General features: G+C 45.0%; 5 protein-coding genes across 5 annotated transcripts; all 5 read right to left on the bottom strand.

Moving 5' to 3' along the window:
• Window positions 1–13666: 13666 nt before the first annotated feature.
• LOC132206405 (ferritin, heavy subunit-like) lies at window positions 13667–15942 on the bottom strand. The gene is made up of 4 exons (XM_059640514.1): window positions 15841–15942; window positions 14727–14873; window positions 14028–14153; window positions 13667–13813 (listed from the first exon to the last, which is right to left on the bottom strand). Exons 1-4 carry the CDS (start codon window positions 15940–15942, stop codon window positions 13667–13669), a joined length of 522 nt encoding a protein of 173 aa, XP_059496497.1.
• Window positions 15943–29997: 14055 nt separating this feature from the next.
• LOC132206563 (ferritin, middle subunit-like) lies at window positions 29998–32393 on the bottom strand. The gene is made up of 4 exons (XM_059640792.1): window positions 32292–32393; window positions 31030–31176; window positions 30373–30498; window positions 29998–30144 (listed from the first exon to the last, which is right to left on the bottom strand). Exons 1-4 carry the CDS (start codon window positions 32391–32393, stop codon window positions 29998–30000), a joined length of 522 nt encoding a protein of 173 aa, XP_059496775.1.
• A 4418-nt stretch (window positions 32394–36811) lies between these two features.
• Window positions 36812–39205, bottom strand: LOC132206585 (ferritin, heavy subunit-like). The gene is made up of 4 exons (XM_059640821.1): window positions 39104–39205; window positions 37878–38024; window positions 37210–37335; window positions 36812–36958 (listed from the first exon to the last, which is right to left on the bottom strand). Exons 1-4 carry the CDS (start codon window positions 39203–39205, stop codon window positions 36812–36814), a joined length of 522 nt encoding a protein of 173 aa, XP_059496804.1.
• Window positions 39206–51761: 12556 nt separating this feature from the next.
• On the bottom strand, window positions 51762–54040 carry LOC132206537 (ferritin, middle subunit-like). The gene is made up of 4 exons (XM_059640732.1): window positions 53939–54040; window positions 52821–52967; window positions 52123–52248; window positions 51762–51908 (listed from the first exon to the last, which is right to left on the bottom strand). The coding sequence occupies exons 1-4, from the start codon at window positions 54038–54040 to the stop codon at window positions 51762–51764; spliced, it is 522 nt and encodes a 173-aa protein (XP_059496715.1).
• An 11237-nt stretch (window positions 54041–65277) lies between these two features.
• On the bottom strand, window positions 65278–68198 carry LOC132206459 (ferritin, heavy subunit-like; the record flags this gene model as incomplete). The annotated part of the gene is made up of 4 exons (XM_059640641.1): window positions 68097–68198; window positions 66314–66460; window positions 65661–65786; window positions 65278–65412 (listed from the first exon to the last, which is right to left on the bottom strand). Coding segments are annotated over exons 1-4 (510 nt in total), but the record flags the coding sequence as incomplete, so codon positions are not given.
• Between the last annotated feature and the right edge of the window lie 2751 nt (window positions 68199–70949).

The following is a 70949-nucleotide window of genomic DNA, read 5'->3' as shown; positions in this document are numbered from 1 at the left end:
AGATACTAACCCAGTTACCATCTTGACTCCACATTTAAGTGGGCAAAACTAGAGAGAGCCAGGAAGTCACCTTCCATGGATTATAACCCATGTAACAGATACTTAGCCAGACTTCTGGAAATAGAGGACAAAAACCAAATGCAATCCCTCACCTGTGTTTTGCTAAAATGGTGCGATAGAGTGTGGCATGGTGCACAATGAAGGGGACAGCTGTCTATAGCCATTAGATATCCCTGTTCTGCAGGTGATAAAACATTATTGTTCGCGAGGTGGAGACTAGTTAGACCCCTGTCCAACTGAATGAAATGCTATGAATAATGCAGTCAGTCATTAACACAGCCAGAAATCTCAGTCAGCAGCCTCATTATCACCATCACCCACCTGAATAACCCTAGTGTCCTACCACCCACTCCACACAGAATTCTAACTGCTTTGTTGTACACGAGTTAATATTTCAAGTGTGTGCCACTTGTCATAGCTCACAAAACACACTGAGCAAGGGTCAGTGGACCCAAAATTTGACCGGATTTCTTCCGCCATTCCTTGCAGATCTGTAGAACTTTTCTAGCTATTCTTGTTGCTGTTTGATTTCCAGCAGTTGCTGTCTTTAGTTAAGGGAACTTTAGATCTTGAACATAAGCCAGTCTGGCAAATGGGGCAAGGTTCAAACAAAAGGAGACATTTGTGTCCTACCAGGACAGGTTTTCTGAAGAAAAGGGATATAACCAAGTTAAATTTATCAGCAAAACCAGCTCAACCCTCCAGAGTTCAATGAAAACAATCACCAAGGGCTACACTGTCCCGAGATGGACAACTGGGGATCCACACCCAGGAGCCAGTTGTATATTAAGACAGTGTTCAAAACCTGAACAGAGAGTCAGTGTTAGGACTTGCACGAGATTGCATCAGGGGAAGGGCCACAGAAAACAATACATGCTACAGCTAAGTCATTAACCCAGCATAAAAACCCAAACAGGTCAACACTGTTATCACACAGGCTTCAATTCCACAAAGCTCACCATGGAGAGGTAAACATAGGAGGAATAGAGCTCCAGGTTGATCTGCTTGTTAACAACATCCTCACAGTCCTTGTGGTAGTTCTGACACACTTGGGAAGCCATCTTCACTATTCCTGCTCACAATCACAAGGACAACTCTGGAACAAAGGCCTCAATCCCCAAAGCTGTTGTGTTTCTACTCCTGAGACAACCGGCACTCACCCAGAGGGAGACCGAACTGATGATGACTGACAGTTGCTGCTAGCCAATCAGGAATGACCCTTGGATGCAGGCACCAATGAGAGAGAGGGGGAGGGTGTGTTAAGCAGAGCTGATCAGAGGTGGAGATGAGAGCCAGGTCTGGATGGTTATTCTGTGATTGGAACAGCAGGAGGCCATTCGGCATCTCAAACCTTCTGCAGCACTCAATCAGGTCATGGGTCATTTGGTTCTTTTTTAAAAGAAGTAAATATGGTTTGAGAAAAGATTGCTCGTTTTGTTTTTAAATTATGGTGGTTGTGATCAACTGCAGAAGGGACTCATTGAGGAAGGGGAGTGTCAGTTTCTCAGCCTGTTGTGCTGGGATTTGGGAAAGAAAGGTGGGAAATTGGCTCGGGGTCATCGAAAATTGTCATAGTGTCAGCTGTGGAAAAGACAGGAAGGATGTTCCTGATGATGGAAAAGTTCAGGACCAGGGGTCACAGCCTAAGTACACATTTAGGACTGAGATGAGGAGAAATCTCTTCACCGAGAGAGTGGGGGTCCTGTGGAATTCTCTGCCACAGAAAACATTTGAGGCCAAAACTTTGAATGTTTTCCAGGAGCAGTTGGGTGCAGCTTTGAGGGCTGAAGGGATCAAAGAGTATGGAGAGAGAGTGGGAAGATGGGACTGAGTTATGGAATCAGCCACAATCACATGGAATGGCAGAGCAGTCTGGAGGGGGCTGAATGGCCGAATCCAACAATTTTTTTTCGATGATTCTAAGTTTGTACAACCAGTGCAGCCAGGGTATTGTGATGCAGGGGTAATGTCCCTAGCTGTGGACCAGGAAGCCTTGGTCCAAGTCCATACCAGATCCAGAGATTTTGTAACATCTCTACAGGCAGAATTAGAAAACAACCAGAACAGGTACAGGCACAAAGGACCGAATGGCCGCCTGCTGTGCCACAACAATTCTCCGATTCTGTGATGGGTCTGTACCTGAGCAGCATCTCCCTGCCTCCAGCTCCTGCCTGTGGATTGTCACCTCGCAGTGATGGAGAGCCTCGAGTGTTCTGTTGGTTCTGAGAGTGATACCTGAAGAGGATTTCACCTCCTGGCAGGGCCACCCAGGACAGTACGATCGAGGGGAAGGTCCTGGTAAAGTGCAATGCAAAACAAGTTCCCAACGGCCATCCAGGTGGAAGATAGGCGTGTGCTATCGTTGGCTGTGACGGTGGGTGAAGGTCAGCAGTTGGGGGATCCCCAGTCAACATTTCTTTGCCAGTGGAACTGGGTCTACCTTGTGTAAAGGACCATGTCTCTGCTGATGTGTAACAGCTTTCCCACATTAAAGGTGCCTTGTACAGGTGCCCACTGAGAGGAGTACAAAGGCCCTCTCCAAACTCTGAGAATTTCCTGGGGGAACATGCAGAGGATTTTTAATGATAGGAGGCCATTTGGCCCATCGTGCCTGATTCAGCTTCTGAAAGCATTCCACACCCAGCCCCACTCTCCAGCCCTATGTCTGTATCCCTCTAAATTTGCCACTTCCATATATGTATACAGCTGCTTTTCTAAAGCCACCTGTGGAATCTGCGTCCATCACTCCTGTCAGCTACGCATACCAAACCCTACCAACTTTCTGAGTGAAGAGGTTTCTCCTCCTCTCACTGTGAGCTCCCTCACTGACAAATTGTGACCCCTCGTCACTAACGTATCCACTGGTGAAAACAGAATATCCCCCTTTACCCTGACAGAATTGGTGATAATTTTGATCACTTCAACAAGTGCTTCTTGCTCCAAGGAGAATAGAGCGCAATTTCTTTAATCTTTCCGTGTGTCTGAAATTCCCCATTCCAGGTGTCATTATTATAAATCACCTTTGAACTCTGTCCAGGGCTTGAATGCCCTTCCTGAAAAGCCACGCCCAGAACTGAGCACATCACTGCAAATGTGGTCTAACCAATGAGTTGTAGAGGGGTATCATCAATTCCTTGCTTTTATGCTCGATGCCTCAATTTGAAAACACAAGGCTCATAGAACAATACAGCGCAGAACGGGCCCTTCGGCCCTCGATGTTGCGCCGACCTGTGAGCTAATCCAAGCCCCACCTCCTACACAATCACGTCACCATCCATATGCTTATCCAAGGACTGTTTAAATGCCCCTAACGTGGCTGAGTTAACTACATTGGCAGGCAGGGCTTTCCACGCCCTTACCACTCTCTGAGCAAAGAACCTGCCTCTGACAAATGTCTTAAATGTATCACCCTGCAATTTGTAGCTATGCCCCCTTGTACAAGTTGAAGTCATCATCCTCGGAAAAAGACTCTCACTGTCCACCCTATCTAATCCTCTGATCATCTTGTATGTCTCTATTAAATCCCCTCTTAGCCTACTTCTCTCCAATGAGAACAGATCCAAGTCCCTCAGCGTTTCTTCATAGGGCCTGCGCTCCAGACCAGGCAACATCCTGGTAAATCTCCTCTGCACCTTTCCCAATGCTTCCACATCCTTCCTGTAACGGGGTGACCAGAACTGCACGCAATATTCCAAATGAGGCCGCACTAGCGTTTTGTACAGTTGCAGCATGACATCACGGCTCCGGAACTCAATCCCTCTACCAATAAAACCTAACACACGGTAAGCCTTCTTATCAGCATTATCAATCTGGGTGACAACTTTCAGGGATCTATGTACATGGACACCAAGATCTATCTGCACATCCGCACTGCCAAGAATCTTTCCATTGACCCAGTATTCTGCCTTCCTGTTATTCACCCAAAATTGAATCAACTCACATTTATCTGCATTGAACTCCATTTGCCACCTTTCAGCCCAATTCTGCAGTTTATCCAAGTCTCCCTGCAACGTGCAACATTCTTCCACACCGTCCACCACTCCACCGACTTTAGTGTCATCTGCAAACTTACTAACCCATCCACCTATGCCTGCGTCCAAGTCATTTATAAAAATGACAAACAGCAGTGGTCCTAAAGCAGATCCTTGAGGCACACTACGAGTGACCTGACTCCAGGCTGGATATTTTCCATCAACCACCACTCGTTGCCTTCTTACAGAAAGCCAGTTTCTAATCCAAACTGCTAAATCTCCCTCAATCCTCTGCCTCTGTATTTTCTCCAATAGCCTACCATGTGGAACCTTATCAAAGGCTTTACTGAAGTCCATGTACACCACGTCAACTGCCCTTCCCTCATCCACATGCTTGGTTCACCACAGCCTTCTCAATAACAGCATTATCTTGGCTGGTCACTTTCAGATAATCACATATTTGAAACCCAAAGTCTCTCTGCTCCTGTACTCACATCAGATTTGGAACATTGAGCCTGTTTTGTCTTTCTATGTTTCTCAAACAAAATGTGTTATTCACATATTTTTAGTGTTGAAATTAGAAAGTGATTGTCAAAGTCAAGCCTTACCCAATAAATATCTAACAGCACGTGCACATATTATCTTCTCCACAAAGAAGCTGTTTTTGACACTATCCTGGATGATTTAGTTGTAATGTGAAAATTATAATCCTATTTTGCACACAGTCCTCAATGACCATAGACAAGAAACAGATTCTGTCTGTCCACTCTGTCAAATCCATTAATCCTCTTTGAAATTTCAAACACAGCCATCCCTTAACCTTCTACACAGAGGGACTGGGACAAACCGTTATCATCAATGAACCAGCTCTCTGTCCAAGTTCATTGCAGAAATTCTGTGCATAACCATCTTTGGGTCGAAGCTGTTAGAACTGAGCACTCCAGCTGTGGTTGAGCTAGAACTAGACAATTTCACAAAAGAACCATCAGCCAGAGGTAGTTGAAACCCTCAGAGATCAGGCCTAACATTAGATGAGAGAATGTGGTGGCTTGCCTTCTTGAATTGCTGTTGCCCATTTGGTGTAGGCAGATCCCCAATGCTGTTAGGGAGGGAATTCCAGGATTCTGATCCAGCACACTAGGGGAATGGGACCATGTTTCCAATTCAGGATGGTGAATGGCTTGGTGTAGAACTTAGAGGCGGTTGTGCTCCATGTATTTGCTGCCCTTGTCCCATGGCAAGTAATGGGGGCTTTGGAAGGTGTTGTCTAAGGAGCTTTGGTGGATTTCTACAACATTTGGTGATAGTACACATTGCAGTCCCTGTGTGTCAGTGGTGGAAGGAGTGAATCTCGTGGCTGCTCTGAGCTGGCAACTCTTAAGCTTCTGGAGTGTGGGACTGAGGCCCATTGTCCTGATTCTGTCTGAAAAACTCTCTTCGGGCATTATGAACCTAAAAATGAGCATGCAATTCCTAGTCTGAATAAAATATCCTTTTCACTGAAGTCATTCAGGGAAGGGAACTGCCAAACTGCCATCCTTACCTGGTCTGGCCAGTATATGACACCAAGCCTAAAGCACTGTAGTTGACTAATGGGCCCATGGGCAGTTCAGACAGAGGATAAATGCTGCCTGGTCAGTGACATCCTTATCCTGTCAAGGAATTGTCAGTGGTCATCCATTAGAAACCAGTGACTGATTGTGATTGACAGCAATGAGCTAGACCCAATGCAGCGTGTGTGGAGCCACATGGAGGCCAGATTACATCAGAAAGCTGATTTTCTTCACAATTAAATGTAAAGGAAATTGGAACTACTGACTTCTGCAAGTGGTATTTTGGTTTTTGCTTTATTGTCATCAGGTGTCCTCAGCATTTGTCACCTTTGCATTGCAGAGCAAGGACAGGAGTTACAGCAGATGCTTTAGAAGGTGGGCACTGCTTCATTGCCTAATAGAGGCCATAGTCATTAGCATTGTCAGGGAGAAAGCAGAGCTTTCATTCTACTGAATGGAAAGGACATACTAGAGAAACAATTCTCTAGCTCAGGAAACATGTAAATGGTAAACAGTTGCAGAAAAGCAGGTGTACCTTGCACGATTGGTCAACTTTATATCCTTGTAATGAGGAATTTTGTGACCTATTAAAGTCAGTAGGATTTAAGCAAGAGAACAAGTAGGTGGAAAACACCTCATGGCCTGGCAACAAAATCATTCAAGAGATAAACACGTGTCTCATGTCCCGGTTCTGTTCAACACCTCTCACTACCAAACCTGAGATTTCCCAGCAGCTTTTGTTCCTGGTTTCCAGTGTCAGCTTGGTTTTTCCAAAAATGCTGAAGATTGAATGAATGGACGGGCCTTGGCAATGCCTAATGTTTAGGCACAGGACAGATTTCAGTCATGGTTTTGAGCCGAAGCTGGTCCTGAAAAATTGTCCTGGGAAAGCTGAGGACAGATTTTGTTGTGGCATTGTCTGCAATGCAGATATTTGCCAGTTGTGGCATTTCCAAGGACAAGATTGCCCACTCAATCCCTACAGACTCTCAGCAGAAGCAAACACCGAGCAAATTACTGGGGCAGGCATTGAATCAAAGGTTGCAAGAAAGAACAGAAAATGGATTTGATTACCAGATGTTAAAACACAAAAAACCTCCAAGAACCGGAAGCTATGAAAATTACACACTGTACTCAGTTCCATGGTGAACACTCTTTTAATTTGCTCAGAGAACAACTAGTCATTTAGTAGAATGAGGTCACCATGTACAACAGATAGATATTGACCCCATTCAGCTGAGTGAGAACCTGTCAAACAGGTACTCTCCCATGCCATTGTCAGGGGCTCCCAGTCTCTTCAGGTTGGTGATGTGATCTCCCAGCTTCTTGATCATCTTCACTTACTTATCCAAGTAGTGCCTCTCCATGAAATCACAGCTGGAAGACAAAATTAATCCAACAAGGATCAAAAAATGTCAGTGACCTCCCATGACAGAAGTGACCATCACCTCCCTATGGGGGAGGGGCATGCAAGTGATGCCTTCACAAGGTTTTGTTTAAACATCCTGCAGGAGGCAGGTAGAAAAATAATTGGATTCCCCACCCTGGAAGTACACAAACAGATCACTTTCTACCAGGAAAGGGATAAAACCTCACATGAGGGTCTATGTGGTCAGAGGCAAGTTTGTGCAGATCCAGCAGACTCTGGTTCACATCCTTCTCCATCTGCAGAGCTCTCTGCATCACCTCCAGACCATTGCTGCACTCATCCTGCTCTGGCTTCTGAAGCGAGGGAAGCAGGAACAGAAAGCACAGCTCAGCAGGCAGTTCTATCATTAGTCTACATCTGATCAGTTAGTTATCCCTCATCATTTCCAGGGGTTACATTCAGACAAAAAATTTTACTTGGATACAAAAACCCTCTAGATTTTATGCTGGTCTGAGAATAAAGAAATGTTAACATATCCCACTGTTACTGTGAATTCTGAAAGAAGTCGTATCTAGAATCAGTCGCAATGGAAGTAATCCCTTGCTTTACTGTTTGATGTAGTGACCAGAATGGTCCCAAGGCATTACAAACCTCTTCTGGATGTAGTGAGGTTGGATGCTGCTGCTTTTTGTAGCTGCAAGTTCTCAGCCTTACCTTTTGTTACCTCACCTTGTCCATATAGAGTCACATACAGGGACATGTGCTCACCATCCAGTAGCCTGGATCATCTGAATTGCCTTCTGCTATTGAGTCACAAATGCAAAGTATTTCCCTTTTCCCTAAACAAATCCTGTTTTGGTGAACAACTTGCCCTTGACATAGTATTTGATCAATCCTGAAGCTAAATAGATGGAGATACCAGTCGATTGTAGCTGCTCAAAAAGCTGCAAACAGACAGACATTCTCAGAATCCAACCTTGATGTCCTGCAGGAGGACTCAGCCTCCACGTTTATTCTGGAATGCCATCAGTTTCTCAGCGTGTTCCCGCTCCTCATGGGACTGCTCCTTGAAGAACTCAGCAAAGTGATGGAGGGCAACATCATCCCGGTCAAAGAGAGAGAACTGCAAACAGACAAAATGGGAAGTAAATTTCACTCAATTCAGCTTGGTTTTGCTCACGAAATGGAAGTTAGATGGACAGTAAGAAGACAGGTATTTACATTTATGGTCATCCATAAACTAAACTAGACAGACATTTGTTCAAACATCTAGAAATAAAGATTAAGTAGCACCTGCTACAACCGCTGGTCGGTGACTTGGTGAGACAGTGCACGGTGACGGTCACAGCTGGCAACAGGCATTAGACATCCCTGCACTGCAGGTCAGAAACACTATTACCCAGTGCTGGAAGCCAATCAGGGCATTGTCCAACAGAACGAAGGGACATGTGCATGTTGACCAAGAGAAGCTGAAATCTGAGCTCCTCACATTACCAACATCACTCATCTGATTTAGCCCCACTGTCCGAACACCTCATCTGCACAGAGACAGTGACTGATTTTTGTTCCAGATAATCCATCTTGGGAGTGGAAAAAGTCTGCTCCTCATAATTAGCAACTAAAAACCATGAAGGAAAGGTCACCGGACCAAAAACAGGAACTGATTTCTCACCACAGATCCTACCAGACCCACTAAGCTTTTCCAGCAGCTCATTTTAGTCTTTTATTTCCAGTAGTTAATCACAGTTAGGATGCTTATTAAAAAAAAGGCTTCATTAAAAGGACAAGATATAAAAAGTTAGATTTGGACTGATGCAGGCTTCCACAAGGATGTAAATGATTTCAAATATAAATGGGCCATTGATATCAACATGGAAGGAGGAGTTGAATTGAGAAGCAGAACCAGGCCATCCCTCAGCACCAAAAATGTGCTCTGCCCAGAATTACAACATACTGGGGACTCCTAGACAAGAGCCAGCTCCAACACAAGACAAGCTTAAAATTGCTACAGAATTAGTATTAAGAGCACTCACAGGATTCATTCCAGGAAGGACAACAGACAAGATATATGGTAGTACTAAATCATTGAGCAAGAAGCCACTTAAAGGCTCAGTACAATCATATCACAGCCCTAACACTGAAATAGACCATTCAAGATCACAAGTCTCACCATGGAGAGGTAAACATAGGAGGAATAAAGCTCCAGGTTGATCTGTTTGTTCACAGCATCCTCACAGTCCTTGTGGTAGGTCTGACACACTTGGGAGGCCATCATCACTAGCCTTGTTCATTAAAACCAAGACCACCCTAGAACTGAGTTGCTCCCCGACAAGCTCTGTATTTATACTCCTGGGGGCCATCCCGCACTGACGCAGAGAAGGGCAGAACTGATGATGACTGGCAATTGAAAAAAGCTTTAACATTTTGTTTCTAAATTAAGGCGGTTGTGACAAACTGCACGAGGAAGTCAATGAAGAAGAGGTGTCAGTTTCTCAGCCTGTTGTGCTGGGATATGAGACAGAAAGGTGGCAAATTGGCTCTGGGTCATAGAAAACTGTGACAGGATCAGACGGGGCAAGGACAGGAAGGATGTTCCCAATGATGGGGGAGTCCAGGATCAGGGTATCCTGATGTAAGAGGACTGGGTTGGACATTTAAGACTGAGAGGAATACAAACCCAAAATTTACAAAAGTTCCTGGGTGGACATTCAGAGGATTTTTAACGACAGAGGCCATTCAGCCCATCATGTCCGTATCGGCTTCCGAAAGAGCTACCCACCTAGTCCCCCTCTCCAGCCCTACACCCTCTATATTCGTCACTCCCAAGTATATATCCAGCTCTTGTTTTGAAGCCACCTATGGGATCTACCTCCGCCACTCTCCCAGGCATCAGATTCCAAATCCTAACAACCTTCTGAATAGAGAGGTTTGTCCTCATCTCAGAGCTCCCTTACTGACAAATTGTGACCCCTCATCACTGCCGTATCAACTGGTGAAAACAGGATATCCTCCTTTACATGCCAGAATGTTCATTATTTTTGTCACTTCAACGGGGACACCTCTTAATCAACTATGCTTCAAGGAGATTTATCCCAATTTCCTTCATCTTTCCTTGTATCTGAAATCCCTCATTCCTGGTGTCATTCTCGTAAATGCCCTTTGAACTCTGTCGAGGGCTTTAATGTCCTTCCTTAAATACCATGCCCAGAACTGAACACAGTACTGCAAATGTGGTCTAACCCATGATTTGTGGAGGTGTAACATCTATTCCTCGCTTTTATACTCTCCGCATCTATTTGAAAACACACATTTCACAAAAGCCTTCTTCATAGCAGGTTAGTCCCGCTCGGCCACTTTCAGATAATCACATACTTGAAACCCAAAGTCCCTCTGCTCCCGTACTCACCTCAGATTTGTAACATCGAGCCTGTTTTGTCTTTCTATGTTTCTCAACCAAAATGCATTAATCTTTTATGTTATAGAACATAGAACATTACAGCACAGTACAGGCCCTTCGGCCCTGACGTTGTGCCGACCTGTCATACCGATCTGAAGCTCATCTAACCAACACTATTCCACGTACGTCCATATGCTTGTCCAATGACGACTTAAATGTACTTAAAGTTGGTGAATCTACGACCGTTGTAGGCAAAGCGTTCCATACCCTTCCTATTCTCTGAGTAAAGCAACTACCTCTGACATCTGTCCTATATCTTTCACCCCTCAATTTAAAGCTATGCCCCCTCGTGCTCGCCGTTTCCGTCCTAGGGAAAAGGCTCTCCCTATCCAACCTGTCTAACCCTTTGATTATCTTATATGTCTCAATTAAGTCACCTCTCAACCTTCTTCTCTCTAACGAGAACAGCCTCAAGTCCCTCAGCCTTTCCTCGTAAGACTTTCCCTCCATACCAGGCAACATCCTAGTAAACCTCCTCTGCACCCTTTCCAAAACTTCCACATCCTTCTTATAATGCGGTGACCAGAATTGTACGCAATGCTCCAAGTGCGGCCGCACCAGAGTTTTGTACAGCTGCAGCATAACCTCTTGGTTCCGGAACATGATCCCTGGATTCATAAAAGCTAAAACACTGTATGCCTTCTTAACAACCCTGTCAACCTGGGTGGCAACTTTCAAGGATCTGTGTACATGGTCACCGAGATCTCTCTGCTCATCTACACTACCAAGAATCTTACAGTACTTTGCCTTCCGGTTCCTCCTACCAAAGTACAACACCTCACACTTGTCCGCATTAACCTCCGTTTGCCACCTCTCAGCCCAGCTCTGCAACTTATCTACGTCTCTCTGTAACCTACAACATTCTTCGTCACTATCCACATCTCCACCGACCTTCGTGTCGTCTGCAAATTTACTAACCCATCCTTCTACGTTTATAAAAATGACAAACAGCAGTGGACCCAGCACCGACCCTTGCGGTACACCGCGAGTAACCGGTCTCTAGGATGAACATTTCCCATCAACCACCACGCTGTCTTCTTTCAGCAAGCCAATTTCTGATCCAAACTGCTATATCTCCCACAATCCCATTCCTCCGTATTTTGTACAATAGCCTAATCGAAAGCCTTGCCGAAATCCATATACACCACATCAACCGGTTTTCTCTCATCTACCTGTTTGGTCATATGTTGCAATGGGAAAGTGATTGGCAACATCAATATCCTACCGAATAAATATCTAACTGCTCATTCACATATTATCCTTTCCAAAAAGCAGCTGTTTTTTGCTTTATCATGGATGATTTACTTCTACTACTAGGAATGTAATCATATTCCCCACTCTCGGTCCTGGAATGGAATTGAAAAGAAGCAGGATCTCTCTATCTACCCTATCAAATCCATGAATCCACTTGTAAATTTCAAGCACAGACATCCCTTCCACTTCTACACCGAGAGACTTGGGAAAACTATTATCATCGTAGCCAATTAACTTTCTGCCCAGGTTCATTCCAGAAATTCTGTGCATAAGCATCTTTGGATTGAACCTACTGGAACAGTGCACTCCAGATGGGGTTGAACTAGGACTTGACAATTTCACAAAAGAAGGCCCATCCCGAGGTATTGGACCCGGTCTGAGATCAGGCTCACCATGAGAGAATGTGGTGGCTTTCCTTCTTGAATTGCTGTTGCCTATTTGCTGTCGTCAGATCCATAATGTTCTGAGTGAGGGAATTCCAGGATTCTGATCCACCGACCCTGGAGCATGGCGGGTCACGTTTCCAACTCAGGATGGCATGTCGCTTGGTGGAGTAGTTAGAGGGGGTGGTGTTCCCCTGTATCAGATGCTTTTCTCCCATGGCACGTAATTAGGGCTATGGAAAGTATTGTCTCAGGAGCGATGGTGGATTTCTGCAGCTTTTGGGAGGCAGTACACAGTGTACTCTGTGTGTGTCAGTGGTGCAAAGAATGAATCTCGTGGCTGGTGGGAGCGGGAGGCCATCACATTTCTGGAGTGGTGGACTGATCTTCTAATTCTGTGCAACAACTCTCGAGTTCTAGAATTAAGAAACTGATGAGTAGCATTAAATTCAGTGTCAAAAATGCATCCTTACTTAGTCTGGCCTGCATATGACACTGCAACCACAGCAAAGCGTGACACTCTGACCTGGCTTTGGCGGGGGGCAATCGGAAATGGATAAATGGTGTCAGCTCAGAGACATCCTCATCCTTTTTATAAAGGAATCTGTCACCCCTGAGCATCAGTAATTCGGCAGCCAGAGTGCTCTGCAGGTGTAGGTACATTCCAGTCAGTCAATCTACATCAGGAGAGCTTATTTCCTTGCTAAGAATAGGAACTGCTGCTTTCTGCCAGTGGCATTTGGGTTCGAGCTTTATTTTCTCCTGGTGTCATGAGCATTTGGCGTCCTTAGACTGCAGAGAAGTGATGAAGTTCTAGCACAGGGGCTCGAAGGTGGGGACTGCTTCATTACGTAATCAGGATCATTGTCTAGAAGCAGAGAGACTGATACACAAGAAAATAAACTTTGCCATTCTCCTACAAACAGCCACTGCCCTCACTCCTTCCACCACCGCAGCAAAAGAGAGAAACCAATTTCCCACATCTGGACACAATTGCTTATCTAAATGCTAAAGATCAGTGCATCTGAAATGCTGGATGTTCTGCTATATATATTCCTGTTCCAAAAAGAGTGAATGTATGCTCAAATCATTAGATTTGAAGTGCGACAACAAAATTGCTGGAAAGCTTGGGTCCTGGGACTGAACAGTTTTCTCTCCACAGATGCTCCCCAAACTTGCTATTTCCTGCCCCTGCTGATTTACAAAAGAGACCTAAACATTTGCAAGGGCAGTGTCTAACATTGAGACAGGGGGCTGGTTTCACTGAAGATATTGACCAGAAGCTGGTTTGGAATAAAGAAGTCAATACAACACTGCTTACTAGCCAAAAAAACCCAAACTGAACACTTGTGGAATTTCCACTACAAGGATTGCCCACCTAATTCCTACAAACAAGAGAAAAGGAGCAAGCCAGTGGGGCAGGCATTGAATCAAAGGTTAATCAGAACAGAAAAACACTTCATGATCAGGTGTCAAACAGCAATACCAAGAGCCAGAAGCAGCTGTGAAATTATGCAAAGTACTCAGTTGCATGGTGAACACTATTTTAATTTGCACAGAGCACAACCAAGTTACTAGCATTATGTCACCATGTACAACATACACATTATTGACCCCATTCAGCCGAGTGTGAGCCTGTCAAACAGGTACTCTCCCATGCCATTGTCAGGGGCTCCCAGTCTCTTCAGGTTGGTGATGTGATCTCCCAGCTTCTTGATCATCTTCACTTGCTCATCCAAGTATTGCCTCTCCAGGAAGTCACACAGCTGGAAGAGAAAATTAATCCAGAGGATCAAAAGTGTCTGAAAGTGACCCCCATGACAGATGTGACCATCACAACCAGGTGGAGGTCCACTGAGGTGATGCATTTGTAAGTTTGTTTTAACAGCCTGCAGGAGGCTGGGAGAAGGTAATTGGATTTTTACCCAGAGAGTGCACAAACACACCACTTTCTTCCAAGAAGAAAGTTTACAAACTCACATGAGGGTCAGTGTGGCCAGAGGCGAGTTTGTGCAGATCCAGCAGACTCTGGTTCACATCCTTCTCCATCTGCAGAGCTCTCTGCATTGCCTCCAGACCACTGCCCCACTCATCCTGCTCTGGCTTCTGGAGGGAGGGAAGCAGGAACAGAAAGCACAGTTCAGCAGGCAGTTGTATCATTAGTCTACATCTGATCAGTTAGTTATCCCTCATCATTGTAGGGGAGGTACTGCAAACCAACTTGAATTTGAAGACAACAACTAGATTTTGTACTGAGGGAATAACAAATTTTCTAAACACATTCTACTGTTAATGTAGATTCTCAGAATTCACATGTAGAGAATAGGTACCAATGGAAGTAGTTCCTGGCTTCACTATTGTGGTGTTAGAAACATCTTCCAGATTCAGAAAGGCTGGACACTGCTACTTTCCACAGTGCAACAATTTCCTGTCTTAGCTTTTGTTACCTCATTCTGTCTGAAGGAGAGTCATTCACATTGATATCTACTCACTATTCTGGTTCCTCTCAATTGCCCTCATAAGTGCAGAGTATTTCCTTTCAACCTAAAGGAATCCTATTTTGGTGAACACCCTCCCCTTCACACAGTATTTGTTCAAGGCTAAAGCTAAATAGATGGAGATACCAGTCGATTGTAGCTGCTCACAAAAAGCTGCAAACAGAAGGCTTCAGAATCTAACCTTAATGTCCTGCAGGAGGACTCGACCTCCACGTTTATTCTGGAATGCCATCAGTTTCTCAGCGTGTTCCCGTTCCTCATGGGACTGCTCCTTGAAGAACTCAGCAAAGTGATGCAGGGCAACATCATCCCGGTCAAAGTAAGAGAACTGTGGGAAGAGAGGCTGAAAGGAAACTGTCTGAAATTCATGAATGACACTCCTCACTCTGGAACTAACCTGGGCACCATCTGGATTCCACATTTAAGTGGTTAAAAAAACAGACAAAGCAGGAAGTCACCTTCCATGGATGATGAAGGGGAGAGCTGTCTAGAGCCATTAGACATCCGTGCTCTGCAGGTTAGAAACACTATTGTTCAGGAGGTGGAGACCAGTTCGGCCCCTGTCCAACTGAATGAAGGGACATGTGTTCATTAACACAACCAGAAAGCTCAGTCAGCAGTCTCATTATCACTATCACCCACCTGAATAACCGCAGTGTCCTACCACCCACTCCACAGAATTTTAACTGCTTTGTTAGAGAGAGAAAGAAAAAAAAACACATACATAGTCTGAAAATGTGCCCCTTTCCTCACATTGCATAGCTCAAAGCCACTTCTGAGAAAGGGTCAATGGACCCAGAGCTTGGATTTCTTCCAGCTCTGTAGAGCTTTTCTAGCTATTTTTGTTAGTGTTTAATGTCTAGCAGCAGCTGTTCTTTTAGTTCAGGGAACTTGACATCTTGAGCACAAGACAGTCCGGTGAATAGGGCAAGGTTTGAAAAAAGGAGTATATTTGTGTCAGGAAAAGCTTTTGTTAAGAAAAGGAATACAACCAAAGTTTGACAAAAATTAATTATTGACCAAGACCAGATCATCCCTCCAGAGTTAGATGAAAAAAATCACCAAGGGTTACATTGTCCAGAGACAGCAAGCTGGGCATCCACATCCAGGAGCCAGTTGGACATGAAGACAGTGGTCAAGTTTTGAACAGAGAGTCAGTGATAAGACCTGCACTAGATTACAACAGGGGAAGGGCCACAGAAAATAATACATGTTACAGCTAATTCATTAACCCAGCATAAAAACCAAACAGGTCAACACTATCATAGCACAGGCTTCAATTCCACAAAGCTCACCATGGAGAGGTAAACATAGGAGGAATAGAGCTCCAGGTTGATCTGCTTGTTAACAGCATCCTCACAGTCCTGGTGGTAGTTCTGACACACTTGGGAAACCATCTTCACTATTCCTGCTCACAAGCACCAAGAAAACTCTAGAACTAAGTCTCTCTCTCCCACAGGCTCTTGTATTTATAGTCCTGGGACCATCCTGCAGTCACACAGAGAGGCAGAACTGATGATGACTGACAGTTGCTGGTGGCCAATCAGGAACCACCCCTGCATACAGGCACCAATGAGAGAGAGGGGGAGGGTGTGTTAAGCAGAGCTGATCAGAGGAGGAGATGAGAGCCAGGTCTGGATGGTTATTCTGTGATTGGAACAGCAGGAGGCCATTCGGCATCTCAAACCTTCTGCACCACTCAATCAGGTCATGGGTCATTTGGTTCTTTTTTAAAATAAGTCAATTTGGTTTGAGAAAAGTTTTCACATTTTTTTTAATTAAGGTGGTTGTGAGCAACTGCACGAGGGATTCAATGAGGAAGAGGGGCATCAGTTTCTCAGCTTGTTATGCTGGGATTTGGGAAAGAAAGTTGGGAAATTGTCTCTGGATCATAGAAAATTGTAACAGTGTCAGCTGTGGAAAAGACAGGAAGGATGTTCCTGATTATGGGGGAGTTCAGGACCAGGGTTTGCAGTCTAAGGATACATTTAGAACTGAGGTGAGGAGAAATCTCTTCACCTCGGGGGGCGGGGTGGTGGATCCTGTGGAATTCTCTGCCACAGAAAAGGATTGAAGCCAAAACAGGAATTGGGGAGAGCTTTGAGGGCTGGATCAAAAGGGAATGCAGAGAGGGTGAGAATATGGTGCTGAGTTATGGAATCAGCCACAATCACATGGAATGGCAGAGCAGGCTGGAAGGGATGAATGGCCGACTCAACATTTATTTTCTATGATTCCACGTTTGTGCAACTAGCGCAGCCAGGGTCTTGTGGTTAAGGGGTCATGTCCCTAGCTGTGGACCAGGAGGCCTTGGTACAAGTTCCTACCAGATCCAGAGATCTTAAATCATCTCTACAGGCAGATTTAGAAAACAACCAGAACAGGTACAGGCACAAAGGACCGAATGGCCTCCTGCTGTGCCATAACAATTCTCCGATTCTGTGGTGGGTCTGTACCTGAGCAGAATCTCCCTGCCTCCAGCTCCTGCCCGTGGATTGTCACCTCGCAGTGATGGAAAGCCTCGAGTGTTCTGTTGGTTCTCAGAGTGATAAGTGAAGAGGATTTCACCTCCTGGCAGGGCCACCCAGGATGGTACGATCGAGGGGAGGGTCCTGATAAAGTGCAATGCAAAACCAGTCCCCAGCGGCCATCCAGGTGGAAGATAGGTGTGTGCGATCGTTGGCTGTGACAGTGGGTGTTGGTCAGCAGTGGGGGGATCCCCAGTCAACATTTCTTTGCCAGTGGAACTGGGTCTACCTTGTGTAAAGGACCATGTCTCTGCTGGCGTGTAACAGCTTTCCCACATTAAAGGTGCCTTCTACAGGTGGAATTCAAACCCCGTCCCCAAACTCTCAGAATTTTCTGAGTGGAAATTCAGAGCGTTTTTCACAACAGGAGGCCGTTCAGCCCACCGTTCCTGTAATAGCTTCTGAAAGAGCTACCTGATTAGTCTCACTTTCCAGCCCTATCTCTGTCACTCTCTAAATTCGTCACTTCCAACGACATATCCAACTCTTGTTCTGAAACCAACCATGGAATCGACCTCCGTCACTCTCCCAGGCAGCACATTCCAAATCCGAACAACTTTCTGAGCAAAGAGTTTTCTAACCATTTCACTCTGATCTCCCCTACTGACAAACTGTGACCCCTCGTCACTGACAAGTCAACTGCTGAAATCAGAATATCCTGCTTTACTCTGACAAAATTGATCATAGTTTTGATCACGTCAATAAGGTCACCTACAAGGAGATTTCCCCCATTTTCCTTAATCTTTCTGTGTATCTAAAATTCCCCATTCCTGGGGTCATCGTAATAAATCACCTTTGAACACTTTTGAGGTTTTTCACATCCTTCCTTGAATGTCACGCCCAGAACTGAGTACATAATGGAAATGTGGTCTAACCAATGATTTGTAGAGGTGTAACATCAATTCGTTGCTTTTATACTCGATGCCTCAATTTGAAAACACAAGGTTCACAAAAGTGGCTCAATCTCCATTAATAACAGCTTCATCCTGCCTGACCACTTTCAGATAATCACATACTTGAAACTGAAAGTCGCTGAGCTCCTGTACTCACATCAGATTTGTAACATCGAGCCTGTTTTGACTTTGTGTTTCTTCGACAAAAATGCATTACTCACTTTTTTTTGTTGAAATTGGAAAGTGATTGGCAACATCAAACCTTGTGCAGTAAATATCTGTGTGTGCAGATATTGTCCTTTCCACAAAGAAATTGTTTTTGATATTATCCTGGATGATGTAATTCTAATGTGAACATTGTCATCCCATTCTGCGCACAGTCCGAGATGATCATTGAGAAGAAATGGGTTCTTTCCTCTCTACCCTGTCAAATCCATTAATCCTCTGAAAATTATCAATTACAGCCATCCCTTAACTTCCTACACAGAGGGACTAGACAAGCCGTTATCATGAATTAACCATCACTCTGTCCAGGTTACTTCCAGAAATTCTGTGCATAACCATCTTTGGGTCGAACCTGCCAGAACTGTGCACTCCAGCTGTGGTTGAACAGGAACTTGACCATTTCACCAAAACCTCTTCATCCAGAGGTATTTGAACCCCTCAGAGATCAGGGCCAACATTAGTTTAGAGAATGTGGTGCCTTGCCTTCTTGCATTACTGTTGCCCATTTGGTGTAATCAAACCCATACTGCTGTTAGGGAGGGAACCTGGGAGCGATGTTTCCAACACCAGCTGATCGGTGGTTTGGTGTAGAACGTGGTGTTAGAACATAGAACATAGAACAGTACAGCACAGAACAGGCCCTTCAGCCCACAATGTTGTGCCGACCATTGATCCTCATGGATGCACCCTCAAATTTCTGTGACCATATGCATGTCCAGCAGTCTCTTAAATGACCCCAATGACCTTGCTTCCACAACTGCTGCTGGCAACGCATTCCATGCTCTCACAACTCTCTGCGTAAAGAACCTGCCTCTGACATCCCCTCTATACTTTCCACCAACCAGCTTAAAACTATGACCCCTCGTGCTAGCCATTTCTGCCCTGGGAAATAGTCTGTGGCTATCGACTCTATCTATGCCTCTCATTATCTTGTATACCTCAATTAGGTCCCCTCTCCTCCTCCTTTTCTCCAATGAAAAGAGACCGAGCTCAGTCAACCTCTCTTCATAAGATAAGCCCTCCAGTCCAGGCAGCATCCTGGTAAACCTCCTCTGAACCCTCTCCAAAGCATCCACATCTTTCCTATAATAGGGCGCCCAGAACTGGACGCAGTATTCCAAGTGCGGTCTAACCAAAGTTTTATAGAGCTGCAACAAGATCTCACGACTCTTAAACTCAATCCCCCTGTTAATGAAAGCCAAAACACCATATGCTTTCTTAACAACCCTGTCCACTTGGGTGGCCATTTTAAGGGATCTATGTATCTGCACACCAAGATCCCTCTGTTCCTCCACGCTGCCAAGAATCCTATCCTTAATCCTGTACTCAGTTTTCAAATTCGACCTTCCAAAATGCATCACCTCGCATTTATCCAGGTTGAACTCCATCTGCCACCTCTCAGCCCATCTCTGCATCCTGTCAATGTCCCGCTGCAGCCTACAACAGCCCTCTACACTGTCAACGACACCTCCGACCTTTGTGTCGTCTGCAAACTTGCTGACCCATCCTTCAATTCCCTCGTCCAAGTCATTAATAAAAATTACAAACAGTAGAGGCCCAAGGACAGAGCCCTGTGGAACCCCACTCACCACTGACTTCCAGGCAGAATATTTTCCTTCTACTACCACTCGCTGTCTTCTGTTGGCCAGCCAATTCTGTATCCAAGCAGCTAAGTTCCCCTGTATCCCATTCCTCCTGACCTTCTGAATGAGCCTTCCATGGGGAACCTTATCAAATGCCTTACTGAAGTCCATATACACCACATCCACAGCTTGACCCTCATCAACCTTACTAGTCACATCCTCAAAAAACTCGATAAGGTTTGTAAGGCATGACCTACCCCTCACAAAGCCGTGTTGACTGTATTTGATCAAGCCATGCTCTTCCAGATGGTCATAAATCTTATCCCTCAGAATCCTTTCTAACACCTTGCAGACGACAGACGTGAGACTTACCGGTCTATAATTGCCGGGGATTTCCCTATTTCCTTTCTTGAAGAGAGGAATTACATTTGCCTCTCTCCAGTCCTCAGGTACGACTCCAGTGGAGAGCGAGGATGCAAAGATCTTCGCAAGTGGCGAAGCAATTGCATTTCTCGCTTCCCAAAGCAGCCGAGGACAAATCTGATCCGGGCCTGGCGACTTGTCAATCTTAATGTTTGACAAAATTTTCAGTACATCAGCTTCCTCTATCTCTATCCATTCCAGCATGCACACCTGCTCTTCAAAAGGTTTCATTCACTACACAGGTCGTTTCTTTCGTAAAGACAGAAGCAAAAAACTCATTTAGGGCTTCCCCTACCTCCTCAGGCTCCACACACAAGTTCCCTATGCTATCCCTGATCGGCCCTACTCTTTCTTTGACCATTCTCTTATTCCTCACGTAAGTGTAAAATGCCTTTGTGTTTTCCCGGATTCCTTCTGCCAAGCCTTTCTCGTGCCCCCTCCTGGCTCTCCTCAGACCATTTTTGAGCTCCTTCCTTGCCTGCATGTAATCCTCTCTAGCTGAACTTGACCCTAGCTTCCTCCACCTTATGTAAGCTACCTTCTTCCTTTTCACTAGAAGCTCCACCGCTCTCGTCATCCAAGGTTCCTTTATCTTACCCCGTCTTGCCTGTCTCAGAGGGACATATTTACTCATCACTCCCAACAACTGTTCCTTAAACCATCTCCACATGTCTATAGTTCCCTTACCATGGAACAACTGCTCCCAGTCCATGCTTCCTAACTCGTGTCTAATCGCATCATAGTTTCCTCTTCCCCAATTAAATATCCTCCCATTCTGCCTAATCCTCTCCTTCTCCATAGCTATGTAGAATGAGAGAGTGTTATGGTCACTATCACCAAAATGCTCTCCCACCACAAGATCTGATACCTGCCCCGGCTCGTTTCCGAGCACCAAGTCTAGAATGGCCTCTCCCCTCGTCGGCCTGTCAACGTACTGCGTTAGGAAACCCTCCTGAACACACCTTACAAAAACAGCTCCATTCAAATCCTTCTGCTCGAAGGAGGTTCCAATCAATATTAGGAAAGTTAAAGTCACCCATTACAACAACCCTACTGCGTGCACACTTTTCCAAAATCTGTCGACCTATGCTTTCTACAATCTCCCTGCTGCTATTGGGGGGCCTGTAGTAAACCCCTAACGAGGTGACTACTCCCTTGCTGTTCCTAATTTCCACCCATACTGACTCAGTAGGCAGATCTTCCTCGACAATGGAAGCTTCTGTAGCTGTGATACCCTCTCTGATTAGTAGTGCTACACCCCCTCCTCTTTTTCCCCCCTCCCTATTCTTTTTAAATGTTCTAAACCCTGGAATATCCAGCAACCATTCCAGCCCATGAGAAACCCATGTCTCTGTTATGGCCACAACATCATAGCACCAGGTACTGATCCATGCTCTAAGTTCATCACTTTTATTCCTGATACTCCTTGCATTAAAGCAAACACACTTTAACCGATCCCTTGGTTCCTTCCCAGGAAAATCCTTCCCACTAGCTGGTCTACCTCTTGCTACTGCCTCACCTGCATCAACGCTCACCTCTGGTATACAGCTCAGGTTCCCACCCCCCTGCCATACTAGTTTAAACCCTCTCGAACTACTCGAGCAAACCTTCCACCCAGGACATTGGTCCCCTTCCAGTTCAGATGCAACCCGTCCTTCTTGTACAGGTCCCACCTTCCCCAGAAGGCATCCCAATTATCAACATATCTGAAACCCTCCCTCCTACACCAGCTGCGTAGCCACGTGTTCAGCTGCGCCCGCTCCCTGTTCCTCACCTCGCTATCTCGTGGCACCGGTAGTAAACCAGAGAACACTACTCTGTTCGTCCTGCTCTGCAGCTTCCATCCTAACTCCCTGAAATCACTTTTTATATCCTCAAACCTATTTCTGGCTATATCATTTGTGCCAATATGTAACACGATTTCTGGCTGTTCACCCTCCCCTTTCAGAACTTTATACACCCGATCGGAGACGTCCCGGACCCTGGCACCAGGGAGGCAACATACCTTCCGGGAATCCCGATCTTGCCCACAAAATCTCCTGTCGATTCCCCTAACTATCGAGTCCCCTACCACGAGTACTTTTCTATTCTGCCCCCTTCCCTTCTTTGCCACAGTGTCAGGCTCAGTGCCAGAGAACTGACTACTATGGCTTTCCTCTGGTAGGTCAACCCCCCCAGCAGTATCCAAAACGGTATACTTATTGCTGAGGGGAATGCCCACAGGGGATCTCTGCACTGTCTGTCTGTCCCCTTTCCTCCCCCTAACTGTAACCCATCTATCCTCGTCCTGAGCCTTAGGAGTGACCAACTCCCGATAACTCCTCTCAATTACCCCCTCTGCCTCCCGAATGATCCGTAGTTCATCCAGCTCCAGCTCCATTTCCCTAACACGGTTTTCAAGGAGCTGTAGCTGGGTGCACTTCCCGCAGATGTAGCCAGCGGAGACGTGTGCCACATCTCCCAACTGCCACATTTTGCAGGAGGAGCAAGCAACTGCCCTAGCATCCATACCCCACTTATCTGAACACCCACTCAGTACTAAAGCAGAAAGCTCACTTCAAGTAATAATAACAAATTAATAACAAACTTATGTTCAATAGAGAAAGTTTAGAATGAACCTTACCTTATTAACTAGGTTAGAGGAGGAGGGCGGGTGGGTGACACTACAGTTGTAGAGTCTCGGATTTAGCTGCCTTGCTGATATATATGGTCACTGCTTTCCTTCCCGGCTGCCCCTCTGGTCCTCGTCACTTCCTCTGATGCTCCCGCTCCTTCTCTGAAAGAGCAAAAAAAAACACCGCTGCCCGCTACCGGTAAGTAATTTTAAAAATAAACTGCTTTACCTTAGCTGCAGTCTTCCGGGTCCGTCTTGCCTCCGCTGCTGCTCGCACTCAAAAAGGCCGTTGGCGTCGAAGGGTGAGTATTTATACTCACTGCTTTCCTTCCCGGCTGCCCCTCTGGTCCTCGTCACTTCCTCTGATGCTCCCGCTCCTTCTCTGAAAGAGCAAAAAAAAACACCGCTGCCCGCTACCGGTAAGTAGTTTTAAAAATAAACTGCTTTACCTTAGCTGCAGTCTTCCGGGTCCGTCTTGCCTCCGCTGCTGCTCGCACTCAAAAAGTTCCCACATATCATCTGCCCTTGTCCGATGGAAAGTAGTTACGGTTTTAAGAAGTTGGCTGAGGAGCTTTGGTGGATTCCTACAGCATTTGGTACATGGTATATATTGCAGTCTCTGCGTATGTCAGTGGTGGAAGGATAGACGAAAGTGGCTGCTCGTTTGCTGGAGGCTGTCAACATTCTGGAGTGTTAGACTGACACCTGTAATCCTGATACTGTCTGACTTGACAGAATTTCATGCACATCATTCTCTTTCCAGAAGAGATGGTCCAAACAAGCCTCTTCTGGTTCACTAATGTCCTTGTTCGTAAGAAACTGCCATCCTTACCTGATCGGGCCTTTGCGTAACGCCACAGGCAGAGCAAAGGGGTTTAATTTGAATTACTCATGGGCTGGGTGGGTAATCAGAGATGGATAATAAATGCTGCCTGTCAGTGATAGCCTGATCCTGTTAAAGCACTTACACAAACCAGTCACATTGTAATTCAGGGCTGATTGATAGTGATTAGGCCACCACAGTGCACTGTTTGGAGTCACAGGTCAGCCAGATCAGCTCTCCTGCTGAAGATTAATAAACGTAAAAATTGGAACTGCCGATTCTGCACATGGTATTTGTATTTTAGCTTGATTTTCCACCAGGCATCCTCAGTATTTGTCACCTCTTCGTTGCAGGGTAATAATAGAAATTATCACACAGGGAACGAGGTGGGCACCGCTTCATTCGCATGGCCGTTCCTAGACGTTAGCATTCTAAGAGAAGGTAGATTTTTCCTTCTCCTACATGTATAAAGGAAATACTGAAGAAACTAATTCCCTAGCTCTGGGAACAATGACATGAGCAATTGCTTATGTCAAAGAAAAAAAGAGACTGTGGAAAAGCATTGTATCTTAGTCTTGTAAGGAGGAATTTTACAAACTACTAAAATCACTAACATCTAGGCATGAGAACAAATTGCTGGAAAACACCTCACTGTCAGGCAACAAAGTCAATCAAGAGATGATTGAGTGTCTCATGTCCAGGTTCTGTTCAACCCTTCTCCCTACCAATGCTGCCCAACCTGAGATTTCCCAGCAGGTTGTGTTCCTGGTTTCCAGAATCTCCTTATTTAAAAGAGATGCAAACACATGGCCAAGGGCAGTGCATTAGATCAGTGCCTACCCTTTAGGCAAAGGAATGATTTCAGTCAGTGTATTGATTAGAAGCTGGTCCTGCAAACTTGTCCCTGTGAGTACATGTCAGTAATGCTGATTTATCTGTCAACAACCTTACCAGTTATGGAATTTCCAATTAAAGGATTGCCCACTCAATCCCCAGATACAGCAGAATCAAACACTGATCAAGGTACTGGGGCAGGCATTGAATCAAAAGCTTGTCACAAAGAACAAAGGATTGATGATCAGACATTAAAACACAAAAAGCTCCAAGAACCAGAAGCTATGAAAATTACACACTGTGCTCAGTTCCATGGTGAACACTATTTTAATTTGCTCAGAGCACAACTAGTCATTTAGTAGAATGAGGTCACCTTGTACAACAGATATAGATATTGACCCCATTCAGCTGAGTGTGAGCCTGTCAAACAGGTACTCTCCCATGCCATTGTCAGGGGCTCCCAGTCTCTTCAGGTTGGTGATGTGATCTCCCAGCTTCTTGATCATCTTCACTTGCTCATCCAGGTAGTGCCTCTCCAGGAAGTCACACAGCTGGAAGACAAAGAGGGGAACTGGTTAAATCTGACCAAATGCAGCTTGGGAGACCGAGCAGTGAAGTGATGTCATGGAGATTGCCAAATACTTTCGAAAGTGCTCAGTTTTAGAAACAGGAGGATGTTGGTATAACCCAAGAAAACCCTCCACAATGTCAAATGAGATCTTGTGGCTAACAAAAAGGACCAAGTGTCTGATCACTGTTTTTATTCAGAAACCCAGATTTAAATACACCACACTCACATGAGGGTCTGTGTTGCCAGAGGCCAGTTTGTGCAGATCCAGCAGACTCTGGTTCACAACCTTCTCCATCTGCAGAGCTCTCTGCATTGCCTCCAGACCATTGCCCCACTCATCCTGCTCTGGCTTCTGGAGGGAGGGAAGCAGGAACAGAAAGCACAGCTCAGCAGGCAGTTGTATCATTAGTCTACATCTGATCAGTTAGTTATCCCTCATCATTGTAGGGGAGGTACTACAGGCCAACTTGACCTTGGTAAAACACATGCTGTATTTGGTACTGTTCTTGAAGGGGACATTTCTAAACAGATCCTGCTATGCTGTGATTAGAGTGATATCAAGGCATCAGAAACATCTGCTAGATGTATAAAGGCTTCATACTGATGCTATCCGCACCTGAAAGATTTCTGTTTTCCCTTTTGACACCTCATGTTGTCCAAAGCAGCGTTAGACACCGATATGTGCTCACCATCCAGAATACTGGATTATCACAATTGCCAACTGGTGTTCAATCACAAGTGCAAAAGTGTTTCCTTTTAGTGAAGGGAATCGTATTGTGGTGAGCAACCCCCCCATTCATACAGTATTTGCTCAGTCCTGAAGCTAAACAGATTGAGCGAGCCACAATTGAGTGGTATTTCACGAAAAGCTGCAAACAGAAGGCTTCAGAATCTAACCTTGATGTCCTGCAGGAGGATTCGGCCCCCACGTTTATTCTGGAAAGCCATCAGGTTCTCAGTGTGTTCCCGCTCCTCATGGGACTGCTCCTTGAAGAACTCAGCAAAGTGACGCAGGGCAACATCATCCCGGTCAAAGTAAGAGAACCGTGGGGAAGAGAAAGGCAGGAAAGGGAAACATATCTGATGTTAATCAATGGCACTCCTCAATCAGAAACTAACCTGGTCACTATCTTGACTCCACATTTAAGAACAAAGAAAATCACAGCACAGGAACAGGCCCTTCGGCCCTCCAAGCCTGCACCGATCGAGATCCTGTGTAAGTCTGTCATCTCTTTTCTAGGGTCAGTATCCCTTTGCTCCCTGCCCATCCATGTACCTGTCCTGATACATCTTAAAAAGACACTTGCGTGACTTCGTCTACCACCTCCACAGGCAAAGTGTGCCAGGCACCCTCCAACCTCTGCGTAAAGAGCTTGCCACACATCCACATGATAAATTGCCCGTAGCGTTCAGAAGTGTGGGGGGTTTTGGTGGGATGCTTCAAGGGCCAGTGTGGACATTTTTGGCTTAAAGGGCCTGTTTCCACACTGTAGGCAATCTAACCAAATCCCCTCTAAACTTTGCTCTTATTTTGAACTCATGACTCCGAGTCATTGAATCCCCGACTCTGGGAAAAAGCTTCTTGCTATTCACCTTGTCTATAGTTCTCATGATTTTGTTGACCTCAGTCAGGTTCCCCCCCGACCCCATCACCCTTCTAATGAAAATAATCTTAAATGCATTCATCTTTTATGTTATAGAACAGAGAACATGACAGCACAGTACAGGCCCTTCGGCCCTTGACGTTGTGCCGACCTGTCATACCGATCTGAAGCTCATCTAACCTACACTATTCCATGTACGTCCATATGCTTGTCCAATGACAACTTAAACGTACTTAACGTTGGTGAATCTCCTACCGTTGCAGGCAAAACGTTCCACACCCTTGCTATTCTCTGAGTAAAGAAACTACCTCTGACATCTGTCGTATATCTTTCACCCCTCAATTTAAAGCTATGCCCCTCGTGCTCGCTGTCTCCGTCTTGGGAAAAAGGCTCTCCCTATCCAACCTGTCTAACCCTTTGATTATCTTAGATGTCTCAATTAAGTCACCTCTCAACCTTCTTTTCTCTAACGAAAACAGCCTCAAGTCCCTCAGCCTTTGCTCGTAAGACTTTCCCTCCATACCAGGCAACATCCCAGTAAACCTCCTCTGCACCCTTTCCAAAACTTCCACATCCTTCTTATAATGCGGTGACCAGAACTGTACGCAATGCTACAAGTGCGGCCGCACAAGAGTTTTGTACAGCTGCAGCATAACCTCTTGGTTCCGGAACACGATCCCTGTATTCATAAAAGCTAAAACACTGTATGCCTTCTTAACAACCCTGTCAACCTGGGTGGCAACTTTCAAGGATCTGTGTACATGGTCACCGAGATCTCGCTGCTCATCTACACTACCAAGAATCTTACAGTACTTTGCCTTCCGGTTCCTCCTACCAAAGTGCATCACCTCACACTTGTCGGCATTAACCTCCATTTGCCACCTCTCAGCCCAGCTCTGCAACTTATCCACGTCTCTCTGTAACCTACAACATTCTTCGTCACTACCCACATCTCCACCGACCTTAGTGTCATCTGCAAATTTACTAACCCATCCTTCTACGTTTATAAAAATGACAAACAGCAGTGGACCCAACACGGACCCTTGCGGTACACCGCGAGTAACCGGTCTCCAGGATGAACATTTCCCATCAACCACCACCCTGTCTTCTTTCAGCAAGCCAATTTCTGATCCAAACTGCTATATCTCCCACAATCCCATTCCTCCGCATTTTGTACAATAGCCTACTGTGGGGAGCCTAATCGAACGCCTTGCCGAAATGCATATACACCACATCAACCGGTTTACTCTCATCTACCTGTTTGGTCATATGTTCCAATGGGAAAGTGATTGGCAACATCAACATCTTACCGAATAAATATCTAACTGCTCATTCACATATTATCCTTTCCAAAAAGCAGCTGTTTTTTGCTTTATCATGGATGATTTACTTCTACTGCTAGGAATGTAATCATATTCCCCCCTCTCAGTCCTGGATGTGAATTGAAAAGAAGCAGGATCTCTCTATCTACCCTGTCAAATCCATGAATCCACTTGTAAATTCCAAGCACAGACATCCCGTCCACTTCTACATCGAGGGACTTGGGAAAACGATTATCATCGTAGCCAATTAACTTTCTGCCCAGGTTCATTCCAGAAATTCTGTGCATAAGCATCTTTGGATTGAACCTACTAGAACCATGCACTCGAGATGGAGTTGAGCTAGAACTTGACAATTTCACAAAAGGCGGCCCAGCCAGAGGTATTTGACCCGCTCGGAGATCACACCCACCATGAGAGAATGGGGTGGCTTTCTTTCTTTAATTGCTGTAGTCAGATCCACAATGTTCCTAGTGAGGGAATTCCAGGATTCTGATCCACCGACACTGGAGAATGGGGTGTTGTGTTTCCAACTCAGGATGGCAGGTAGCTTGATGGAGAACTTAGAGGGGGTGGTTTTCCCCTGTATCAGATGCCTTTCTCCCATGGCAAGTAATTAGGGCTTTGGAAAGTATTCTCAGGAGCTTTGGTGGATTTCTCCAGCTTTTGGGAGGCGGTACACAGTGTACTCCGTGTGTGTCAGTGGTGCAAAGAATGCATCTAGTGGCTGCTGGAGGCCATCAAGTTTCTGGAGTGGTGGAATGATCTCCTAATTCTGTGCGACAACTCTCTGGAGTTCTAGAATTAAGAAGCTGATGAGGAGCATTATATTCAGTGTCAAAAACCCATCCTTACCTGGCCTGCGTATGACGCTGCAACCACAGCCACGTGTGTGACTCTGACCTGGCCTTGGGGACAATGAGCAATGGATAAATAAATGGTGTCAGCTCAGAGACATCCTCATCCTTTAAATAAAGGAAACTGTCACCCCTGAGCACCAGTAATTAGGCAGCCATAGCACATTGCAGGTGGAGGTACATGCCGGTCAGCGTACATCAGGAGAGCTTATTTCCTTGCTAAGCACACAAACTGCTGCTTTCTGCTAGTGGCATTTGCATTCTAGCTTTATTTTTACTAGGTGTCCTGAGCCTTTGGCATCTCTACATTGCAGAGCAATGATAGAAGTTCTACCACAGGGGCTCCAAGGTGGGCACTGCTGCATTACATAATGAGGATCATTGTCTAGAAGCAGAAAGACTGATACACGAGAAAACAAATTTTGCCATTCTCCTACAATCAGGCAGTGCCCTTACTCCTTCCCCCACTGCAGCAAAAGAGAGTAAACTATTTCCCAGCTCTGGAAACAATTGCTTATCTAAAGTGCTAAAGATCAGTGCATCTTAGATGCTGGATGTTCCACTATATATTCCTGTTCAAAAGAGTGAAAGTATGCTCAAATTGCTAGATTTGAAGTGCGACAAAAAAATTGCTGGAAAGCCTCACAGGTCTGGCAACATCTGTCACGAGATGTGACTGTATCTTGGGTCCTGGGACTGAGAACAGTTCTCTCCACAGATGCTCCCCAAACCTGCTATTTCCTGCCCCTGCTTATTTACAAAAGAGACTTGAACATTGCCAAGGGCAGTGTCTAACATTGAGACAGGGGGCTGGTTTCACTGAAGATATTGACTAGAAGCTGGTTTGGAATAAAAAAGTCAACACAACACTGCTTACTAGCCAAAAACCCAAATTGAACACTTGTGGAATTTCCACTGCAAGGATTGCCCACCTAATTCCTACAAACAAGTGAAGAGAAAAGGAGCAGACGACTGGGGCAGGCATTGAATCAAAGGTTAATCAGAACAGAAAAGGAATTAATGATCAGGTGTCAAACAGCAATACCAAGAGCCAGAAGCAGCTGTGAAATTATACAAAGTACTCAGTTCCATGGTGAACACTATTTTAATTTGCTCAGAGCACAACCAAGTTACTAGCATTATGTCACCATGTACAACAGACACATTATTGACCTCACTCAGCTGAGTGTGAGCCTGTCAAACAGGTACTCTCCCATGCCATTGTCAGGGGCTCCCAGTCTCTTCAGGTTGGTGATGTGATCTCCCAGCTTCTTGATCATCTTCACTTGCTCATCCAAGTAGTGCCTCTCCAGGAAGTCACACAGCTGGAAGACAAAATTAATCCAGAGGATCAAAAAGGTGTCTGAAAGTGACTTCCCATGACAGACGCGACCATCACCACCATGTGGAGGTCCACTTAGGTGATGCCTTTGAAAGGTTTTACCAGCCGGTAGGAGGCTGGGAGAAGGTAATTGGATTTTTAAACCAAGAGAGAGTGCACAAACACATCACTTTCTTCCAAGGAAGAGAGAGAATACAGTTTACAAACTCACATGAGGGTCCATGTGGCCAGAGGCCAGTTTGTGCAGATCCAGCAGACTCTGGTTCACATCCTTCTCCATCTGCAGAGCTCTCTGCATTGCCTCCAGACCATTGCCCCACTCATCCTGCTCTGGCTTCTGGAGGGAGGGAAGTGGGAACAGAAAGCAGAGTTCAGCAGGCAGTTGTATCATTAGTCTACATCGGTTAGTTATCCCTCATCATTGTAGGAGGTACTACAAACAAACTTGAATTTGTTCAAGACAACTAGATTTTGTACTGAGGGAATAAGAAATTTTCTAAACACATTCTACTGTTCATGTCGATTCTCAATTCACATGCAGAGAATAGGCTTCACGATTGTGGTGTTAGAAACATCTTCCAGATTCTGAAAGGCTGGACACTGCTACTTTCCACACTGCAACAATTTCCTGTCTCAGCTTTTGTTCCCTCAGTCTGTCTAAAGGAGAGTCATTCACATTGATATCTCCTCACTATTCTGGTGAGTCTCAATTGATGATTATTTCCTGTCACCTAAAGGAAGCCTATTTTGCAGAACAGCCTCCCCTTCATACAGTATTTGATCAATGCTAAAGCTAAATAGAGGGAGATACCAGTCGATTGTAGCTGCTCACAAAGAGCTACACAAACAGAAGGCTTCAGAATCCAACCTTAATGTCCTGCAGGAGGACTCGACCTCCACGTTTATTCTGGAATGCCATCAGTTTCTCAGCGTGTTCCCGTTCCTCATGGGACTGCTCCTTGAAGAACTCAGCAAAGTGATGCAGGGCAACATCATCCCGGTCAAAGTAAGAGAACTGTGGAGGGAGGGAGGGAGGGAGAGAGGTTAAAAGGAAACTGTCTGAAATTCGTGAATGACACTCCTCACTCAGGAAATAACCTGGGCACCATCTTGATTCCACATTTAAGTGGTAAAAAAACAGACAAAGCAGGAAGTCACCTTCCATGGATTATAACCCAAACAACAGATACTAAAGCAGCCTTTGTGCAGATATTTCACCAGCTTTCTGGAAATCAAGGACAAAAAGCAAATGCAATCCCTGGCCTGTGTGAGCGAGAAAGAGAGACAGTACATGTGGCATGGTGCCTGATGAAGTGGAGAGCTATCTATAGACATTAGACATCCCTGCTCTGCAGGTTAGAAACACTATTGTTCAGGAGGTGGAGACCAGTTAGGCCCCTGTCCAACTGAATGAAGGGACATGTGTTCGTGAACACAGCCAGAAAGCTCAGTCAGCAGCCTCATTATCACCATCACCCACCTGAATAACCCCAGTGTCCTACCATCCACTCCACAGAATTCTAACTGCTTTGTTAGGGAGAAAAAAAAAATCACATACATAGTGTGAAAATGTGCCTCTTTCGTCACATTGCATAGCTCAAGGCCACTTGAGAAAGGGTCAGTGGACCCAGAGCTTGGATTTCAACCAGATGTTTAGAGCTTTTCTGTTGGTGTTTAGTGTCCAGCAGCTGCTGTTCTTTTTGTTCAGGGAACTTTACATCTTGAGCACAAGACAGTCTGGTGAATGGGGCAAGGTTTTAAACAAAAAGGAGTATATTTGTGTCAGGAAAAGTTTCCACCAGGGAAGGCTTTTGTTGAGAAAAGGAATGCAACCAATTTTAAAATTTAGTTATTGACAAAGACCACATCATCCCTCCAGAGTTAGATGAAAAATCACCAAGGGTTACATTGTCCAGAGACAGCAAGCTGGGCGTCCACATCCAGGAGCCAGTTGGACATGAAGACAATGGTCAGGTTTTGAACAGAGAGTCAGTGTTAAGGCCTACACTAGATTGCAACAGGGGAAGGGCCACAGAAAATAATACATGTTACAGCTAATTCATTATCCCAGCGTAAAAACCAAACAGGTCAACACTATCATAGCACAGGCTTCAATTCCACAAAGCTCACCATGGAGAGGTAAACATAGGAGGAATAGAGCTCCAGGTTGATCTGCTTGTTAACAGCATCCTCACAGTCCTTGTGGTAGTTCTGACACACTTGGGAAACCATCTTCACTATTCCTGCTCACAAGCACCAAGAAAACTCTAGAACTAAGTCTCTCTCTCCCACAGGCTCTTGTATTTATAGTCCTGGGACCATCCTGCAGTCACACAGAGAGAGGCAGAACTGATGATGACTGACAGTTGCTGGTGGCCAATCAGGTACCACCCCTGCATACAGGCACCAATGAGAGAGAGGGGGAGGGTGTGTTAAGCAGAGCTGATCAGAGGTGGAGATGAGAGTCAGGTCTGGATGGTTATTCTGTGATTGGAACAGCAGGAGGCCATTCGGCATCTCAAACCTTCTGCAGCACTCAATCAGGTCATAGATCATTTGGTTCTTTTCTAAAAGAAGTCAATTTGGTTTCAAAAAAGTTACACATTTTTTAAAAATTAAGGTGGTTGTGACCAAATGCACGAGGGATTCAATGAGGAAGAGGGGCATCCGTTTCTCAGCTTGTTGTGCTGGGATTTGGGAAAGAAGGGTGGGAAATTGTCTCTGGGTCATAGAAAAATTATAACAGTGTCTGCTGTGGAAAAGACAGGAAGGATGTTCCTGATTATGGGGGAGGCCAGGACCAGGGTTTGCAATCTAAGGATACGTTTAGGACTGAGGTGAGGAGAAATCTCTTCACCTCGGGGGGCGAAGTGGTGGAACCTGTGGAATTCTCTGCCACAGAAAAGGATTGAAGCCAAAACAGGAATTGGGGAGAGCTTTGAGGGCTGGATCAAAGGGGATTGCAGAGAGGGTGAGAATATGGTGCCGAGTTATGGAATCAGCCACAATCACATGGAATGGCAGAGCCGGCTGGAAGGGATGAATGGCCGACTCAACATTTCTTTTCTATGATCCTATGTTTCTGCAACCAGCGCAGCTAGGGTCTTGTGGTTTAGGGGTAATGTCCCTAGCTGTGGACCAGGAGGCCTTGGTACAAGTTCCTACCAGATCCAGAGCTCTTAAATCATCTCTACAGGCAGATTTAGAAAACAACCAGAACAGGTACAGGCACAAAGAACCGAATGGCCTCCTGCTGTGCCATAACAATTCTCCGATTCTGTGGCGGGTCTGTACCTGAGCAGAATCTCCCTGCCTCCAGCTCCTGCCTGTGGATTGTCACCTCGCAGTGATGGAAAGCCTCGAGTGTTCTGTTGGTTCTGAGAGGGATACCTGAGGAGGATTTCACCTCCTGGCAGGGCCACCCTGGACGGTACGATCGAGGGGAGGGTCCTGATAAGTTGCAATGCAAAACCAGTCCCCAGCGGCCATCCAGGTGGAAGATAGGTGTGTGCGATCGTTGGCTGTGACAGTGGGTGTTGGCCAGCAGTGGGGGGATCCCCAGTCAACATTTCTTTGCCAGTGGAACTGGGCCTACCTTGTGTAAAGGACCATGTCTCTGCTGATGTGTAACAGCTTTCCCACATTCAAGGTGCCTTCTACAGGTGGAATTCAAACCCCGTCCCCAAACTCTCAGAATTTCCTGGGTGGAAATTCAGAGCGTTCTTCACAACAGGAGGCCGTTCAGCCCACCGTTCCTGTATTAGCTTCTGAAAGAGCTACCTGATTAGTCCCACTTTCCAGCCCTATCTCTGTCCCTCTCTAAATTCGTCACTTCCAAGGACATATCCAACTCTTGTTTTGAAACCACCCATGGAATCTACCTCCGTCACTCTTCCAGGCAGCACATTCCAAATCCGAACAACTTTCTGAGCAAAGAGGTTTCTTCCCATTTCACTCTGATCTCCCCTACTGACAAACTGTGACCCCTTGTCACTGACAAGTCAACTGCTGAAATCAGAATATCCTTTTTACTCTATCAAAACTGTTCATAGTTTTGATCATGTCAACAAGGTCACCTGTAAGGAGATTTAGCCCATTTTCCTTCATCTTTCTGTGTATCTAAAATTCCTCATTCCTGGGGTCATTCTAATAAATCTCCTTTGAACTCTTTTGAGGTTTTTCATGTCGTGCCTTGAATGCCATGCCCAGAACTGAGTACATAATGGAAATGTGGTCTAACCAATGATTTGTACAGGTGCAATATCAATTCATTGCTTTTATTCTCGATGCCTCAATTTGAAAACACAAGGTTCACATAGGTGGCTCAATCTCCATTAATAACAGCTTCATCCTGCCTGACCACTTTCAGATAATCGCATACTTGAAACCGAAAGCCTCTGAGCTCCTGTACTCACATCAGATTTGTAACATCGAGCCTGTTTTGTCTTTCTGTGTTTCTTGGACAAAAATGCATTACTCACTTTTTTTTTTATGTCTTGAAATTGGAAAGTGATTGGCAACATCAAGCCTTGTGCAGTAAATATCTGTGCGTGCAAATGTTGTCCTTTCCACAAAGTAACTGTTTTTGACATGATCCTGGATGATGTAGTTCTCATGTGAAGATTGTCATCCCATTCTACGCACAGTCCGAGATGATCATTGAGAAGAAATGGGTTCTTTCCTCTCTACCCTGTCAAATCCGTTAGTCCTCTGAACAATATCAGTTACAGCCATCCCTTAACCTTCTACACAGAGGGACTGGACAAGCCATTATGATGAATTAACCATCTCTCTGTCCAGGTTACTTCCAGAAATTCTGTGCATGACCATTGTCGGGGTCGTACCTGCCAGAACTGTGCACTCCGGCTGTGGTTGAACAGGAACTTGACAATTTCACCAATACCTCTCCATCCAGAGGTATTTGAACCCCTCAGAGATCAGGGCTAACATTAGTTTAGAGAACGTGGTGACTTTCCTTCTTGCGTTACTGTTGCCCATTTGGTGTAGGCAAAGCCATACTGCTGTTAGGGAGGGAATGTGGGGCTATGTTTCCAATGCCAGATGAGCAGTGGCTTAGTGTAGAACGTGGAGAGGCATGGTGTTCCCACATTTCTGCGGCCCTTGTCCGATGGAAAGTAGTTATGGTTTTAAGAAGTTGTCTGAGGAGCTTTGGTGGATTCCTACAGCATTTGGTAGATGGTATATATTTTGCAGTCTCTGCGTATGTCAGTGGTGGAAGGATTGACTAAAGTGGCTGCTCGTTTGCTGGAGGCTGTCAACATTCTGTAGTGTTAGACTGCTACCTGTTTTCCTGATTCTGTCTGACATCACTGAATTTCCTGCACATCATTCTCATTCCAGAAGTGATGGTGCAAACAAGCCTCTAGTTCACTAATGTCCTTGTTTGTAAGAAACTGCCATCCTTACCTGCTCTGGCTTATGTGTAACCCCACGGCCACAGCAAAGGGGTTTAATTTGAATTACTCATGGGCTGGGTGGGTAATCAGAGATGGATAATAAATGCTGCCCGTCAGTGATAGCCTGATCCTGTTAAAGCACTTACACAAACCAGTCACATTGTAATTCAGGGCTGATTGATAGTGATTAGGCCCCCAGCGTGCACTGTGTGGAGTCACAGATCAGCCAGTCGACAGCAGGCGATCTGATCTGCTTGAAAATTGAAACTGCTGATTTCTGCACATGCTCGTTGCATTTTAGCTTGCTTTTGCACCAAGCATCCTCAGTATTTGTCACCTCTTCGTTGCAGGGTAATAATAGAAATTATCACACAGGCAACAAGGGGGGCACTGCTTCATTCCCAACGCAGTTCCTCATCATCTTTAGCATTGTAAGACAAGGTAGATGTTTCCTTTCTCTTACATGTAAGGAGATACTGAAGAAACTAATTCCCTAGCTCAGGGAAGAGTGCAATAAGCAATTGCTTATGTCAAAGAAAAAAACTGCGGAAAAGCATTCTATCTTACTCTTTGGGAGGAGGAATTTTACGATTTACGAAAATGAGTAACACCAAGGCATTAGAACAAATTGCTGGAAAACACCTCACTGTCAGGCAACAAAATCAAACAAGAGATGATCACGTGTCTCATGGCCAGGTTCTGTTCAACCCTTCTCCCTCCCAATGCTGCCAAACCTGAGATTTCCCAGCAGGTTTTGATCCTGGTTTCCAGAATCTGCTTATTTAAAAAGAGACCCAAACACATGACCAAGGGCAGTGCATTAGATCAGTGCCTACCCTTTAGGCAAAGGACTGATTTCAGTCAGTGCATTGATTTGAAGCTGGTCCTGCAAACTTGTCCCTGCGGGTAGATGTCAGTAATGCTGACTTATCTGTCAACAACCTTACCAGTTATGGAATTTCCAATAAAAGGATTGCCCACTCAATCCCCAGACACAGCAGAATCAAACACTGAGCAAGTTACTGGGGCAGGCATTGAATCAAAGAATGTCACAAAGAACAAAGGATTGATGATCAGACATGACAGCACAAAAAGCTCCAAGAACCAGAAGCTATAGAAATTACACACTGTACTCAATTCCATGGTGAATACTATTTTAATTTGCTCAGAGCACAACTAGTCATTTAGTAGAATGAGGTCACCATGTACAACAGATATAGATATTGACCCCACTCAGCTGAGTGTGAGCCTGTCAAACAGGTACTCTCCCATGCCATTGTCAGGGGCTCCCAGTCTCTTCAGGTTGGTGATGTGATCTCCCAGCTTCTTGATCATCTTCACTTGCTCATCCAAGTAGTGCCTCTCCAGGAAGTCACACAGCTGGAGAAAGCAAAGAGGGGAACTGGTTAAATCCAACAAAATACAGCTTGGGAGACCAAACAGTGAAGTGATGTCATGGAGATTGCCAAATACACTCGAGAAAGTGCTCAGTTTTAGAAACAGGATGATCTTGGTATAACCCAAGAAAACCCTCCACAATGTCAAAGGAGATCTTGTGGCTAACGAAAAGGACCAAGTGTCTGATCCCTGTTTTTAATTCAAAATCCCTGATTTAAATACACCACACTCACATGAGGGTCCATGTGGCCAGAGGCTAGTTTGTGCAGATCCAGCAGACTCTGGTTCACATCCTTCTCCATCTGCAGAGCTCTCTGCATTGCCTCCAGACCATTGCCCCACTCATCCTGCTCTGGCTTCTGGAGGGAGGGAAGCAGGAACAGAAAGCACAGCTCAGCAGGCAGTTGTATCATTAGTCTACATCTGATCAGTTAATTATCCCTCATCATTGTAGGGGAAGTACTACAGGCCGACTTGACCTTGGTGAAACACCTGCTGTATTTGGTACTGTTCTTGAAGGGGACATTTCTAAACAGATCCTGCTATGCTGTGATCAGAGTAATCACAAGGCATCGGAAACATCTGCTAGATGTATTAAGGCTTCATACTGATGCTTTCCACACCTGAAAGATTTCTGTTTTCCCTTTTGACACCTCATCTTGTCCAAAGCAGCGGTAGACACCGATATTTGCTCACCATCCAGAATACTGGATTATCACAATTGCCAACTATTGTTCAATCACGTGCAAAAGTGTTTCCTTTTAGTGAAGGGAATCGTATTGTGGTGAGCAACCCCCCCATTCATACAGTATTTGCTCAGTCCTGAAGCTAAACAGATTGAGCTAGCCACAATTGAGTGGTATTTCACAAAAAGCTGCAAAAGAAAGCTTTGGAATCCAACCTTGATGTCCTGCAGGAGGATTCGGCCTCCACGTTTATTCTGGAAAGCCATCAGTTTCTCAGCGTGTTCCCGCTCCTCATGGGACTGCTCCTTGAAGAACTCAGCAAAGTGACGCAGGGCAACATCATCCCGGTCAAAGTAAGAGACCTGTCGGGGGAAAGAGGCAATAAAGGGAAATGTCTGAAATACATCAATGCCTCTTCTCAGATACTAACCCAGTTACCATCTTGACTCCACATTTAAGTGGGCAAAACTAGAGAGAGCCAGGAAGTCACCTTCCATGGATTATAACCCATATAACAAATACTTAGCCAGACTTCTGGAAATAGAGGACAAAAACCAAATGCAATCCCTCACCTGTGTTTTGCTAAAATGGTGCAATAGAGTGTGGCATGGTGCACAATGAAGGGGACAGCTGTCTATAGCTATTAGATATCCCTGTTCTGCAGGTGATAAAACACTATTGTTCGCGAGGTGGAGACTAGTTAGACCCCTATCCAACTGAATGAAATGCTATGAATAATGCAGTCAGTCATTAACACAGCCAGAAATCTCAGTCAGCAGCCTCATTATCACCATCACCCACCTGAATAACCCTAGTGTCCTACCACCCACTCCACACAGAATTCTAACTGCTTTGTTGTACACGAGTTAATATTTCAAGTGTGTGCCACTTTTCATAGCTCACAAAACACACTGAGCAAGGGTCAGTGGACCCAAAATTTGACCGGATTTCTTCCACCATTCCTTGCAGATCTGTAGAACTTTTCTAGCTATTCTTGTTGCTGTTTGATTTCCAGCAGTTGCTGTCTTTAGTTAAGGGAACTTTAGATCTTGAACATAAGCCAGTCTGGCAAATGGGGCAAGGTTCAAACAAAAGGATACATTTGTGTCCTACCAGGGAAGGTTTTCTGAAGAAAAAGGGATATAACCAAGTTAAATTTATCAGCAAAACCAGCTCAACCCTCCAGAGTTCAATGAAAACAATCACCAAGGGCTACACTGTCCCAAGATGGACAACTGGGGATCCACACCCAGGAGCCAGTTGTATATTAAGACAGTGTTCAAAAACTGAATAGACAGTCAGTGTTAGGACTTGCACGAGATTGCATCAGGGGAAGGGCCACAGAAAACAATACATGCTACGGCTAAGTCATTAACCCAGCATAAAAACCCCAAACAGGTCAACACTATCATAGCACAGGCTTCAATTCCACAAAGCTCACCATGGAGAGGTAAACATAGGAGGAATAGAGCTCCAGGTTGATCTGCTTGTTAACAGCATCCTCACAGTCCTTGTGGTAGTTCTGACACACTCGGGAAGCCATCTTCACTATTCCTGCTCACAATCACAAGGACAACTCTGGAACAAAGGCCTCAATCCCCAAAGCTGTTGTGTTTCTACTCCTGAGACAACCGGCACTCACCCAGAGGGAGACCGAACTGATGATGACTGACAGTTGCTGCTGGCCAATCAGGAGCCACCCATGCATACAGGCACCAATGAGAGAGAGGGGGAGGGTGTGTTAAGCAGAGCTGATCAGAGGTGGAGATGAGAGCCAGGTCTGGATGGTTATTCTGTGATTGGAACAGCAGGAGGCCATTCGGCATCTCAAACCTTCTGCACCACTCACTCAGGTCATAGGTCATTTGGTTCTTTTCTGAAAGAAGTAGATATGGTTTGAGAAAAGATTGCTCGTTTTGTTTTTAAATTATGGTGGTTGTGATCAACTGCACAAGGGACTCATTGAGGAAGGGGAGTGTCAGTTTCTCAGCCTGTTGTGCTGGGATTTGGGAAAGAAAGGTGGGAAATTGGCTCGGGGTCATCGAAAATTGTCATAGTGTCAGCTGTGGAAAAGACAGGAAGGATGTTCCTGATGATGGAAAAGTTTAGGATCAGGGGTCACAGCCTAAGGACACATTTAGGACTGAGATGAGGAGAAATCTCTTCACCGAGAGAGTGGGGGTCCTGTGGAATTCTGTGCCACAGAAAACATTTGAGGCCAAAACTTTGAATGTTTTCCAGGAGCAGTTGGGTGTAGCTTTGAGGGCTGAAGGGATCAAAGAGTATGGAGAGAGAGTGGGAAGATGGGACTGAGTTATGGAATCAGCCACAATCACATGGAATGGCAGAGCAGTCTGGAGGGGGCTGAATGGCCGAATCCAACAATTTTTTTTCGATGATTCTAAGTTTGTACAACCAGTGCAGCCAGGGTATTGTGATGCAGGGGTAATGTCCCTAGCTGTGGACCAGGAAGCCTTGGTCCAAGTCCATACCAGATCCAGAGATTTTGTAACATCTCTACAGGCAGAATTAGAAAACAACCAGAACAGGTACAGGCACAAAGGACCGAATGGCCGCCTGCTGTGCCACAACAATTCTCCGATTCTGTGATGGGTCTGTACCTGAGCAGCATCTCCCTGCCTCCAGCTCCTGCCTGTGGATTGTCACCTCGCAGTGATGGAGAGCCTCGAGTGTTCTGTTGGTTCTGAGAGTGATACCTGAAGAGGATTTCACCTCCTGGCAGGGCCACCCAGGACAGTACGATCGAGGGGAAGGTCCTGGTAAAGTGCAATGCAAAACAAGTTCCCAACGGCCATCCAGGTGGAAGATAGGCGTGTGCTATCGTTGGCTGTGACGGTGGGTGAAGGTCAGCAGTTGGGGGATCCCCAGTCAACATTTCTTTGCCAGTGGAACTGGGTCTACCTTGTGTAAAGGACCATGTCTCTGCTGATGTGTAACAGCTTTCCCACATTAAAGGTGCCTTGTACAGGTGCCCACTGAGAGGAGTACAAAGGCCCTCTCCAAACTCTGAGAATTTCCTGGGGGAACATGCAGAGGATTTTTAATGATAGGAGGCCATTTGGTCCATCGTGCCTGATTCAGCTTCTGAAAGCATTCCACACCCAGCCCCACTCTCCAGCCCTATGTCTGTATCCCTCTAAATTTGCCACTTCCATATATGTATACAGCTGCTTTTCTAAAGCCACCTACGGAATCTGCGTCCATCACTCCTGTCAGCTACGCATACCAAACCCTACCAACTTTCTGAGTGAAGAGGTTTCTCCTCCTCTCACTGTGAGCTCCCTCACTGACAAATTGTGACCCCTCGTCACTAACGTATCCACTGGTGAAAACAGAATATCCCCCTTTACCCTGACAGAATTGGTGATAATTTTGATCACTTCAACAAGTGCTCCTTGCTCCAAGGAGAATAAGCGCTATTTCTTTAATCTTTCCGTGTGTCTGAAATTCCCCATTCCAGGTGTCATTATTATAAATCACCTTTGAACTCTGTCCAGTGCTTGCATGCCCTTCCTTAAAAGCCACGCCCAGAACTGAGCACATCACTGCAAATGTGGTCTAACCAATGAGTTGTAGAGGGGTATCATCAATTCCTTGCTTTTATGCTCGATGCCTCAATTTGAAAACACAAGGTTCATAGAACAATACAGCGCAGAACGGGCCCTTCGGCCCTCGATGTTGCGCCGACCTGTGAGCTAATCCAAGCCCCACCTCCTACACAATCCCGTCACCATCCATATGCTTATTCAAGGACTGTTTAAATGCCCCTAACGTGGCTGAGTTAACTACATTGGCAGGCAGTGCTTTCCACGCCCTTACCACTCTCTGAGCAAAGAACCTGCCTCTGACAAATGTCTTAAATGTATCACCCCGCAATTTGTAGCTATGCCCCCCTTGTACAAGTTGAAGTCATCATCCTCGGAAAAAGACTCTCACTGTCCACCCTATCTAATCCTCTGATCATCTTGTATGTCTCTATTAAATCCCCTCTTAGCCTACTTCTCTCCAATGAGAACAGATCCAAGTCCCTCAGCGTTTCTTCATTGGGCCTGCGCTCCAGACCAGGCAACATCCTGGTAAATCTCCTCTGCACCTTTCCCAATGCTTCCACATCCTTCCTGTAATGGGGTGACCAGAACTGCACGCAATATTCCAAATGAGGCCGCACTAGCGTTTTGTACAGTTGCAGCATGACATCACGGCTCCGGAACTCAATCCCTCTACCAATAAAACCTAACACACGGTAAGCCTTCTTATCAGCATTATCAACCTGGTGACAACTTTCAGGGATCTATGTACATGGACACCAAGATCCATCTGCACATCCACACTGCCAAGAATCTTTCCATTGACCCGGTATTCTGCCTTCCTGTTATTCCCCCAAAATTGAATCAACTCACATTTATCTGCATTGAACTCCATTTGCCACCTTTCAGCCCAATTCTGCAGTTTATCCAAGTCTCCCTGCAACGTGCAACATTCTTCCACCCCGTCCACCACTCCACCGACTTTAGTGTCATCTGCAAACTTACTAACCCATCCACCTATGCCTGCGTCCAAGTCATTTATAAAAATGACAAACAGCAGTGGTCCTAAAGCAGATCCTTGAGGCACACTACGAGTGACCTGACTCCAGGCTGGATATTTTCCATCAACCACCACTCGTTGCCTTTTTACAGAAAGCCAGTTTCTAATCCAAACTGCTAAATCTCCCTCAATCCTCTGCCTCTGTATTTTCTCCAATAGCCTACCATGTGGAACCTTATCAAAGGCTTTACTGAAGTCCATGTACACCACGTCAACTGCCCTTCCCTCATCCACATGCTTGGTTCACCACAGCCTTCTCAATAACAGCATCATCTTGGCTGGTCACTTTCAGATAATCACATACTTGAAACCCAAAGTCTCTCTGCTCCTGTACTCACATCAGATTTGTAACATTGAGCCTGTTTTGTCTTTCTATGTTTCTCAAAGAAAATGTGTTATTCACATATTTTTAGTGTTGAAATTAGAAAGTGATTGTCAAAGTCAAGCCTTACCCAATAAATATCTAACAGCACGTGCACATATTATCTTCTCCACAAAGAAGCTGTTTTTGACACTATCCTGGATGATTTAGTTGTAATGTGAAAATTATAATCCTATTTTGCACACAGTCCTCAATGACCATAGACAAGAAACAGATTCTGTCTGTCCACTCTGTCAAATCCATTAATCCTCTTTGAAATTTCAAACACAGCCATCCCTTAACCTTCTACACAGAGGGACTGGGACAAACCGTTATCATCAATGAACCAGCTCTCTGTCCAAGTTCATTCCAGAAATTCTGTGCATAACCATCTTTGGGTCGAAGCTGCTAGAACTGAGCACTCCAGCTGTGGTTGAGCTAGAACTTGACAATTTCACAAAAGAACCATCAGCCAGAGGTAGTTGAAACCCTCGGAGATCAGGCCTAACATTAGATGAGAGAATGTGGTGGCTTGCGTTCTTGAATTGCTGTTGCCCATTTGGTGTAGGCAGATCCCCAATGCTGTTAGGGAGGGAATTCCAGGATTCTGATCCAGCACACTAGGGGAATGGGACCATGTTTCCAACTCAGGATGGTGAATGGCTTGGTGTAGAACTTAGAGGCGGTTGTGTTCCATGTATTTGCTGCCCTTGTCCCATGGCAAGTAATGGGGGCTTTGGAAGGTGTTGTCTAGGGAGCTTTGGTGGATTTCTACAACATTTGGTGATAGTACACATTGCAGTCCCTGTGTGTCAGTGGTGGAAGGAGTGAATCTCGTGGCTGCTCTGAGCTGGCAACTGTTAAGCTTCTGGAGTGTGGGACTGAGGCCCATTGTCCTGATTCTGTCTGAAAAACTCTCTTTGGGCATTATGAACCTAAAAATGAGCATGCAATTCCTAGTCTGAATAAAATATCCTTTTCACTGAAGTCATTCAGGGAAGGGAACTGCCAAACTGCCATCCTTACCTGGTCTGGCCAGTATATGACACCAAGCCTAAAGCACTGTAGTTGACTAATGGGCCCATGGGCAGTTCAGACAGAGGATAAATGCTGCCTGGTCAGTGACATCCTTATCCTGTCAAGGAATTGTCAGTGGTCACCCATTAGAAACCAGTGACTGATTGTGATTGACAGCAATGAGCTAGACCCAATGCAGCGTGTGTGGAGCCACATGGAGGCCAGATTACATCAGAAAGCTGATTTTCTTCACAATTAAATGTCAAGGAAATTGGAACTACTGACTTCTGCAAGTGGTATTTTGGTTTTTGCTTTATTGTCATCAGGTGTCCTCAGCATTTGTCACCTTTGCATTGCAGAGCAAGGACAGGAGTTACAGCAGATGCTTTAGAAGGTGGGCACTGCTTCATTGCCTAATAGAGGCCATAGTCATTAGCATTGTCAGGGAGAAAGCAGAGCTTTCATTCTACTGAATGGAAAGGACATACTAGAGAAACAATTCTCTAGCTCAGGAAACATGTAAATGGTAAGCAATTGCAGAAAAGCAGGTGTACCTTGCACGATTGGTCAACTTTATATCCTTGTAATGAGGAATTTTGTGACCTATTAAAGTCAGTAAGATTTAAGCAAGAGAACAAGTAGGTGCAAAACACCTCATGGCCTGGCAACAAAATCAGTCAAGAGATAAACACGTGTCTCGTGTCCCGGTTCTGTTCAACACTTCTCACTACCAAACCTGAGATTTCCCAGCAGCTTTTGTTCCTGGTTTCCAGTGTCAGCTTGGTTTTTCCAAAAATGCTGAAGATTGAATGAATGGACAGGCCTTGGCAATGCCTAATGTTTAGGCACAGGACAGATTTCAGTCATGGTTTTGAGCCGAAGCTGGTCCTGAAAAATTGTCCTGGGAAAGCTGAGGACAGATTTTGTTCTGGCATTGTCTGCAATGCAGATATTTGCCAGTTGTGGCATTTCCAAGGACAAGATTGCCCACTCAATCCCTACAGACTCTCAGCAGAAGCAAACACCGAGCAAATTACTGGGGCAGGCATTGAATCAAAGGTTGCAAGAAAGAACAGAAAATGGATTTGATTACCAGATGTTAAAACACAAAAAACCTCCAAGAACCAGAAGCTATGAAAATTACACACTGTACTCAGTTCCATGGTGAACACTCTTTTAATTTGCTCAGAGAACAACTAGTCATTTAGTAGAATGAGGTCACCATGTACAACAGATATAGATATTGACCCCATTCAACGGAGTGGCAGCCTGTCAAACATGTACTCTCCCATGCCATTGTCAGGGGCTCCCAGTCTCTTCAGGTTGGTGATGTGATCTCCCAGCTTCTTGATCATCTTCACTTGCTTATCCAAGTAGTGCCTCTCCATGAAATCACAGCTGGAAGACAAAATTAATCCAACAAGGATCAAAAAATGTCAGTGACCTCCCATGACAGAAGTGACCATCACCTCACTATGGGGGAGGGGCATGCAAGTGATGCCTTCACAAGGTTTTGTTTAAACATCCTGCAGGAGGCAGATAGAAAAATAATTGGATTCCCCACCCTGGAAGTACACAAACAGATCACTTTCTTCCAGGAAAGGGATAAAACCTCACATGAGGGTCTATGTGGTCAGAGGCAAGTTTGTGCAGATCCAGCAGACTCTGGTTCACATCCTTCTCCATCTGCAGAGCTCTCTGCATCACCTCCAGACCATTGCCCCACTCATCCTGCTCTGGCTTCTGAAGCGAGGGAAGCAGGAACAGAAAGCACAGCTCAGCAGGCAGTTGTATCATTAGTCTACATCTGATCAGTTAGTTATCCCTCATCATTTCCAGGGGTTACATTCAGACAAAAAATTTTACTTGGATACAAAAACCCTCTAGATTTTATGCTGGTCTGAGAATAAAGAAATGTTAACATATCCCACTGTTACTGTGAATTCTGAAAGAAGTCGTATCTAGAATCAGTCGCAATGGAAGTAATCCCTTGCTTTACTGTTTGATGTAGTGACCAGAATGGTCCCAAGGCATTACAAACCTCTTCTGGATGTAGTGAGGTTGGATGCTGCTGCTTTTTGTAGCTGCAAGTTCTCAGCCTTACCTTTTGTTACCTCACCTTGTCCATATAGAGTCACATACAGGGACATGTGCTCACCATCCAGTAGCCTGGATCATCTGAATTGCCTTCTGCTATTGAGTCACAAATGCAAAGTATTTCCCTTTTCCCTAAACAAATCCTGTTTTGGTGAACAACTTGCCCTTGACATAGTATTTGATCAATCCTGAAGCTAAATAGATGGAGATACCAGTCGATTGTAGCTGCTCAAAAAGCTGCAAACAGACAGACATTCTCAGAATCCAACCTTGATGTCCTCGGGAGGACTCAGCCTCCACGTTTATTCTGGAATGCCATCAGTTTCTCAGCGTGTTCCCGCTCCTCATGGGACTGCTCCTTGAAGAACTCAGCAAAGTGATGGAGGGCAACATCATCCCGGTCAAAGAGAGAGAACTGCAAACAGACAAAATGGGAAGTAAATTTCACTCAATTCAGCTTGGTTTTGCTCACGAAATGGAAGTTAGATGGACAGTAAGAAGACAGGTATTTACATTTATGGTCATCCATAAACTAAACTAGACAGATATTTGTTCAAACATCTAGAAATAAAGATTAAGTAGCACCCGCTACAACCGCTGGTCGGTGACTTGGTGAGACAGTGCACGGTGACGGTCACAGCTGGCAACAGGCATTAGACATCCCTGCACTGCAGGTCAGAAACACTATTACCCAGTGCTGGAAGCCAATCAGGGCATTGTCCAACTGAATGAAGGGACATGTGCATGTTGACCAAGAGAAGCTGAAATCTGAGCTCCTCACATTACCAACATCACTCATCTGATTTAGCCCCACTGTCCTAACACCTCATCTGCACAAGAGACAGTGACTGATTTTTGTTCCAGATAATCCATCTTGGGAGTGGAAAAAGTCTGCTCCTCATAATTAGCAACTAAAAACCATGAAGGAAAGGTCACTGGACCAAAAACAGGAACTGATTTCTCACCACAGATCCTACCAGACCCACTAAGCTTTTCCAGCAGCTCATTTTAGTCTTTTATTTCCAGTAGTTAATCACAGTTAGGATGCTTATTAAAAAAAAGGCTTCATTAAAAGGACAAGATATAAAAAGTTAGATTTGGACTGATGCAGGCTTCCACAAGGATGTAAATGATTTCAAATATAAATGGGCCATTGATATCAACATGGAAGGAGGAGTTGAATTAAGAAGCAGAACCAGGCCATCCCTCAGCACCAAAAATGTGCTCTGCCCAGAATTACAACATACTGGGGACTCCTAGACAAGAGCCAGCTCCAACACAAGACAAGCTTAAAATTGCTACAGAATTAGTATTAAGAGCACTCACAGGATTCATTCCAGGAAGGACAACAGACACGATATATGGTAGTACTAAATCATTGAGCAAGAAGCCACTTAAAGGCTCAGTACAATCATATCACAGCCCTAACACTGAAATAGACCATTCAAGATCACAAGTCTCACCACGGAGAGGTAAACATAGGAGGAATAAAGCTCCAGGTTGATCTGTTTGTTCACAGCATCCTCACAGTCCTTGTGGTAATTCTGACACACTTGGGAGGCCATCATCACTAGCCTTGTTCATTAAAACCAAGACCACCCTAGAACTGAGTTGCTCCCCGACAAGCTCTGTATTTATACTCCTGGGGGCCATCCCGCACTGACACAGAGAAGGGCAGAACTGATGATGACTGGCAATTGAAAAAAGCTTTAACATTTTGTTTCTAAATTAAGGTGGTTGTGACAAACTGCACGAGGAAGTCAATGAAGAAGAGGTGTCAGCTTCTCAGCCTGTTGTGCTGGGATATGAGACAGAAAGGTGGCAAATTGGCTCTGGGTCATAGAAAACTGTGACAGGATCAGACGGGGCAAGGACAGGAAGGATGTTCCCAATGATGGGGGAGTCCAGGATCAGGGTATCCTGATGTAAGAGGACTGGGTTGGACATTTAAGACTGAGAGGAATACAAACCCAAAATTTACAAAAGTTCCTGGGTGGACATTCAGAGGATTTTTAACGACAGAGGCCATTCAGCCCATCATGTCCGTATCGGCTTCCGAAAGAGCTACCCACCTAGTCCCCCTCTCCAGCCCTATACCCTCTATATTCGTCACTCCCAAGTATATATCCAGCTCTTGTTTTGAAGCCACCTATGGGATCTACCTCCGCCACTCTCCCAGGCATCAGATTCCAAATCCTAACAACCTTCTGAATAGAGAGGTTTGTCCTCATCTCAGAGCTCCCTTACTGACAAATTGTGACCCCTCATCACTGCCGTATCAACTGGTGAAAACAGGATATCCTCCTTTACCCTGCCAGAATGTTCATTATTTTTGTCACTTCAACGGGGACACCTCTTAATCAACTATGCTTCAAGGAGATTTATCCCAATTTCCTTCATCTTTCCTTGTATCTAAAATCCCTCATTCCTGGTGTCATTCTCGTAAATGCCCTTTGAACTCTGTCGAGGGCTTTAATGTCCTTCCTTAAATACCATGCCCAGAACTGAACACAGTACTGCAAATGTGGTCTAACCCATGATTTGTGGAGGTGTAACATCTATTCCTCGCTTTTATACTCTCCGCATCTATTTGAAAACACACATTTCACAAAAGCCTTCTTCATAGCAGGTTAGTCCCGCTCGGCCACTTTCAGATAATAACATACTTGAAACCCAAAGTCCCTCTGCTCCCGTACTCACCTCAGATTTGTAACATCGAGCCTGTTTTGTCTTTCTATGTTTCTCAACCAAAATGCATTAATCTTTTATGTTATAGAACATAGAACATTACAGCACAGTACAGGCCCTTCGGCCCTGACGTTGTGCCGACCTGTCATACCGATCTGAAGCTCATCTAACCAACACTATTCCACGTACGTCCATATGCTTGTCCAATGACGACTGAAATGTACTTAAAGTTGGTGAATCTACGACCGTTGTAGGCAAAGCGTTCCATACCCTTACTATTCTCTGAGTAAAGTAACTACCTCTGACATCTGTCCTATATCTTTCACCCCTCAATTTAAAGCTATGCCCCCTCGTGCTCGCCGTTTCCGTCCTAGGGAAAAGGCTCTCCCTATCCAACCTGTCTAACCCTTTGATTATCTTATATGTCTCAATTAAGTCACCTCTCAACCTTCTTATCTCTAACGAGAACAGCCTCAAGTCCCTCAGCCTTTCCTCGTAAGACTTTCCCTCCATACCAGGCAACATCCTAGTAAACCTCCTCTGCACCCTTTCCAAAACTTCCACATCCTTCTTATAACGCGGTGACCAGAATTGTACGCAATGCTCCAAGTGCGGCCGCACCAGAGTTTTGTACAGCTGCAGCATAACCTCTTGGTTCCGGAACATGATCCCTGGATTCATAAAAGCTAAAACACTGTATGCCTTCTTAACAACCCTGTCAACCTGGGTGGCAACTTTCAAGGATCTGTGTACATGGTCACCGAGATCTCTCTGCTCATCTACACTACCAAGAATCTTACAGTACTTTGCCTTCCGGTTCCTCCTACCAAAGTACAACACCTCACACTTGTCCGCATTAACCTCCGTTTGCCACCTCTCAGCCCAGCTCTGCAACTTATCTACGTCTCTCTGTAACCTACAACATTCTTCGTCACTATCCACATCTCCACCGACCTTCGTGTCGTCTGCAAATTTACTAACCCATCCTTCTACGTTTATAAAAATGACAAACAGCAGTGGACCCAGCACCGACCCTTGCGGTACACCGCGAGTAACCGGTCTCCAGGATGAACATTTCCCATCAACCACCACGCTGTCTTCTTTCAGCAAGCCAATTTCTGATCCAAACTGCTATATCTCCCACAATCCCATTCCTCCGTATTTTGTACAAGAGCCTAATCGAAAGCCTTGCCGAAATCCATATACACCACATCAACCGGTTTTCTCTCATCTACCTGTTTGGTCATATGTTGCAATGGGAAAGTGATTGGCAACATCAATATCTTACCGAATAAATATCTAACTGCTCATTCACATATTATCCTTTCCAAAAAGCAGCTGTTTTTTGCTTTATCATGGATGATTTACTTCTACTACTAGGAATGTAATCATATTCCCCACTCTCGGTCCTGGAATGGAATTGAAAAGAAGCAGGATCTCTCTATCTACCCTATCAAATCCATGAATCCACTTGTAAATTTCAAGCACAGACATCCCTTCCACTTCTACACCGAGAGACTTGGGAAAACTATTATCATCGTAGCCAATTAACTTTCTGCCCAGGTTCATTCCAGAAATTCTGTGCATAAGCATCTTTGGATTGCACCTACTGGAACAGTGCACTCCAGATGGGGTTGAACTAGGACTTGACAATTTCACAAAAGAAGGCCCATCCCGAGGTATTGGACCCGGTCTGAGATCAGGCTCACCATGAGAGAATGTGGTGGCTTTCCTTCTTGAATTGCTGGTGCCTATTTGCTGTCGTCAGATCCATAATGTTCTGAGTGAGGGAATTCCAGGATTCTGATCCACCGACCCTGGAGCATGGCGGGTCACGTTTCCAACTCAGGATGGCATGTCGCTTGGTGGAGTAGTTAGAGGGGGTGGTGTTCCCCTGTATCAGATGCTTTTCTCCCATGGCACATAATTAGGGCTATGGAAAGTATTGTCTCAGGAGCGATGGTGGATTTCTGCAGCTTTTGGGAGGCAGTACACAGTGTACTCTGTGTGTGTCAGTGGTGCAAAGAATGAATCTCGTGGCTGGTGGGAGCGGGAGGCCATCACATTTCTGGAGTGGTGGACTGATCTTCTAATTCTGTGCAACAACTCTCTGGAGTTCTAGAATTAAGAAACTGATGAGTAGCATTAAATTCAGTGTCAAAAATGCATCCTTACTTAGTCTGGCCTGCATATGACACTGCAACCACAGCAAAGCGTGACACTCTGACCTGGCTTTGGCAGGGGGCAATCGGAAATGGATAAATAAATGGTGTCAGCTCAGAGACATCCTCATCCTTTTTATAAAGGAATCTGTCACCCCTGAGCATCAGTAATTAGGCAGCCAGAGTGCTCTGCAGGTGTAGGTACATTCCAGTCAGTCAATCTACATCAGGAGAGCTTATTTCCTTGCTAAGAATAGGAACTGCTGCTTTCTACCAGTGGCATTTGGGTTGGAGCTTTATTTTCTCCTGGTGTCATGAGCATTTGGCGTCCTTAGACTGCAGAGAAGTGATAGAAGTTCTACCACAGGGGCTCGAAGGTGGGGACTGCTTCATTACCTAATCAGGATCATTGTCTAGAAGCAGAGAGACTGATACACAAGAAAACAAACTCTGCCATTCTCCTACAAACAGCCACTGCCCTCACTCCTTCCACCACCGCAGCAAAAGAGAGAAACCAATTTCCCAGATCTGGACACAATTGCTTATCTAAATGCTAAAGATCAGTGCATCTGAAATGCTGGATGTTCTGCTATATATATATTCCTGTTCCAAAAAGAGTAAATGTATGCTCAAATCATTAGATTTGAAGTGCGACAACAAAATTGCTGGAAAGCTTGGGTCCTGGGACTGAACAGTTTTCTCTCCACAGATGCTCCCCAAACCTGCTATTTCCTGCCCCTGCTTATTTACAAAAGAGACCTAAACATTTGCAAGGGCAGTGTCTAACATTGAGACAGGGGGCTGGTTTCACTGAAGATATTGACCAGAAGCTGGTTTGGAATAAAAAAGTCAATACAACACTGCTTACTAGCCAAAAAACCCAAACTGAACACTTGTGGAATTTCCACTACAAGGATTGCCCACCTAATTCCTACAAACAAGAGAAAAAGGAGCAAACCAGTGGGGCAGGCATTGAATCAAAGGTTAATCAGAACAGAAAAACACTTCATGATCAGGTGTCAAACAGCAATACCAAGAGCCAGAAGCAGCTGTGAAATTATGCAAAGTACTCAGTTGCATGGTGAACACTATTTTAATTTGCTCAGAGCACAACCAAGTTACTAGCATTATGTCACCATGTACAACATACACATTATTGACCCCATTCAGCTGAGTGTGAGCCTGTCAAACAGGTACTCTCCCATGCCATTGTCAGGGGCTCCCAATCTCTTCAGGTTGGTGATGTGATCTCCCAGCTTCTTGATCATCTTCACTTGCTCATCCAAGTATTGCCTCTCCAGGAAGTCACACAGCTGGAAGAGAAAATTAATCCAGAGGATCAAAAGTGTCTGAAAGTGACCCCCATGACAGATGTGACCATCACAACCAGGTGGAGGTCCACTGAGGTGATGCATTTGTAAGTTTGTTTTAACAGCCTGCAGGAGGCTGGGAGAAGGTAATTGGATTTTTACCCAGAGAGTGCACAAACACACCACTTTCTTCCAAGAAGAAAGTTTACAAACTCACATGAGGGTCAGTGTGGCCAGAGGCGAGTTTGTGCAGATCCAGCAGACTCTGGTTCACATCCTTCTCCATCTGCAGAGCTCTCTGCATTGCCTCCAGACCACTGCCCCACTCATCCTGCTCTGGCTTCTGGAGGGAGGGAAGCAGGAACAGAAAGCACAGTTCAGCAGGCAGTTGTATCATTAGTCGACATCTGATCAGTTAGTTATCCCTCATCATTGTAGGGGAGGTACTGCAAACCAACTTGAATTTGAAGACAACAACTAGATTTTGTACTGAGGGAATAACAAATTTTCTAAACACATTCTACTGTTAATGTAGATTCTCAGAATTCACATGTAGAGAATAGGTACCAATGGAAGTAATTCCTGGCTTCACTATTGTGGTGTTAGAAACATCTTCCAGATTCAGAAAGGCTGGACACTGCTACTTTCCACACTGCAACAATTTCCTGTCTTAGCTTTTGTTACCTCATTCTGTCTGAAGGAGAGTCATTCACATTGATGTCTACTCACTATTCTGGTTCCTCTCAATTGCCCTCATAAGTGCAGAGTATTTCCTTTCACCTAAAGGAATCCTATTTTGGTGAACAACCTCCCCTTCACACAGTATTTGTTCAAGGCTAAAGCTAAATAGATGGAGATACCAGTCGATTGTAGCTGCTCACAAAAAGCTGCAAACAGAAGGCTTCAGAATCTAACCTTGATGTCCTGCAGGATGACTCGACCTCCACGTTTATTCTGGAATGCCATCAGTTTCTCAGCGTGTTCCCGTTCCTCATGGGACTGCTCCTTGAAGAACTCAGCAAAGTGATGCAGGGCAACATCATCCCGGTCAAAGTAAGAGAACTGTGGGAAGAGAGAGGCTAAAAGGAAACTGTCTGAAATTCATGACTGACACTCCTCACTCTGGAACTAACCTGGGCACCATCTTGATTCCACATTTAAGTGGTTAAAAAAAAAAACAGACAAAGCAGCAAGTCACCTTCCATGGATGATGAAGGGGAGAGCTGTCTATAGCCATTAGACATCCCTGCTCTGCAGGTTAGAAACACTATTGTTCAGGAGGTGGAGACCAGTTCAGCCCCTGTCCAACTGAATGAAGGGACATGTGTTCATTAACACAACCAGAAAGCTCAGTCAGCAGTCTCATTATCACTATCACCCACCTGAATAACCGCAGTGTCCTACCACCCACTCCACAGAATTTTAACTGCTTTGTTAGAGAGAAAGAAAAAAAACACATACATCGTCTGAAAATGTGCCCCTTTCCTCACATTGCATCGCTCAAAGCCACTTCTGAGAAAGGGTCAATGGACCCAGAGCTTGGATTTCTTCCAGCTCTGTAGAGCTTTTCTAGCTATTTTTGTTAGTGTTTAATGTCTAGCAGCAGCTGTTCTTTTAGTTCAGGGAACTTTACATCTTGAGCACAAGACAGTCCGGTGAATAGGGCAAGGTTTGAAAAAAGGAGTATATTTGTGTCAGCAAAAGTTTCCACCAGGGAAGGCTTTTGTTGAGAAAAGGAATACAACCAAAGTTTTACAAAAATTAATTATTGACCAAGACCAGATCATCCCTCCAGAGTTAGATGAAAAATCACCAAGGGTTACATTGTCCAGAGACAGCAAGCTGGGCATCCACATCCAGGAGCCAGTTGGACATGAAGACAAAACAGAGAGTCAGTGTTAAGACCTGCACTAGATTGCAACAGGGGAAGGGCCACAGAAAATAATACATGATACAGCTAATTCATTAACTCAGCATAAAAACCAAACAGGTCAACACTATCATAGCACAGGCTTCAATTCCACAAAGCTCACCATGGAGAGGTAAACATAGGAGGAATAGAGCTCCAGGTTGATCTGCTTGTTAACAGCATCCTCACAGTCCTTGTGGTAGTTCTGACACACTTGGGAAACCATCTTCACTATTCCTGCTCACAAGCACCAAGAAAACTCTAGAACTAAGTCTCTCTCTCCCACAGGCTCTTGTATTTATAGTCCTGGGACCATCCTGCAGTCACACAGAGAGAGGCAGAACTGATGATGACTGACAGTTGCTGCTGGCCAATCAGGAACCACCGCAGCATACAGGCACCAATGAGAGAGAGGGGGAGGGTGTGTTAAGCAGAGCTGATCAGAGGTGGAGATGAGAGCCAGGTCTGGATGGTTATTCTGTGACTGGAACAGCAGGAGGCCATTCGGCATCTCAAACCTTCTGCACCACTCACTCAGGTCGTGTGTTATTTGGTTCTTTTTTAAAATAAGTCAATTTGGTTTGAGAAAAGTTTTCACATTTTTTTTAATTAAGGTGGTTGTGAGCAACTGCACGAGGGATTCAATGAGGAAGAGGGGCATCAGTTTCTCAGCTTGTTGTGCTGGGATTTGGGAAAGAAAGTTGGGAAATTGTCTCTGGGTCATAGAAAATTGCAACAGTGTCAGCTGTGGAAAAGACGGGAAGGATGTTCCTGATTATGGGGGAGTTCAGGACCAGGGTTTGCAGTCTAAGGATACATTTAGAACTGAGGTGAGGAGAAATCTCTTCACCTCGGGGGGCGGGGTGGTGGATCCTGTGGAATTCTCTGCCACAGAAAAGGATTGAAGCCAAAACAGGAATTGGGGAGAGCTTTGAGGGCTGGATCAAAAGGGAATGCAGAGAGGGTGAGAATATGGTGCTGAGTTATGGAATCAGCCACAATCACATGGAATGGCAGAGCAGGCTGGAAGGGATGAATGGCCGACTCAACATTTATTTTCTATGATTCCACGTTTGTGCAACTAGCGCAGCCAGGGTCTTGTGGTTAAGGGGTCATGTCCCTAGCTGTGGACCAGGAGGCCTTGGTACAAGTTCCTACCAGATCCAGAGATCTTAAATCATCTCCACAGGCAGATTTAGAAAACAACCAGAACAGGTACAGGCACAAAGGACCGAATGGCCTCCTGCTGTGCCATAACAATTCTCCGATTCTGTGGTGGGTCTGTACCTGAGCAGAATCTCCCTGCCTCCAGCTCCTGCCTGTGGATTGTCACCTCGCAGTGATGGAGAGCCTCAAGTGTTCTGTTGTTTCTCAGAGTGATACCTGAAGAAGATTTCACCTCCTGGCAGCGCCACCCAGGATGGGACGATCGAGGGGAGGGTCCTGATAAAGTGCAATGCAAAACCAGTCCCCAGCGGCCATCCAGGTGGAAGATAGGTGTGTGCGATCGTTGGCTGTGACAGTGGGTGTTGGTCAGCAGTGGGGGGATCCCCAGTCAACATTTCTTTGCCAGTGGAACTGGGTCTACCTTGTGTAAAGGACCATGTCTCTGCTGGCGTGTAACAGCTTTCCCACATTAAAGGTGCCTTCTACAGGTGGAATTCAAACCCCGTCCCCAAACTCTCAGAATTTCCTGAGTGGAAATTCAGAGCGTTTTTCACAACAGGAGGCCGTTCAGCCCACCGTTCCTGTAATAGCTTCTGAAAGAGCTACCTGATTAGTCTCACTTTCCAGCCCTATCTCTGTCACTCTCTAAATTCGTCACTTCCAAGGACATATCCAACTCTTGTTCTGAAACCAACCATGGAATCGACCTCCGTCACTCTCCCAGGCAGCACATTCCAAATCCGAACAACTTTCTGAGCAAAGAGTTTTCTAACCATTTCACTCTGATCTCCCCTACTGACAAACTGTGACCCCTCGTCACTGACAAGTCAACTGCTGAAATCAGAATATCCTGCTTTACTCTGACAAAATTGATCATAGTTTTGATCACGTCAATAAGGTCACCTACAAGGAGATTTCCCCCATTTTCCTTAATCTTTCCGTGTATCTAAAATTCCCCATTCCTGGGGTCATCGTAATAAATCACCTTTGAACACTTTTGAGGTTTTTCACATCCTTCCTTGAATGTCATGCCCAGAACTGAGTACATAATGGAAATTTGGTCTAACCAATGATTTGTAGAGGTGTAACATCAATTCGTTGCTTTTATACTCGATGCCTCAATTTGAAAACACAAGGTTCACAAAAGTGGCTCAATCTCCATTAATAACAGCTTCATCCTGCCTGACCACTTTCAGATAATCACATACTTGAAACTGAAAGTCGCTGAGCTCCTGTACTCACATCAGATTTGTAACATCGAGCCTGTTTTGACTTTGTGTTTCTTCGACAAAAATGCATTACTCACTTTTTTTTGTTGAAATTGGAAAGTGATTGGCAACATCAAACCTTGTGCAGTAAATATCTGTGTGTGCAGATATTGTCCCTTCCACAAAGAAATTTGTTTTTGATATTATCCTGGATGATGTAATTCTCACGTGAAGATTGTCATCCCATTCTGCGCACAGTCCGAGATGATCATTGAGAAGAAATGGGTTCTTTCCTCTCTACCCTGTCAAATCCATTAATCCTCTGAAAATTATCAATTACAGCCATCCCTTAACTTCCTACACAGAGGGACTAGACAAGCCGTTATCATGAATTAACCATCACTCTGTCCAGGTTACTTCCAGAAATTCTGTGCATAACCATCTTTGGGTCGAACCTGCCAGAACTGTGCACTCCGGCTGTGGTTGAACAGGAACTTGACCATTTCACCAAAATCTCTTCATCCAGAGGTATTTGAACCCCTCAGAGATCAGGGCCAACATTAGTTTAGAGAATGTGGTGACTTGCCTTCTTGCATTACTGTAGCCCATTTGGTGTAATCAAACCCATACTGCTGTTCGGGAGGGAACCTGGGAGCGATGTTTCCAACACCAGCTGATCGGTGGTTTGGTGTAGAACGTGGTGTTCCCACATATCATCTGCCCTTGTCCGATGGAAAGTAGTCAGAATTTTAAGAAGTTGTCTGAGGAGCTTTGGTGGATTCCTACAGCATTTGGTAGATGGTATATATTACAGTCTCTGCGTATGTCAGTGGTGGAAGGATAGACGAAAGTGGCTGCTCGTTTGCTGGAGGCTGTCAACATTCTGGAGTGTTAGACTGACACCTGTAATCCTGATACTGTCTGACTTGACAGAATTTCATGCACATCATTCTCTTTCCAGAAGAGATGGTCCAAACAAGCCTCTTCTGGTTCACTAATGTCCTTGTTCGTAAGAAACTGCCATCCTTACCTGATCGGGCCTTTGCGTAACGCCACAGGCAGAGCAAAGGGGTTTAATTTGAATTACTCATGGGCTGGGTGGGTAATCAGAGATGGATAATAAATGCTGCCTGTCAGTGATAGCCTGATCCTGTTAAAGCCCTTACACAAACCAGTCACATTGTAATTCAGGGCTGATTGATAGTGATTAGGCCACCACAGTGCACTGTTTGGAGTCACAGGTCAGCCAGATCAGCTCTCCTGCTGAAGATTAAAAAACGTAAAAATTGGAACTGCCGATTCTGCACATGGTATTTGTATTTTAGCTTGATTTTCCACCAGGCATCCTCAGTATTTGTCACCTCTTCGTTGCAGGGTAATAATAGAAGTTATCACACAGGGAACGAGGTGGGCACCGCTTCATTCGCATGGCCGTTCCTAGACGTTAGCATTCTAAGAGAAGGTAGATTTGTCCTTCTCCTACATGTATAAAGGAAATACTGAAGAAACTAATTCCCTAGCTCTGGGAACAATGACATGAGCAATTGCTTATGTCAAAGAAAAAAAGAGACTGTGGAAAAGCATTGTATCTTAGTCTTGTAAGGAGGAATTTTACAAACTACTAAAATCACTAACATCTAGGCATGAGAACAAATTGCTGGAAAACACCTCACTGTCAGGCAACAAAGTCAATCAAGAGATGATTGAGTGTCTCATGTCCAGGTTCTGTTCAACCCTTCTCCCTACCAATGCTGCCCAACCTGAGATTTCCCAGCAGGATGTGTTCCTGGTTTCCAGAATCTCCTTATTTAAAAGAGATGCAAACACATGGCCAAGGGCAGTGCATTAGATCAGTGCCTACCCTTTAGGCAAAGGAATGATTTCAGTCAGTGTATTGATTAGAAGCTGGTCCTGCAAACTTGTCCCTGTGAGTACATGTCAGTAATGCTGACTTATCTGTCAACAACCTTACCAGTTATGGAATTTCCAATAAAAGGATTGCCCACTCAATCCCCAGACACAGCAGAATCAAACACTGATCAAGTTACTGGGGCAGGCATTGAATCAAAAGCTTGACACAAAGAACAAAGGATTGATGATCAGACATTAAAACACAAAAAGCTCCAAGAACCAGAAGCTATGAAAATTACATACTGTGCTCAGTTCCATGGTGAACACTATTTTAATTTGCTCAGAGCACAACTAGTCATTTAGTAGAATGAGGTCACCATGTACAACAGATATAGATATTGACCCCATTCAGCTGAGTGAGAGCCTGTCAAACAGGTACTCTCCCATGCCATTGTCAGGGGCTCCCAGTCTCTTCAGGTTGGTGATGTGATCTCCCAGCTTCTTGATCATCTTCACTTGCTCATCCAGGTAGTGCCTCTCCAGGAAGTCATACAGCTGGAAGACAAAGAGGGGAACTGGTTAAATCTGACCAAATGCAGCTTGGGAGACCGAACAGTGAAGTGATGTCATGGAGATTGCCAAATACTTTCGAAAGTGCTCAGTTTTAGAAACAGGAGGATGTTGGTATAACCCAAGAAAACCCTCCACAATGTCAAATGAGATCTTGTGGCTAACAAAAAGGACCAAGTGTCTGATCACTGTTTTTATTCAGAAACCCAGATTTAAATACAAATTTAATTTCAAATTGAGGCATCGAGTATAAAAGCAACGAATTGATGTTACACCTCTACAAATCATTGGTTAGACCACATTTCCATTATGTACTCAGTTCTGGGCATGACATTCAAGGAAGGATGTGAAAAACCTCAAAAGTGTTCAAAGGTGATTTATTACGATGACCCCAGGAATGGGGAATTTTAGATACACGGAAAGATTAAGGAAAATGGGGGAAATCTCCTTGTAGGTGACCTTATTGACGTGATCAAAACTATGATCAATTTTGTCAGAGTAAAGCAGGATATTCTGATTTCAGCAGGCAGTTGTATCATTAGTCTACATCTGATCAGTTAATTATCCCTCATCATTGTAGGGGAAGTACTACAGGCCGACTTGACCTTGGTGAAACACCTGCTGTATTTGGTACTGTTCTTGAAGGGGACATTTCTAAACAGATCCTGCTATGCTGTGATCAGAGTAATCACAAGGCATCAGAAACATCTTCTAGATGTATTAAGGCTTCATACTGATGCTTTCCACACCTGAAAGATTTCTGTTTTCCCTTTTGACACCTCATCTTGTCCAAAGCAGCGGTAGACACCGATATTTGCTCACCATCCAGAATACTGGATTATCACAATTGCCAACTATTGTTCAATCACGTGCAAAAGTGTTTCCTTTTAGTGAAGGGAATCGTATTGTGGTGAGCAATCCCCCCATTCATACAGTATTTGCTCAGTCCTGAAGCTAAACAGATTGAGCTAGCCACAATTGAGTGGTATTTCACAAAAAGCTGCAAAAGAAAGCTTTGGAATCCAACCTTGATGTCCTGCAGGAGGATTCGGCCTCCACGTTTATTCTAGAAAGCCATCAGTTTCTCAGCGTGTTCCCGCTCCTCATGGGACTGCTCCTTGAAGAACTCAGCAAAGTGACGCAGGGCAACATCATCCCGGTCAAAGTAAGAGACCTGTCGGGGGAAGAGGCAATAAAGGGAAATGTCTGAAATACATCAATGCCTCTTCTCAGATACTAACCCAGTTACCATCTTGACTCCACATTTAAGTGGGCAAAACTAGAGAGAGCCAGGAAGTCACCTTCCATGGATTATAACCCATGTAACAGATACTTAGCCAGACTTCTGGAAATAGAGGACAAAAACCAAATGCAATCCCTCACCTGTGTTTTGCTAAAAAGGTGCGATAGAGTGTGGCATGGTGCACAATGAAGGGGACAGCTGTCTATAGCCATTAGATATCCCTGTTCTGCAGGTGATAAAACACTATTGTTCGCGATGTGGAGACTAGTTAGACCCCTGTCCAACTGAATGAAATGCTATGAATAATGCAGTCAGTCATTAACACAGCCAGAAATCTCAGTCAGCAGCCTCATTATCACCATCACCCACCTGAATAACCCTAGTGTCCTACCACCCACTCCACACAGAATTCTAACTGCTTTGTTGTACACGAGTTAATATTTCAAGTGTGTGCCACTTGTCATAGCTCACAAAACACACTGAGCAAGGGTCAGTGGACCCAAAATTTGACCGGAATTCTTCCACCATTCCTTGCAGATCTGTAGAACTTTTCTAGCTATTCTTGTTGCTGTTTGATTTCCAGCAGTTGCTGTCTTTAGTTAAGGGAACTTTAGATCTTGAACATAAGCCAGTCTGGCAAATGGGGCAAGGTTCAAACAAAAGGATACATTTGTGTCCTACCAGGGAAGGTTTTCTGAAGAAAAGGGATATAACCAAGTTAAATTTATCAGCAAAACCAGCTCAACCCTCCAGAGTTCAATGAAAACAATCACCAAGGGCGACCCTGTCTCGAGATGGACAACTGGGGATCCACACCCAGGAGCCAGTTGTATATTAAGACAGTGTTCAAAACCTGAACAGAGAGTCAGTGTTAGGACTTGCACGAGATTGCATCAGGGGAAGGGCCACAGAAAACAATACATGCTACAGCTAAGTCATTAACCCAGCATAAAAACCCAAACAGGTCAACACTGTTATCACACAGGCTTCAATTCCACAAAGCTCACCATGGAGAGGTAAACATAGGAGGAACAGAGCTCCAGGTTGATCTGCTTGTTAACAGCATCCTCACAGTCCTTGTGGTAGTTCTGACACACTTGGGAAGCCATCTTCACTATTCCTGCTCACAATCACAAGGACAACTCTGGAACAAAGGCCTCAATCCCCAAAGCTGTTGTGTTTCTACTCCTGAGACAACCGGCACTCACCCAGAGGGAGACCGAACTGATGATGACTGACAGTTGCTGCTAGCCAATCAGGAGCCACCCCTGCATACAGGCACCAATGAGAGAGAGGGGGAGGGTGTGTTAAGCAGAGCTGATCAGAGGTGGAGATGAGAGCCAGGTCTGGATGGTTATTCTGTGATTGGAACAGCAGGAGGCCATTCGGCATCTCAAACCTTCTGCACCACTCAATCAGGTCATGGGTCATTTGGTTCTTTTTTAAAAGAAGTAAATATGGTTTGAGAAAAGATTGCTCGTTTTGTTTTTAAATTATGGTGGTTGTGATCAACTGCACAAGGGACTCATTGAGGAAGGGGAGTGTCAGTTTCTCAGCCTGTTGTGCTGGGATTTGGGAAAGAAAGATGGGAAATTGGCTCGGGGTCATCGAAAATTGTCATAGTGTCAGCTGTGGAAAAGACAGGAAGGATGTTCCTGATGATGGAAAAGTTTAGGACCAGGGGTCACAGCCTAAGGACACATTTAGGACTGAGATGAGGAGAAATCTCTTCACCGAGAGAGTGGGGGTCCTGTGGAATTCTCTGCCACAGAAAACATTTGAGGCCAAAACTTTGAATGTTTTCCAGGAGCAGTTGGGTGTAGCTTTGAGGGCTGAAGGGATCAAAGAGTATGGAGAGAGAGTGGGAAGATGGGACTGAGTTAGGGGATCAGCCACAATCACATGGAATGGCAGAGCAGTCTGGAGGGGACTGAATGGCCGAATACAACAATTTTTTTTCGATGATTCTAAGTTTGTACAACCAGTGCAGCCAGGGTATTGTGATGCAGGGGTAATGTCCCTAGCTGTGGACCAGGAAGCCTTGGTCCAAGTCCATACCAGATCCAGAGATTTTGTAACATCTCGACAGGCAGAATTAGGAAACAACCAGAACAGGTGCAGGCACAAAGGACCGAATGGCTGCCTGCTGTGCCACAACAATTCTCCGATTCTGTGATGGGTCTGTACCTGAGCAGCATCTCCCTGCCTCCAGCTCCTGCCTGTGGATTGTCACCACGCAGTGATGGAGAGCCTCGAGTGTTCTGTTGGTTCTCAGAGTGATACCTGAAGTGGATTTCACCTCCTGGCAGGGCCACCCAGGATGGTACGATCGAGGGGAGGGTCCTGATAAAGTGCAATGCAAAACAAGTTCCCAACGGCCATCCAGGTGGAAGATAGGCGTGTGCTACCGTTGGCTGTGACAGTGGGTGAAGGTCAGCAGTGGGGGGATCCCCAGTCAACATTTCTTTGCCAGTGGAACTGGGTCTACCTTGTGTAAAGGACCATGTCTCTGCTGATGTGTAACAGCTTTCCCACATTAAAGGTGCCTTGTACAGGTGGAATTCAAACCCCGTCCCCAAACTCTCAGAATTTCCTGGGTGGAAATTCAGAGTGTTTTTCACAACAGGAGGCCATTCAGCCCACCGTCCTGTAATAGCTTCTGAACGAGCTACCTGATTAGTCCCACTTTCCAGCCCTATTGCTGTCACTCTCTAAATTCGTCACTTCCAAGGACATATCCAACTCTTGTTTTGAAACCACCCGTGGAATCGACCTCCGTCACTCTCCCAGGCAGCATATTCCAAATCCGAACAACTTGCTGAGCAAACAAGTTTCTTCCCATTTCACTCTGATCTCCCCTACTGACAAACTATGACCCCTCGTCACTGACAAGTCAACTGCTGAAATCAGAATATCGTGTTTACTCTATCAAAATTGATCATAGTTTTGATCACGTCAACAAGGTCGCCTCTCAATAAGGTCACCTGCCAGGAGATTTACCCCATTTTCCTGAATCTTTCCGTGTATCTAAAATTCCTCATTCCTCGGGTCATTCTAATAAATCTTCTTAAGTGGCTCAATCTCCATTAATAACAGCTTCATCCTGCCTGACCACTTTCAGACAATCACATACTTGAAACCGAAAGTCTCTGAGCTCCTGTACTCACATCAGATTTGTAACATCGAGCCTGTTTTGTCTTTCTGTGTTTCTTCGACGAAAATGCATTACTCACTTTATTTTTATGTCTTGAAATTGGAAAGTGATTGGCAACATCAAACCTTGTGCAGTAAATATCTGTGCGCGCAGATTTTGTCCTTTCCACAAAGTAACTGTTTTTGACATGATCCTGGATGATGTAGTTCTCATGTGAAGATTGTCATCCCATTCTACGCACAGTCCGAGATGATCATTGAGAAGAAATGGGTTCTTTCCTCTCTACCCTGTCAAATCCATTAATCCTCCGAAAAATATCAATTACAGCCATCCCTTAACCTTCTACACAGAGGGACTAGACAAGCCATTATCATGAATTAACCATCTCTCTGTCCAGGTTACTTCCAGAAATTCCGTGCATAACCATCTTTGGGTCGAACCTGCCAGAACTGTGCACTCCGGCTGTGGTTGAACAGGAACTTGACAATTTCACCAAAATCTCTTCATCCAGAGGTATTTGAACCCCTCAGAGATCAGGGCCAACATTAGTTTCGAGAATGTGGTGATTTGCCTTCTTGCATTACTGTAGCCCATTTGGTGTAGGCAAATCCATACTGCTGTTAGGGAGGGAACGTGGGGTTACGATTCCAACGCTGGGTGATCGGTGGCTTGGTGTAGAATGTGGAGATGCGTGGTGTTCCTACATATCTGCAGCCCTTGTCCGATGGAAAGTAGTTGTGGTTTTAAGAAGTTGTCTAAGGAGCTTTGGTCGATGGTATATATTGCAGTCTCTGCGTATGTCAGTGGTGGAAGGATTGACGAGAGTGGCTACTCGTTTGATGGAGGCTGTCAACATTCTGGAGTGTTAGACTGCTACCTGTTATCCTGAGTCTGTCTGACATCACTGAATTTCACGCACATCATTCTCATTCCAGAAGACAGGGTCCAACCAAGCCTCTTCTGGTTCACTAATGTCCTTGTTTGTAAGAAACTGCCATCCTTACCTGATCTGGCCTTTGTGTAACCCCACAGCAAAGGGTTTTAATTTGAATTACTCATGGGCTGGCTGGGGGTGGGGGGGGGCGGGGTGGTAAATCAGAGATGGATAATAAATGCTGCCTGTCAGTGATAGCCTGATCCTGTTAAAGCCCTTACACAAACTAGTCACATTTTAATTCAGAGCTGATTGACAGTTATCAAGCCACCCCAGTGCACGGTGTGGAGTCACAGGTCAGCCAGTCGACAGCAGGAGAGCTGATCTGCTTGAAAATTGAACACAAAGGTAAAAATTGGAACTGCTGATTTCTGTACATGGTATTTGCATTTTAGCTTGATTTTCTACCAGGCATCCACAGTATTTGTCACCTCTTTGCAGGGTAATAATAGTAATTATCACACAGGGAACAAGGTGGGCACTGCTTCATTCCCAAGGCAGTTCCTAGTCATTAGCATTCTGAGACAAGGTAGATTTTTCTTTCTCCTACCTGTATAAAAGGAAATACCGAAGAAACTAATTCCCTAGCTCTGGGAACAGTGACATAAGCAATTCCTTATCAAGAGGAAAAACCTGCAGAAAAGCAGTGTATATTACACTTTAAAAGGAGGAATTGTACAATCTACTAAAATCAGTAACATCAAGGCATTACAACAAATTGCTGGAAAACACCTCACTGTCAGGCAACGCAACATCAAATCAAGAGATGATCACGTGTCTCATGGCCAGGTTCTGTTCAACCCTTCTCCCTCCCAATGCTGCCAAACCTGAGATTTCCCAGCAGGTTGTGTTCCTGGTTTCCAGAAACTGCTTATTTAAAAAGAGACCCAAACACATGGCCAAGGGCAGTGCATTAGATCAGTGCCTACCCTTTAGGCAAAGGACTGATTTCAGTCAGTCTATTGATTAGAAGCTGGTCCTGCAAACTTGTCCCTGTGAGTACATGTCAGTAATGCTGATTTATCTGTCAACAACCTTACCAGTTATGGAATTTCCAATAAAAGGATTGCCCACTCAATCCCCAGACACAGCAGAATCAAACACTGAGCAAGTTACTGGGGCAGGCATTGAATCAAAGGATGTCACAAAGAACAAAGGATTGATGATCAGACATTAAAACACAGAGCTCCAAGAACCAGAAGCTATGAAAATAAAACACTGTACTCAGTTCCATGGTGAACACTATTTTAATTTGCTCAGAGAACAACTAGTCATTTAGTAGAATGAGGTCACCATGTACAACAGATATAGATATTGACCCCATTCAGCTGAGTGAGAGCCTGTCAAACAGGTACTCTCCCATGCCATTGTCAGGGGCTCCCAGTCTCTTCAGGTTGGTGGTGTGATCTCCCAGCTTCTTGATCATCTTGACTTGCTCATCCAAGTAGTGCCTCTCCAGGAAGTCACACAGCTGGAAAGCAAAGAGGGGAACTGGTTAAATCTGACCAAATGCAGATTGGGAGACCGAACAGTGAAGTGATGTCATGGAGATTGCCAAATACACACGAGAAAGTGCTCAGTTTTAGAAACAGGAGGATCTTGGTACAACCCAAGAAAACCCTCCACAATGTCAAATGAGATCTTGTGGCGAACAAAAAGGACCAAGTGTCTGATCCCTGTTTTTATTCAAAAACCCAGATTTAAATACACCACACTCACATGAGGGTCCGTGTGGCCAGAGGCCAGTTTGTGCAGATCCAGCAGACTCTGGTTCACATCCTTCTCCATCTGCAGAGCTCTCTGCATTGCCTCCACGCCACTGCCCCACTCATCCTGCTCTGGCTTCTGCGGGGAGGGAAGCAGGAACAGAAAGCACAGCTCAGCAGGCAGTTGTATCATTAGTCTACATCTGATCAGTTAGTTATCCCTCATCATTGTAGGGGAGGTACTACAGGCCAACTTGACCTTGGTAAAACACATGCTGTATTTGGTACTGTTCTTGAAGGGGACATTTCTAAACAGATCCTGCTAGGCCGTGATCAGAGTGATCTCAAGGCATCAGAAACATCTTCTAGATGTATAAAGGCTTCATTCTGATGAATTCAGCACCTGAAAGACTTCTGTTTTCCCTTTTGACACCTCATCTTGTCCAAAGCTGCAGCAGACACCGATATTTGCTCACCATCCAGAATACTGGATTATCACAATTGCCAACTATTGTTCAATCACAAGTGCAAAAGTGTTTCTTTTTAGTGAAGGGAATCTTATTGTGGTGAGCAACCTCCCATTCACACAGTATTTGTCTAATCCTGAACCTGATCATATTGAGATATCAGTCCATTGTATTGAGCTGAAAAAATTTTGAATCCAACCTTGATGTCCTGCAGAAGGACACGACCTCCACGTTTATTCTGGAATGTGATCAGCTTCTCTCCATGTTCTCGCTCCTCATGGGACTGCTCCTTGAAGAACTCAGCAAAGTGACGCAGGGCAACATCATCCCGGTCAAAGTAAGAGAACTGTGGGGGAAGAAACAGGCAGGAAGGGGAAGTGTATCTGAAATTCAATGGCACTCCTCAACCAGAAACTAACCCAGTCACCATCTTGATTCCACATTTAAGGACAAAAAAGCTGCAGCACAGGAACAGGCTCTTTGACCCTCCAAGGCTGCACCGAGCGACATCTGGTCTCAAATTGGTCATCTATTTTCATAGGGTCTCTATCCCTTTGCTCCCTGCCCATCCATGTACCTGTCCAGATAGATCTTAAGACACTAGTGTGACTGCATCTACCACTTCCACAGGCAATGTGTGCCAGGCACCCTCCAACCTCTGCGTAAAGAGCTTTCCAAACATATCCACATGATAAATTGCCTGTAGCATTCAGTGGTATGGGGGTTATAGGGGAAATGGGTCTGGGTGGGATGCTTCAAGGGCCAGTGTGCACTGAGCTAAAGGGCCTGTTTCCACACTGAAAGGAATCTCACCCAATCTTCCCTGCTCTTACTTTGAGCTCATGACCCCTAGTAATTGAGTTCCCCACTCAAGGAAAAAGCTTCTTGCTATCCACCTTGTCTACACCCCTCATGAATTTGAGGAGCTCAATCAGGACCCCACCCCCAAATCTGCCACCTTCTAATGAAAATAATGCTCATCTACTCAACCTGTCTTCCTAGCTCACACCCTCCATACCAGGCAACATCCTGGTGAACCTCCTCTGCACCCCCTTCCAAAGCATTCACATCCTTTTGTTAGTATGGCAACCAGAACTGGACATTTAATTACTGGAACATGATAGACAGGCAGAAGGTCTTCTCCCATGGAAGATAGAAGAAAGAGGACACACAACCAGCCGATCAAGGACACAGCACTAAGAAAGAGCACGTGGATGGACAGAGCCATGAATCGCAGTGAGCGCCAGCATTACAAACATCACCCACCTGAATAACCCCACTCTGTCCTACCATCTACTCAGCACTGAGTTCTAACTGGTTTTTTTTTCCTGTAATTCACATTTGGAGTGTGAAAACATGCCACACTTGTCTTTCCTCCTACTGAATAGCTAGGAGGAGGATGACTTCTGAGGAAGAGTCACTGGACCCAAAACATGAACTGATTTCTCTAAATCCTGCCAGATCTGTAAAGCTATTCCAGCTGTTTTTGTTGCTGTTTCTAATTTCCAGCAGTTGCTTTTCTTTCAGAAAAGAAAGAACTCATTTAGGGCCAAATCAGACAGCAGCCTGGTGAATGGGGCAAAGTTTTAAGAGTGCAAGTACGTTTTGCATAGAAAAATTCACCAGGGAAATCTTCTCTTTAAAAGAAAATTGCAACCAAATTTAAGGAAAATATAGGTTTATCAGCAACATCAGCTCATCCCTTCAGAGGAAGGAGAAAAGTCACTAAGGAGTACATTGTCCAGAGATAACAAAGTGGCCATTGTCACCCAGGAGTCAGTTGCAATACAAGACAAACTTCAAGTTTCCAACAGAGTCAGTGTGAACCATTTCACTGGGATTCAGTCAGGGAAGGGCCACAGACCAAAACACATGCTACAACTAAATCATTAAACTAGGCAAGAAAATAAACCTAAGAGAGTCAATGCACATATATCACAGGCTTCAACTTGAGGTCAGGTCTTCAATTCCACAAAGCTCACCATGGAGAGGTAAACATAAGAGGAATAGAGCTCCAGGTTGATCTGCTTGTTAACAGCATCCTCACAGTCCTTGTGGTAGTTCTGACATACTTGGGAGGCCATCTTCACTATTCCCACTCAAGAAGTGAGTTGCTCTTCCACAAGCTCTGTATTTATAGTCCTGGGACCATCCTGCACTCACCCATGGAGAGGCAGAACTGATGATGACTGACAATTGCTGCTAGCCAATCAGGAACCACCCATGCATACAGGCACCAATGAGAGAGAGGGGGTGGGTGTGTTAAGCAGAGCTGATCACAGGTGGAGATCATAATCAGGTCTGGATGGTTATTCTGTGATTGGAACAGCAGGAGGCCATTCAGCATCTCAAACCTGTTGCTCCACTCAATCAGGTCATGGGTCATTTGTAGAACAAGGTGTTGAGCTGGATGAACATAGCAGGTCAAGCAGCATCAGAGGAACAGGAAAGCTGATGTTTCAGGTCTGGACACTTCTTCATAAGTTATTTGGCTCTTTTTTAAAAAGAACTGCATTTGGTTTGAAAAAAGCTTTAACATTTTGTTTCTAAATTAAGGTGGTTGTGACAAACTGCACGAGGAAGTCAACGAACAAGAGGTGTCAGTTTCTCAGCCCGTTGTGCTGGGATATGAGACAGAAAGGTGGGAAATTGACTCTGGGTCATAGAAAACTGTGACAGGATCAGACGGGGCAAGGACAGGAAGGATGTTCCCAATGGGGGGGGGGAAGTCCAGGATCAGGGTATCCTGATGTAAGAGGACTGGGTTGGACATTTAAGACTGAGAAGAATACAAACCCAAAATTTACAAAAGTTCCTGGGTGGACATTCAGAGGATTTTTAATGACAGAGGCCATTCATCCCATCATGTCCGTATCGGCTTCCGAAAGAGCTACCCACCTAGGCCCCCTCTCCAGCCCTATACCCTCTATATTCGTCACTTCCAAGTATATATCCAGTTCTTGTTTTGAAGCCACCTATGGGATCTACCTCCGCCACTCTCCCAGGCATCACATTCCAAATCCTAACAACCTTCTGAATAGAGAGGTTTGTTCTCATCTCAGAGCTCCATTACTGACAAACTGTGACCCCTCATTACTGCCATAATCAACTGGTGAAAACAGAATATCCTCCTTTACCCTGACAGAATTGTTCATTATTTTGATCACTTCAACAGGGTCACCTCTTAAACATTTATGCTCCAAGGAGATTTACCCCAATTTCTTCCATCTTTCCTTGTATCTGAAATACCTCATTCCTGGTGTTCTTCTCGTAAATGCCCTTTGAACTCTGTCGAGGGCTTCAATGTCCTTCCTTAAATACCATGCCCAGAACTGAACACAACACTGCACATGTGGTCTAACCCATGATTTGTACAGGTGTAACATCTATTCTTCGCTTTTATACTCTCTGCGTCCATTTGAAAACACACATTTCACAAAAGCCTTCTCATAGCAGCTTTATCCCGCTCAGCCACTTTCCAGTAATCACATACTTGAAACCCAAAGTCCCTCTGCTCTTGTACTCGCCTCAGAATTGAAACATCGAGCCTGTTTTGTCTTTCTACGTTTGTTCAAGCAAAATGCATTCATCTTTTATGTTCAAATTGGAAAGCAATTGGCAACATCAAATCTGACCAAATAAAAATGTATCTGCTGATTCACATATTATCCTTTCCAAAACGAAGCTGTTTTTGGCTTTATCATAGATGATTTACTTCTAATGCGAGGATTGTAATCATATTCCCCACTCTTAGTCCTAGATGAGGATTGAAAAGAAGCAGGATCTCTCTATGTACCCTGTCAAATGCATTAATCCACTTTGAAACTTGAAGCACAGACGTCCTTTACACTTCTACACAGAGGGGCTTGGGCAAAGTATTATCATCGTAACCAATTAACTTTCTGTCCGGGGGCATTCCAGAAATTCTGTTCATAACGATCTTTGCGTCCAACCTGCTCGAACTGTGCACTCCAGATATGTTTGAACTAGAACAAAAGAACCTCCACGCTGAGATATTTGAACTGGTCCGAGATCAGGCCTAACATTAGATTCGCGAATGTGGTGGCTTGCCTTCTTGAACTGTTGTTGATTTAGTGGAGGCAGATCCTCAATGCTCCTGGTGAGGCAATGGCAGCATTTTGATCCACCAACACTGGATGAATGGGGGCTTTGGAAGGTGTTGTCTAAGAAGATTTGGTGGATTTCTACAGCATTTGTTAGACGGCACATATTGTAGTCCCTGTGTGTCAGTGGCGGAAAGAATGAATCTCGCGGCTGCTCTGAGCTGGAGGCTCTTAAGCTCCTGGCGTGTTGGACCGATACCCGTTGACCTGATTCTGTCTGAACAACTCTCTTCTGGCAATAAGAACCTAATAATGAGCTTGACAATCATTGCTTGGAGCTGGAGGCCATCAAGTTTCTGGAGTGTTGGCCTGATCTCCTGATTCTATCTGACACCGCTCTGGAATTAAGAAGGTAATGAGGAGCATTCAATTCAGTGTCAAAAACCCATCCTTACCGAGCCTGGCCTGCATATGACCCTGCAAGCACAGCGATGTGTGCACCTCTGACCTGGCCTTGTGGCAATTTGAAATGGATAATAAATGCTGTCAGCTCAGAGACATCCACATCCTTTTAATAGAGGAGACTGTCACCCCTGAACATCAGGAACAAGGCAGGCACAGAGCAGTGCATGTGCTGGCACATGCAGGTCAGTTGAGAGCAGGAGAGCTGATTTCATTGAAAATAAAGAGCTAAAGATTGGAACTGCTGATTTCTCCTCGTGGTATTTGGGTTCTAACTTTACTTTCACCTGGTGTTCTTAGCCTATGTAA

The sequence above is a fragment of the Stegostoma tigrinum genome, chromosome 38 (assembly GCF_030684315.1).
Source record: "Stegostoma tigrinum isolate sSteTig4 chromosome 38, sSteTig4.hap1, whole genome shotgun sequence".
NCBI lineage: Eukaryota > Metazoa > Chordata > Chondrichthyes > Orectolobiformes > Stegostomatidae > Stegostoma > Stegostoma tigrinum.
This window is presented reverse-complemented; position numbering and strand designations above follow the sequence as displayed.

Bases quoted from the DNA above. Each gene is read 5' to 3' on its own strand.
- LOC132206405 (XM_059640514.1), bottom strand. From the start codon at position 15,942: ATGGTTTCCCAAGTGTGTCAGAACTACCACCAGGACTGTGAGGATGCT. The intron at 14,874-15,840 runs GTGAGCTTTGTG...CTCTTCCCACAG, and splicing joins CCTATGTTTACCTCTCCATG to TTCTCTTACTTTGACCGGGA. The intron at 13,814-14,027 runs GTGAGTTTGTAA...TTTCTCTTCCAG, and splicing joins CTGGCCACACTGACCCTCAT to CTGTGTGACTTCCTGGAGAG.
- LOC132206563 (XM_059640792.1), bottom strand. From the start codon at position 32,393: ATGGTTTCCCAAGTGTGTCAGAACTACCACAAGGACTGTGAGGATGCT. The intron at 30,499-31,029 runs GTTGGATTCTGA...CCCTCCCTCCAG, and splicing joins TCCTCCTGCAGGACATTAAG to AAGCCAGAGCAGGATGAGTG. The intron at 30,145-30,372 runs GTGAGTTTGTAA...TTTGTCTTCCAG, and splicing joins CTGGCCACATGGACCCTCAT to CTGTGTGACTTCCTGGAGAG.
- LOC132206585 (XM_059640821.1), bottom strand. From the start codon at position 39,205: ATGGCTTCCCGAGTGTGTCAGAACTACCACAAGGACTGTGAGGATGCT. The intron at 37,336-37,877 runs GTTGGATTCCAA...CCCTCCCTCCAG, and splicing joins TCCTCCTGCAGGACATCAAG to AAGCCAGAGCAGGATGAGTG. The intron at 36,959-37,209 runs GTGAGTGTGGTG...TGCTTTCTCCAG, and splicing joins CTGGCCACATGGACCCTCAT to CTGTGTGACTTCCTGGAGAG.
- LOC132206537 (XM_059640732.1), bottom strand. From the start codon at position 54,040: ATGGTTTCCCAAGTGTGTCAGAACTACCACAAGGACTGTGAGGATGCT. The intron at 52,968-53,938 runs GTGAGCTTTGTG...CTCTTCCCACAG, and splicing joins CCTATGTTTACCTCTCCATG to TTCTCTTACTTTGACCGGGA. The intron at 51,909-52,122 runs GTGAGTTTGTAA...TTTCTCTTCCAG, and splicing joins CTGGCCACACTGACCCTCAT to CTGTGTGACTTCCTGGAGAG.